The sequence below is a fragment of the Lactuca saligna genome, chromosome 2 (genome assembly GCF_052625555.1).
Source record: "Lactuca saligna cultivar CGN05327 chromosome 2, ASM5262555v1, whole genome shotgun sequence".
Lineage (NCBI taxonomy): Eukaryota > Viridiplantae > Streptophyta > Magnoliopsida > Asterales > Asteraceae > Lactuca > Lactuca saligna.
The window spans coordinates 179,465,755-179,528,690 of NC_136418.1; the positions used below are offsets into that span (position 1 = coordinate 179,465,755).

General features: G+C 34.9%; 1 protein-coding gene and 2 long non-coding RNA genes across 6 annotated transcripts; 1 reads left to right on the top strand and 2 right to left on the bottom strand.

Moving 5' to 3' along the window:
* Window positions 1-4,242: 4,242 nt before the first annotated feature.
* LOC145030444 (uncharacterized) lies at window positions 4,243-11,862 on the bottom strand. Its single transcript, XM_078978810.1, has 4 exons — window positions 11,788-11,862; window positions 5,447-5,858; window positions 4,762-5,175; window positions 4,243-4,319 (listed from the first exon to the last, which is right to left on the bottom strand). The coding sequence occupies exons 1-4, from the start codon at window positions 11,860-11,862 to the stop codon at window positions 4,243-4,245; spliced, it is 978 nt and encodes a 325-aa protein (XP_078834936.1).
* Window positions 11,863-34,860: 22,998 nt separating this feature from the next.
* Window positions 34,861-38,396, bottom strand: LOC145029389 (uncharacterized). 2 transcript variants are annotated; one of them, XR_013676499.1, is made up of 8 exons: window positions 37,987-38,396; window positions 37,621-37,767; window positions 37,466-37,542; window positions 36,403-36,532; window positions 36,223-36,319; window positions 36,080-36,126; window positions 35,890-35,970; window positions 34,861-35,330 (listed from the first exon to the last, which is right to left on the bottom strand). It is a non-coding gene; the product is annotated as an uncharacterized LOC145029389 (long non-coding RNA). The 2 variants fall into 2 exon arrangements; XR_013676500.1 differs by lacking the exons at window positions 37,466-37,542; window positions 37,621-37,767; window positions 37,987-38,396 and adding an exon at window positions 36,764-36,832.
* Window positions 38,397-41,887: 3,491 nt separating this feature from the next.
* LOC145028339 (uncharacterized) lies at window positions 41,888-55,783 on the top strand. 3 transcript variants are annotated; one of them, XR_013675978.1, is made up of 4 exons: window positions 41,888-42,653; window positions 42,992-43,093; window positions 54,082-54,163; window positions 54,976-55,783. It is a non-coding gene; the product is annotated as an uncharacterized LOC145028339 (long non-coding RNA). The 3 variants fall into 3 exon arrangements; XR_013675977.1 differs by having other exon boundaries at window positions 54,082-54,158; XR_013675976.1 differs by lacking the exon at window positions 54,976-55,783 and having other exon boundaries at window positions 54,082-54,299.
* Window positions 55,784-62,936: the final 7,153 nt, after the last annotated feature.

The window sequence follows — 62,936 nt, forward strand, 5'->3', positions numbered from 1 at the left end:
CACATTTTGTTTATATTTTGATGATAGAGCATATGTGGTTAACCAACACGTTATTGCAAATATATATATATATATATATATATATATATATATATATATATATATATATATATATATATATATATATAAGTTGAAATAATATGTCACACGTAAAATTATTCTATTGATGGAGTGTGTGTGATAACTGACTCGTTGATATGGGAATAATTTGTATCGAGTGTCTCATGGTTTTGTATTGTTGATTCATCATTTATTCTATGATTTGCAGCATCCCCTTCATAGAATCGAGATGAGCATAATCTGTGATTAACATGTGATTGTTTTGCAATGATTCTCAAATGATTTTGGAGTTTCAAAGAGTTTGTAACTGGAAAAATGCATTAACTATCTAAATAACTTTGTGATGTGTTTAAAAACCCCTTTACACATCACAAATCTAAACATGGATCTTAGTCTTAATCAATAATTCATATATTGTTAATAATTATTTAATGATGAAATCAAACTAACAAAACTTTCATTTTTTCATTGTCATATGAAAACAAAAACAATCTTCCTCCTCCTCCACCTCACTCTACCTTCTCACTTTTATCAGTCCTTTCAAAGAAGAAGCTTACTGTCAAAACTATTTCTACTGAATTCGTACTTTGAGGATCGCCTTGAGGTACAAGGGAAAAAAGTATGTCCTCGATCAGGATCTCCCTTTACTAGATGATGACATATCCAAAGAGGAATCTGCTTCTTATAACAAGCATTACGATGAATCTACGAAAGTTGCTTGCATAATGTTGGTGACCATGTCTTCCGAACTCCAAAATAATTTTGAAAGCATTGGGACGTACGAAGTTAATGAGCATCTTACGAAAATGTTCCAAGAGTAGGCTCGGCAAGAAAGATTCGTCATCGTGAAATCCTTGATGGCTTGTAAGCACCAAATTAGGACTATTGTATCTTTGCACATTTATAAAATGAAGTCGTAAATTGACAGATTAGGGAACTTGGGTGTTGAGCTTCCAATGGAGTTAACGATCGATGTGGTTTTTAATTCGTTTGTCTATTACCAATTACCTATTATAATTTTAGTTTTATTGTTATACCCAATTATAAAGTTCTATTATTATTATTTTCCTCATTAGGACATTATACAATTATCAAAAGTGACATTTTATTTTTCTTGATTTACTTATTATAGCATCACATTTTTATATCGTCCTATTATAACATCGTACTTTGAGAAAATTACTAAATTATAGCATTGTCATCCAAATAAATTTAAATTTTATTGTTTTTATACTTTATAGCAAGTCACTTGCTACGTATTATTGTTATTTTAAATTTTTAACCTTACTCTTATTATAAATATTTTTATTGCTATCACCTACATAACAAACAGATTATAATCTAATTAGATATACCTAATTAGATATATAAACACATGTACCTTTGTAATCGTTGCTATTGTTATTAATTTTATTCTTTTTTAAAATATACATATTTAAAAGGTAAATATTATATTATCATTTCACCATCTTTCTATAATGATAACGAAATTGACATTCTTAATATATACTAATAACTAATTTTAAACTACATTCACCCTTTCAAATGCAGTGCATCTACAACTTCATGTTATTATATAATAACAATATTATTTATGTGTTCCACATTTTTTTATAATACAAGATCTATTATTGAAAACTGACCATCAATACGTGTTTGACATTGCTACTTCAAATAAATTATTATGGTTGAACGAAAACGAGGATACCTTCAATGTTGGACTAATTTAGAGGTCCAAGACAATACCATATACTTGCCTCAATCGTGATATATATATATATATATATATATATATATATATATATATATATATATATATATATATATATATATATATATATATATATATATATATATATATATATACCCAAACCAACCATAATACATTGTTTTATTTGATATATCCATTATAATGTTTTTAAACTTCAACCCTTGACTTGGTTTACTTTCAAGATTTTTGAAATTTCACTATTATCTTCCACTTAAATCACATCATTTCGAACACCTAGTAGGCTACATATATTATAGATGAAAATGAAAATTATGTAAGACGAAGAGAAATAAGAAATTTATAAAAATTTTGGAAATAAATCAAGTTAGAAGTTGAATTATAATAACATTAGACAATTACAATGTATATATATGATACAAAACGATGTAGTATTGTGAGTTTGGGTACCTAAGCTTATATATCTTTAAGGGTATATTCACTTATATATATATATATATATATATATATATATATATATATATATATATATATATATATATATATATATGGGATAGTTCATATAAAAACAGTAAATAGTGTGAGAACGTAAAAACACTATTTTATTTTATTATTCTTGGATGAATTTTGTATCAACAGCTTTATGTCATTATTCAGCAATGAATAAATGAATAGTCACAAGTTAAAACTAAAATTACAATAACATTAGACAATTACAATGTATATATATGATACAAAACGATGTAGTATTGTGAGTTTGGGTACCTAAGTTTATATATCTTTAAGGGTATATTCACTTTTCATATATATATATATATATATATATATATATATATATATATATATATATATATATATATATATATATATATATATGGGATAGTTCATATAAAAACAGTAAATAGTGTGAGAACGTAAAAACACTATTTTATTTTATTATTCTTGGATGAATTTTGTATCAACAGCTTTATGTCATTATTCAGCAATGAATAAATGAATAGTCACAAGTTAAAACTAAAATTATAATTTACTACAAAAATGCACATATATAAGTTTATAATAGAATAATAACATCGTAATTAGTATATGTATAATCAAACGTTAATATTCATATAAAAATTACTTCAACAATACACATATACAACATTTATTACATAATAATAACATAAACATAGTGTTTTTACGTTCTGACGTTATTTACTGTTTTTATTTGAACTTACTTATATATATATATATACTAGGTTTAAGACTCGTGGGATCCACGCTATATATATATATATATATATATATATATATATATATATATATATATATATATATATATATATATATATATATATATATATATATACATACATACATACATACTAGGTTTAAGACTCGTGGGATCCACGATTGATTAATTTAAAGAGAATCATAATTTTGATTACATAATGAAATAAGATACCATAGTTAAAAAAAAAAAAAAAGATAAAGACATAATAATAGTATATTTATTTTATTAACATTGTCATTGTAAGTATTTAAAATTTATAAATTTTAATTTCATAATTTTAAAATTTTAATTAAGTAATGTATTTATCATGAATAAAGCAAAAAAACAATAAAATGTTATAAGTTAATTAACATGAATAAATCAAACACAATAATTTAATATAAATAAACAAAGTGATATAATTTAATTAATTAATACTAAAAATAAATAAAAGAAGATACAAAATAATTGATTATCAATTACCAAAAACTTCCTTATAAACAACATTGAAAGTTTTATTGGTTAGTCTACCATGCTTATCTAAAATTAACAATTTTAATCCCTCTTTGATTTGAACTCTACATAAGAGAATATATAATTGGTCATGTAAAAAAATGGGATCTTTAAGAAACAAACCAACATTGGATAACGATTGTCATTGATTTTTATTAATAGTCATAGCAAAATATACAGCCAATGGAAACTATCTTCTTTGGAATTTGAATGAATTTTTTTTTTCTGATGGGGTTAAAGGCATTCTTGGAATAGAAGTCTGATTTCCAATATTAGTTCCAGATAAGATACATGCCTCGATAACATATTTGCCCAATGATATCACATGGAGTCTTGTTCCATTACATAAGCCATTTTCTGATCAATATTTCTTAGTAACATAACTGAAACACCATTTTTTAAAACTAACTTATGATTGGGTAGACCCGAAACTTTGAGACCATTTAAAACATCATGTGAGTATAAATCTGCATTAAACTGATAATGAACAAATTCAGATTGGCATATACAATCTGAACTTAAATATTCGAGCTCATCTCCTGGAAACTTCAATAGAAAACGGTCGTTTATTTCCTAAACCACTTCATTCTTTAGAGCAAGTATTGTTCTTTCTTCAAAATAACTTGTAGTGTTGTAATTTTCCAAAATTGATGGATATACAAACTCAACTTATGAACCTGTAGGATCATGTTCTAATGAGAATATCATTCGGAATATCAATAATCGTTTTGTCGTCATTCTGACCACCAAGTTTGCCTTCTCCTATATCCAATAGTCATTCTGTAAAATCTCTAATTTTTTTCTACAGCAGACTGATCCCTTCCAACAATTGGCCTCATGTTTTTTGTTAACTTATGGATTATGTATTGTTGCCATAAATATGAAGAACTTAAAAAAGCATTAAAGATGTTCTATCTGCTGCCACCCGGAAGAACAGGCAAATTTTGTTTGAAATCTCCTCCATAAACAATAACATTCCCTCCAAATGGAATATTCGGGTTGCTAGAATTTTCATACCTTGATACATCTTTTAAAGTTCGATCTAAAGCTTCAAATGCATGCTTATGGACCATATGTGTTTCATCCTAAATTATCAAAGAGGTTTTTCTCAATAAGCTAGCGAGCTCACTACTTGCATTTATTTTACATACAAAATCCTCAGTAAGTTCAAATGGAATTATAAATCTAGAGTGTATTGTTCTACCTCTAGGCAATAATAATGAAGCAATCCCACTTGAAGCAAGATTTAAAATGATATGATCATCGCATTTAATTGTTGCAGATATTGTCTTCCATAAAAAGGTTTTACTTGTTCCACCATAACCATAAAAAAAGAAGACACCTCCTGTATTTTCTTTAACCGCACTCATGATATCAAGAAAAATGTCACGTTGCTCATTTGTTAATGCAAGAAACATACGGTTAAACTCAGTCTTTATAATGGGAATGTCATAATCTAGCTCCTCGTTGATAAGTCGATTGTTTGAAGAAGAAACATAATCAATATCCGAGTAAGGCATGCTTTTATAATTTTTTAGAGTGGAGTTGTTACGAAGTAAAATCTGTTCTATCTCAGACAAAGTTAAGTTCTTAAGTTGATCTTCACTAAGAGTTAAGTCTGGAGGACAAAATATCAAATTAATTAGATATATTATTAACAATATTTACTTATAATTAAAAAAATATTTAATTCATTTTAGAAAATAAATAATTTAATTTTTAAATAAATAAATAATAATATTATTATAATACATGGAGACTTGAATCTCTGTCGTTGGTAATAAATAATTTCATCCACCAAATATTCTCATGTATTTTCCCAAACAACCTCTGTTTAGACATACTGTCATACATCAACAATGTGGCGAACAAGAATCATAGATAAAAACCAGATCCAGAATGACTTGCTTCTTTAATTGCATCGATGTATTCTTTGTCATCATCCAAGACCCCAAGAACATAACAAGCATCTCTAAAAGACGAATATTCTTCACCATTTACTGTGTGAATCTCTTCAAATGATCTTGGACCTTTCACCTTATTTAAAAGAAACATTAAGAAATAAGCTTCCCCAAGATTAGGTGAAACCGGATGAATTCTACCAATGCACTCTCCTACTTCCCTAGGCTTCCAAAACCTATCCTTACGATTCCAAACAAACTTTGTAGCAAATTCAATATACGTAAGCTTACGTGAATCACGAGAAATTGCATTACGCTCCATCCAAGCTGTGAACATTGAAGCAACAATAGAAGGTTTGTCCAAAACATCATCAATATCATCGTCTTGCCCATATACAATCTACTGTTGACCAACAAGATGAAAATGTAGTCTAACTACAGAGGGATACTTATACTAAACATCATATTTAAAATTTGCCATGATTCTTCACATGCAGATAAATATCTACAGTCATAATATTCATTTATTTCATCGACTGCTTCATGATTATTAAAATCATTGTTGAAAGGCCTTGTCTTTGTGTTTTGGGCTAGGCAATCATATGTATAGGTCTTTATGGGTTAATAGTCATGTTTTGTTGGTGTTTGATTTGCTTACGGTCAGGTTGGTGTGTACGGCCGTAATCGGGTTTACGGCTGTAAACCCATTTATAGCCAACTGCGACATCTCCTAATTTCTCAGCCAGAAAATACCAAATTAATTTATGCTTTTTAAAATCAAATCAGAGAAATCTTTATAAAAGATGTTGCGGAATTGGTCCCCAAAAAAAATATGATAAAAGTTTGTCAAAACCTTTCTTTAAGAAATATATCATTTCCCTTTATATCAAAACCTCAGGATGTCATGTTCCGATACAGATCAAAAGCATAAACAAGACATTATAAGCCTTATAACAGTTATTTGTAACTACTGACCTATAATCCAAAATCACTCATCATCATCATCCGACTATGCTCGGGGTCCTCTACCTGTAATATAAACAGCTGAGTGGGTTAGGCTTGGAAGCCTGGTGAGCATATAGGGTTTTCAACCCACAGTAATAATAAACTTATTAAGTTCATCAATCAACAATAACCCTGATTACATGTTCCCGTTGTCCTCACTTTATGTCCTTAAACACTTATCACAAGGGACCTAGCTAAAGAATATCATCGGGATGGACACTACTACTAAGGGGTTTCCTCAACCATACATGTCTTAAAGGCAACCATGAGGGGATGGAGTACAGCAAATGAATACTCTTAGTTAATTACACCTATAGGTTGTGGGCCTGTCAGTGTTCCACTAGACTGTCTAGAATGTCTATGGTCGTCATCCAAACTCATCTCAAATCACACCGAGGCCTCTCATCACTTTTATTTTATCACACATCACTATCTACACATGTTTTACCCAATATATTTGTAGATAAAAATACATATACAGATTAAAACTTGTATAAAACATCAATTCAACAATTATCTCAAATAAACAATCAATATATATACACACAGCACGTATTTATATAAAATACTTCATATCTATGTGTAAGACGAAAGTGACTATACACTCACATGATTTAACGATAATCGGGCAGCACTTTGTTGCCTAAAACGATCGTTTCTAATAAAACCGGGAGTTTTATTGAGAAACCGGGCTCTGCAAAGGTTGGGCTTCGAAACCGAAAAGATAAATTTTCTGGGCTTCTCGGGCACTTTGTGGCGTATTCCGGGGGTTATAATCGATATCGGGGCTTCAATGGACGTTAAAATGAAAGAAATATGAAAAGAGGGGCTAAAATGACAAGTTTTCAAAGTATACTCGAGAGGTCTCGCATCCTCCTATTTATAGGGGCCGAAGCTCCTGATCCGACGATTGAGAAGGAGCCACACGTTGCAGATTCAAAGAGTAGCTCACTTGGGTTGCGCATGCGAGGCCCTCGCTGGCATGTTCTGATTGGACCGAAGTCCGGGTCCGATGAGGGGGTTCATGGCTCATTACGAGGCTCGGACGGATGAGTCACTACACACGCGTTGGATGCGAGGCTAGCCACCGAAGCTTATATGTGTAGTCAGCGGATTGGACTGCAGCTCAGACTCGGAAGGACATGACACGCCTCGCTAGGTGGCTTTGTGACTCAGCAGATTTCCAGACACACGTCGGATGCGAAATGAGCACACGTGGCCAAAGTCCACGTGTGCGAAATTCCTCAGTTTTGGGGATTTTCTCGTTTTTCGTGCCAAAACTTCTAAAATCCATAACTTTCGCATACGAGCTTCGTTTTTGACGTTCTTTATATGCACGCGTAGGTAATATTACGCTCTACAACTTTCGTTTAGACTTTATCGACTAATTTTGACTTTAATTTTTATATTATTATTTTTAACAGACCGGGACAGGAAATCCGTTAAAAATTCATAACTTCTTCATCCGACATCCGTTTTTGTCAGACTTTTTACCGTTGTGCTACTAATGACGAGACCTTTAATTCTCGTTTAGGTTGTGTCGACTAAAAATCACTCAATCTAAAATTTGAGTTTATAGTTGTCTACTGTTTAGCTGAAACTTCGAAAAATCATAACTTCCTCATACAAAGTCAGATTTTGGAGTTCTTTTTATACATACTCTCGGTTTAACGAGCACTAAGAGTTTTGTTTAGATTACTAAGGTTAAAAAGTAGTTTATCAAAAACTCACTTTTTACGACATTCATCACCGTGCCGGTTTTGTCGCGAAACTTCGACATGTCATAACTTCTTCGTTTTAATTCGGATTTTGGTATTCTTTATATCCTCTTAATCCTAGTTTCGACCACTAAACTTTGTGTAAAGATTTCGGGCTTATCTCACACTTTAATTTTGACGCTTATTTTTATTCTTAATTAATAAACTCTAATAATTAAGCATAAAACACATAATTCACATAATTTTCACATAATTCCTTTTCATTTCTTCAAAATGAGTTACAAAGGTTAAACTAGACTATAACCTCAATATAAATGCCTAGGCTAGAAACACGAGTGTTACAATTCTCTCCCCCTTAAGATGATTCCGACCCCAGAATCACATATCACCAAACAAATGTGGGTAGCGACTCATCATGTCACTCTCTGTTTCCCAAGTGAGATTTGGCCCATTTATAATGTTCCTACGCACAAGCACTAATTCGACTATCTTACGTTACAACTTCTTAGTCTTACGGTTAACGATTTCCTTAGTTTCTCCAATTAACCTCTTGCTCTCATCCAACCTTAATTCAGAAATGGGAATTATGTCGAGCACACCTCCCGTGAACTACCTCAAATAACACACATGAAAGGTATTGTTAATACCCTCTAGTTTTTCCGGTAATTCTAGCTTGTAAGCTTGATTCCCAATCCTCTGAAGAACTTTTAAATGGTCCAATAAACCTTAGACTCAACTTTCCCCTTCTACCAAACCTTATAAGTCATTTCCACAACAAGACTTTAAGTAAAACTGAATCTCCAATTTCGAATGATATCGGTTGTCTTTTCTTGTCAGGATAGCTCTTTTGAGCAGCTAACATTCTTTCCCTAATTACTTACAACTTTTCAGCAGTCTGATGGACTAATTCAGGTCCCATAAACTGCTTTTCCCCATCTTCCAGCCAACATGATGGCATTCAACACTTTTCCCAATACATAGCGTGATAAGGTTCCATCTTGACGCTTGAGTGGAAACTATTACCCTAGAAAATTCTACTAAAGGTAAATGTTCATCCCAGTTACCTTGGAATTCTAGGGTACCTGCTCTCAGCATATCCTTCAATGTTTGAATCGTTTATTCGCTCTAACCATCGGTTTGCAGATGGTAAGCTATATCCAAACACAACTTGGTACCCAATTCCTCTTACAGACTCCTCCAACACCTTGAGGTAAAACGGCTGTCACGATCGGATACAATCGTTAACGGAACACCGTGAAGCCTCACAATATCCTTCATGTAAGAATTCACAAGTTTATTCATAGACCATTTCTTGTTGGCTGCTATGAAATGCGCACTCTTAGTGAAGAGATCAACGACCACCTAAATCATGTCGTGACCGTTCCTTGTTCTGGGCAGTTTAGTCACAAAATCCATAGTGATGTCTTCCCATTTACCCATGGGTATAGGCAAAGGTTCTAAACTCTCATACGGTTTCTGATGTTATGCCTTAACCCTAGCACAAGTTACACACTCGGCCACATACTTTGCAACATCGAGCTTCATCGTCAGCCACCAGTAATAGGGTTTTAGATCCTTATACATTTTCGTACTGCCGGGATGAATCGAGTACATGGTTTTGTGAGCTTCTTCCATCAGAAGATCTCTTACTCCTCCCGCCTTAGGTACCCAAATCATATCTTTGAATACCTTCAGCCCCTGACCATTTGTATCAAACACCAACGTTTTGTCCAAACGTTCCTCCTTTCGGTCATTTCTCTCTAAAGCTTCCTTTTGAGCTTTCACAAATGTCGAGACAATTTCAATTCTCAACGCTCTTGGCTTTTTGCATTTCAATATTTACCTTCCAACTGAGAGCATTGGCAACAACATTTGCTTTACCAGGGTGGTAAAGTATCTTACAGTCGTAGTCCTTGAGTAATTCTAGCCAGTGTCGTTGCCTCATGTTCAATTCCTTCTCCATAACTTTAAGGCGAATACTACCGCTGCCAACTCCAAATCATGAGTGGGGTAGTTCTTTTCATGCTCTTTCAATTGCCTCCATGCATTCTCTATAACTTTATCCCTTTGGTTCAGAACACAACCTAACCCAACTCCATAGGCATCACTTTATACTGTGAAGTCATCAACTCCGTCAGGTGATGAAAGAATCGATGCTTCATACGATGTCTTTTTTAACTTCTCAAAGCTTCCTATGCTTCTCATTCCATGTATAGATAGCTCCTTTGTGGGTCAAAGCTGTCAATGAGTCGCGATCGAAGAAAAGCCTTGGATAAATCAATGATAATATCCAGCTAATCCTAAAAAGCTTCAAATCTTCATAGGACTTTCAATCGTAACCTTCGAGTTCCAAAATAAATCCTTATTGATGACTCCTTCTTCCTCTTGGAATAAGTACTTTCCTTCATTTATTGTAACAGACCGATGGGTCATGTTCTAATGATCTCTCATTGTATGCTGCACTACTTAAACTCATATCTCCTAGGGATAAATTTCGGAACAAACTATACCTTCCTTCATGTTCTAATGTGATACAATCACATTTCAACATGCACATTTTCTAACTACTAACTTCTTTAACAATGAGTGTGATACTTCTATTGATTGCTTTGATCATCTTTCACTTCAATCTTCTGGTTTAAGTCAAATGCTACATCGAACTTGGTTCTTTGAACCACATAATAAACTCATCGTAGTCGGACTCAACTGGATATGACCACTAGGGTCGGAATAACAATCATCTTCTTAGTCATTACTGAAATGATGGTAATGACAAACTAGAATAAGATGGAATCAATTATGAGTTTCTTGGTAACCTTGTGACTTTCCCTGATCCAAGCGTGAGTCCTGTGCTTCCAGTAGTATAGATCTCTACTACTATTCACACCGACTCATACTCGTCCCAAGTACTGTCTCGCAGTCCCCAAGTCCTAAAATCACAAAACAATTTAACACATACGAATGTGTCCAATTAATCATAAAATTTTCCTAGACTCTACTAGGACTTCTTTCACGTGTATCTTCAATGATCAACTCTACTTCAACTTGCTTTGTGATGGAAATTCCAGACGATTGGGACAACTTCAAAAATTACACCAACCATTCCATTCATCAGATGACAAAACCATGGTTTATATTATTTCCTTGAAATGATTACACAAAGGTTCAAGTTTACCCTATATTATGCATCTAATAGGCTAAACCACTTGTTACTATTCACATTACTACTTCGTAACTTGATCTTCGGACAGTTCTTAGAAATATGGCCTTCTTCTTTACATAGATAACACACCTCCTTGGGAATCATACACTTATTGGCGTAATGCCCTATTTCTCCACACCTAAAGCACTTCACCTTCCTGTCACACTTCCCAGAGTGTTTATTTTTTCACTTTTCGCACCATTTTCCTTTACCTCCTCTTCTACTAGACTTTGAGGATATGTTGCTCTTGTTGGGCCTTGAAGACCCCTCAAATTTCCTCTTCTTGCCAGCTTCAACCTTGTTGGCAGTCCTATCATTGATCATTTCTTCAATAGACTTAGCAACACTAATTGTTGCCTCAAGAACAGATGCCTGGCGTACTAGCATAGTAAGTTCATCCTTACTTTGTTGACGTAAACGTTTTTTTCTTCCATCTGTTGATCAAACATCTTACACACCATTGCCTGCACTCCAGCCATCGTGATTGGCTCAGGCTGTGGATTATCACTTTCGAACCCACTTTGAGTACTCGCCGTTTCGATCTATACACCAATCGTAGGTGATTTAGATCTTTATTTTCGATAGACGTTAAATCTTCGTTATTACTCCGAAATGTTAATATGTTAGTTCTAATATCGTAGTCATACATTTAGAATCCTACACACATAAGGTTTCCAGATCCGGTCGGCAACAGACCATAGATTCGAACAAATAATGGCATGTATGGAAAGCATATAGCATTTAGCACATAAAAGCATTTTCGGCATCTTTCCTAAAATAAACTAGTGCTCATGTAAAAATTATGGTAGACACTCATCTCACGATCATCACTTAGCATTCTAAGTTTAAGTCTAGAAATCCTACAATTTCTTAGTTCGCTTAAACTAATGCTCTGATACCAACTGTGACATCCCTTAATTTCTCGTCCAGAAAAGACCGATTTAATTTATGCTTTTTAAAATCAAATCAGAGAAATCTTTATAAAAGATGTTGCGGAATTGGTCCCCAAAACAAAATATGATAAAAGTTTGTCAAAACCTTTCTTTAAGAAATATATCATTTCCTTTTATATCAAAACCTCAGGATGTCATGTTCCGATACAGATCAAAAGCATAAACAAGATATTATAAGCCTTACAACAGTTATTTGTAAATATTGGCCTATAATCCAAAATCACTCATCATCATCAACCGACTATGATCGGGGTCCTCTACCTGTAATATAAACAACTGAGTGAGTCAGTTTTTGAAGCCTGGTGAGCATATAGGGTTTTCAACCCACAATAATAATAAACTTATTAAGTTCATCAATCAACAATAACCCTGATTACTCATTCCCGTTATCCTCACTTTACATCCCTAAACACTTATCATAAGGGACCTAGCCTAAAGAATATCATCGGGATGGACACTAGTACTAGGGCTGGCAAATATATACCATAGAGAACCAACCAACATGTTACCAACCGAACCAATTGAATTGGTAGCCAACATGTTCGGTAGCCAATATGTTTGGTCGGTATTACCATACCAATTAAGTAAACTTGGTACGGTAACGATATAAAATTTTGAATACCACGGTTGTATCGTACCAACCAATTGATATATATATATATATATATATATATATATATATGTATATATATATATATATATATATATATATATATTTACATATATATATCAATTAATACATATGAACAAATATTAATTATCACAAATTTTGTGTTTCAATTAAGAGTAGCAAGTCTGGCATTACGTATACATTACTCGATTACTTGTATATTACTCAAAACAAGAAAACCAAAAACAATTAACTAATCACTTCTTAGACTAGTATATACTTTTTTGTTAATTCTTTATATATAATGTTTACAATTAAGACGGTGAGACAACGGTATAATTACTATAGAACAACGTCATAGTTGAATACATTTACTTTGTATTGTGCATGATAGTAATTTTATTTTATCTGCATATAAAAGGTACTAAGGGGTTTCCTCAGCCATACATGTCCTAAAGGCAACCATGAGGGGGATGGAGTACAACGAATGAACACTCTTAGTTCATTACACCTACAGGTTGCGGGCCTGCCAGTGTCCCACTGGACTGTCTAGAAAGTCCGTGATCGTCATCCAAACTCCGCTAGATGAATGGATCTCAAATCACATCGAGGCCTCTCATCACTTTTATTTTATCACACATCACTATCTACCCAGGTTTTACCCAACATATTTCTAGATAAAAATACATATACGGTTTAAAACTTGTATAAAACATCAATTCAACAATTGTCTCAAATAAACAATCAATATATATACACATAGCACGTATTTATATAAAATACTTCATATCTATGTGTAAGATGAAAGTGACTATACACTCACATGATTTAACGATAACCGGGCAGCACTTCGTTGCCTAAAACGATCGTTTCTAATAAAACCGGGAGTTTTATTGAGAAACCGGGTTCTGCAAAGGTCGGGCTTCGAAACCAAAAAGATAAATTTTCCGGGCTTCTCGGGCACTTCGTGGCGTATTCCGGAGGTTATAATCGATATCGGGGCTTCGATGGACGTTAAAATGAAAGAGATATGCAAAAAGGGGGCTAAAATGACAAATTTTCAAAGCATACCCGACAGGTCTCGCACCTTCCTATTTATAGGGGCCGAAGCTCCTAATCCGACAGTTCAGAAGGAGCCACGCGTCGTAGATCCGAAGAGTAGCTCACGTGGGTTGCGCATGCGAGGCCCTCGCTGGCATGTTCTGATTGGACCGAAGTCCAGGTCCGATGAGGGGGTTTGTAGCTCATTGCGAGGCTCGGACGGATGAATCACTACTCACGTGTCGGATGCGAGGCTCGCCACCAAAGCTTATACGTGTAGTCAGCGGATCAGACCGCAGCTCGGACTCGGAAGGACATGACACGCATCGCCAGGTGGCTTCGTGACTCAGCAAATTTCCAGACACACGTCAGATGCAAAGCGAGGACACGTGGCCGAAGTCCACGTGTGCGAAATTCCTCGGTTTTGGGGATTTTATCGTTTTTTGCGCCAAAACTTCTAAAATCCATAACTTTCGCATACTAGCTCCATTTTTTATGTTCTTTTTATGCCCGCGTAGGTAAAATTATGCTCTACAACTTTCGTTTAGACTTCGTCGGCTAATTTTGACTTTAATTTTTATAGTATTATTTTCAACAGACCGGGACAGGAAATCCGTTAAAAATTCATAACTTCTTCATCCAACGTCCGTTTTCGTTAGACTTTTTACCGTTGTGATACTAATGACGAGAAATTCAATTCTCGTTTAGGTTGTGTCGGCTAAAAATCAATCGATCTAAAATTCAAGTTTATAGTTGTCTACTGTTAAGCTGAAACTTCGAAAAATCATAACTTCCTCATACGAAGTCAGATTTGAGCATTCTTTTTATACGTACTCTCGGTTTAACGAGCACTACGAGTTTCATTTAGATTACTAAGGCTAAAAAGTAGTTTATCAAAAACTCACTTTTTGCGACATTCAGCACCGTGCCAGTTTTGTCGCGAAACTCCGACAGGTCATATCTTCTTCGTTATAACTCGGATTTTGGTATTCTTTATATCCCCGTAATCCTTGTTTCGACCACTACAACTTTATGTAAAGATATTGGGATTATCTCACACTTTAATTTTGATGCTTATTTTTATTCTTAATTAATTAAACTCTAATAATTAAGCATTAAACACATAATTCACATAATATTTCCTTTTCATTTCTTCAAAATGAGTTACAAAGGTTAACCTAGACTATCACCTCAATATAAATGTCTAGGCTAGAAACATGAGTGTTACACCAACTATCCCTTATATATAGGGTTCGTCAGAGTCTGTCAGGGGGGTTGACGAATTAAGAGTGTCTCATAGCATTTACGGCTCTACTATGTGTAACCAAGGTGTATTTGACATTTTTATGATATAAACGTGTGTATGCTTGGTTTAATCTTTCTTCTACTCCATTCTCGCTTTGTTTGATTGCTATTTGTTTCATCACTGGTTCGGATCCTCAGATTTAAGGACCTTACAATTTGTATCAGAGCCTTCTAGTGTCAAAACAAAATTCAGTCGTGTTTACGGGTGAAAGATATTCAGTTTCTTCATAGTTCAAGGCTTGATTTTGAAGCTATGGGGATCAAAACTACTGAAAAAACTCGTGTTTTCATCACTTTTGGAAGTTTTCGCTTGAAATTGTTGAAGGGAATACGGTCGTAAATTCCTTTCTAGGCCGTAATCAATTGATCTCTAGAGACCATAAACAACACATCTTCATTAGTCGTAAACTTTGGATCTTCAAGGACCGGAAACTCGTATACGGCCATAAACACCTCCAACTGTAAATTGATTACGACCGTAAACAGTCTCTTTGATTTATCTTTTGTTTTTACTGCTGGTTCTTTCAAGTTAATAAAAAAATTAATTAAAAATTAGAAAATTAAAAAAATGGATTCACAAAATTCTCATCATGAACTCGATTCAGTTATGGCCACTACCACTCACATACCCCGTTTGTTTTCAGCTGAGGGGTTTCCGGAATGGATGTATCGTATGGAGAAATATATCAAGATGAAAGATTTCAAAACTTGAAGATGTATTTTGAAGGGTCCCATCAGAATCACCACGACACTTTCAGATAAAACGATCGCTGACAAGGCTATCGAAGAGTACACTGATGAAGAATTCGATAAGATTGAACAACAAGAAAGAGCATTTGCTACCCTTGATATGGCTCTTTCTCCTGAAATTAGCTAGGCTTTTTAGGAATACAAATCTGCAAAAGCTTTGTGGGAAGATTTGATTGAAGTGTATGAAGGAAATGAGGACATGAAACAAAGCCGTTAAGACACGCTGAGACAAAAATTCAATATGTTTAATCATGTTCTTGGAGAAACTTTGGAAGCTCAACTTCAACGCTTTATCACACTCACCACTGAGATGAGTTCAGTTGGTGTCTCAGTGCCAAGATCAGAAGTCAACAAGAAGTTGCTTAACTCTCTCCCAAAGAAATGGGATATGAATGTTGTTGTCATCAAGAAAACAAAAGATCTTAATCGACTTAGTTTGGTTGAAATCATGGCCATCATTAAAGCTTGTGATCTGGATGACAACCAAAGAGAGATCAATCACATTAACTCATATTCTTCTGCTAATCTTGGAATTCAGTCAAACAATGCTTTCTCACCTTTCACCAATCCTCAAGTTCAACCATTTGTTGCTCCTCAGTCATCATTTGTTGCTCCTCAATCATCATTTGCTTCTATCTAACCTTATCCCCAAGTTGCTTCTTCTTCAAAGACACATGCTCCAGTTCCTGCTTCCAAAGAGAATGAAGAAAACTTGGCTCGTGCAACCGGTCTTGTCAATTGTTATAATGCTTTTGTGGCAGGTGAACTACCTCCTCAATTGTATGCTGATTTGGATCAAATTCATCCTGGAGATGTGGAGGAAATGGATATAACTTGTAAAATCGCTATGGCAGTGTTACATGCAAAACAATTCTCCAAGAAGACTGGAAAGAATAATTGGGGAATGAATACAGAGAACAATGTGGGATTCAGCAAAAGCAAACTTCGATGCTTTAACTGCCACAAACCTGGTCATTTTTTTATAGATTGCCCAAAGCCTGACAGAAGATAAAATCACGAAAGAACAATGGTGTCAGTTGGTAACAACAAGGGAGCTACAACCAGCAACCAGACTGCAAATCTTGTTGTGATAGCACAGTTATTTGATTGGGATGACCAAATTCAATCCTTGAACATCTTAGGACCTAAAAATGCACATCTTGCTCAAATCAACGATAGTGCAAAAGGAGAAGCTGAGATAGATCCAGAGGAGGAGATGATGAATCTACGATTTGCATTCATGGTTCAAACTACACCAGAGACTAAAAAATCTGAGGTCAGTGAAGTCACTTGTTCTCCATCTTGTATTAAAACTATCAATTTTTTACGTGAACAGGCTGATTTAATGTGAAGAGAGATTGAGGAACTCAAGTATGAGGGATACCAACTAAGAAAATTCCAAAAACCAATAAGACCAATTAGAGGCCAAATCAAATGACTATAAGAAATTACAAGCGGATTATAGTGACAAGTATGTTCATTGATGTTGTAACTGTGGAGCTTGACACATTGAAGACTCGTTTTGCAAATGTTGAGTTTAACTTAAAAAACTTCGATGTGTCAAGTGAAAGAGTTGCAACAATAATTGAACACCAAATGAAATGGAAGGAGCATAAACAAGTAGGAATAGGTTATGAGAGTGTCCCTCCCCCATTCAATCATAATTGTACTGCTTCTCCACTAACTCAAGTTAAGATTGATCGTGAACCATTTATGGTTATGGTAAATCAACTGGTGAATAGACAACCAAATGTAGTGCTAGGAATTTAGATACTAATGTTTCTAATTCTGATGTAGATTCATTAGTAAGCCAGGAAAAGCAAGAGAATGGAAGAATTAAGTTTGATAATAAGCTTGTGTCAAAATTTGATGTCCCTATCTCAAAAGATGATAACTCTGTTTTGATGTTAAGACTAATAGTTTATTTTGTGATGATTTAGCATCGAATTCAAATGTTTCTGATAATCATGATGTTATTTTCGTACAATCTATTGATTCTGATGCTGACACATCCACATCTTCTACACCTGTCACAAAATCTGAATCATGCACTTGCACATGTGGGAATAGTAGAAATGTCAATAAGAGCATGAAAACTATTAATAGCAGTACCAGGTCTTATGATAATAAGCAAATTTGTTTCAACTATGGTACTACCGGTCATATTGTTTGAAATTGTTCCAACCGTGCATTTGTGCATTTTTCAACACCGAGGAAAGAAAATGAATCTCGAGGAAGGTCTTTAACGAGAAAGTCCTCGAGATCTCGTATTCGTGATGATGATCGAAAAACTCATAATAATAAGAAAAGGGCCGATCTTAAACTGAATAAACATGTTTTCTTTAAACCAACCACAGGTAGTTTGCCGAAATCGACTGTGGCTGAGCTAATGTCAATTTCGTCAAAGGGTGCGTCTGGATCTTCGACTAATCGTAGCCAAAAATCTAAATTCTCAAACAAGAAGAAAAATATTTCTACTTCACATGTGACTACTTCAAAATCTAACTACCAATGGGTGCCCAAATCTATAACTGTCTGATCATTGTCATCCTCTGAAAATGTATCTTATATTAACGCAAATATGAAAAGCAAAAGAATAAGTCTATCAACATCAAGGGTACACCCAGGACTATAATGACATGGGTTCCCAAAACTAAATAATCTTGCTCATTGTGTAGGAATAGTTGCGGAGGAATGTCGCCAGACCTTGGTATGTCGACAGCGGTTGTTCCAGGCACATGACAGGAGACATTTCCCAATTGCACAACATTCAGAATTTTAATCGTGGATTCGTTTCCTTTGTGGGAGGAGATGGTGGAAAAATCACTCAGAAAGGAACAGTTTCAAATGGAGTGCTAAGTTTCGAGAATGTCAACTACGCGCCCGAGTTAAAGCATAGTGTGTTAAGCGTCTCGTAGATATGTGACAGGGGATACTTAACACATTTCACAGATAAAGAATGTCTAGTTATGAAGCCAGGCTTTGTCATCCCAGATGAATCGATTCTAGTTAAATTAAAACGGGACGGCAATGCGTATATTATTGACATGAACAACAATCTTCCTGAACAAGTCACTTGCCTCTTCTCAAAAGTTTCTGAGCACAATGTTATGTTGTGGCATCAAAGACTCAGACATGGTAATGCAAAGAACTTGAATCGACTTGCTAAAAATGAAATAGTGTGTGGGCTTCCTGTCAAAGATTTCATCACATTTGAAAAATGTGTGGCATGTGCCCAAGGAAAACATCACAAAAAGCCACACCTATCTATACATGCAATTCAATCAGCCAGGTGATCCATTTGTTGCATATGGACTTATTTGGTCAGGTCAACGTCCTCAGTATCAATAGAAATTCATATTGTCTAGTTGTGATCGATGACTTCTCGCGATTCATGTGGGTTTTCTTTTTGTCCAACAAGACTGGGGTTGCTGACACGATTAAGAAGTTTGTTGTGATGATAGAGAACCAGATAAACCACCGGGTGAAGGCACTAAAAACTGACAATGTGACAGAGTTCAAGAATGCTATTCTCGATTATTTTTGTGCTAAAAAGGGGATTGTGCATCAATATAGTGTTGCTCGCACTCCACAACAAAATAGTGTTGCTAAGCGGCGAAATCGAGCTCTTCAAGACGCTGCAAGGAAGATGTTATGTGACTCTAAACTTCCGGTTTTCTTTTGGGCCGAGGCGATCAACACAACATGCTATGCTAAAAATCGTGTTATGATCAACAAAGCTCAGATGAAAACTCCATATGAAATTTTCTATGGTCACAAACCATCTGTTAGTTATTTTCATATCTTTGGATGTCCTTGCACCCTCCTACATCTGGAATCCAACCCCAAATTCAATGCCAAAGCCGATGATTGTTACTGTGTGGCGTATGCTACTCGCACGGCGTACATGGTCTACAACAAGAAGACAAAGCAGATCGTAGAATCCTTCGACGTGTGCTGGTTGGAGGAGAACGAGACGAATGCTAGAGTTTATCCAGATTTGTTATTTAACTACACATCACTTTTCAAATCATTCAATGGGTTTTCAAATGATTCATCTGGTTCCAGTTCTTATTCGAAGACTGTTATTGAAGGTGAAGACGAAGAAGTTGTCTACAGACCGCCGGTGGTGTCGTCTAAGACTCCTTCAGTGGCTACATCTATGCCAAGTAATTTGTCTACTCCTCAAAGTCAAGAAAATAATCCAGATGTTGATGACACTCCTCTTACTCCTGATGAAAGAGAGTGTATGTCCAGAGATGCTTCCGCTGCTACTCAAACGTTTATGAAACTTCTCTTTCCCGATACAATTGCTAATGAGTTTCTGGCAAGCCCCTCTCATGATTCTAGAACGTCTGAGGTGGATCATTCAGCAGATGATGGATTTGTAAATATTCACAATCTTCCCGTAATGCTCATTGATATCAGCTAGGAGCTACCTTCCAGAATTCAACGCAATCACCCGATTGAAAATGTCATTAGTCAGCTGGGTGATGGCGTTCAAACGTGAAGTTAGAGTGGGGATGTAAATGCATGTCTCTATTCTTGCTTCATATCCCAAATAGAAGCAAAGAATGTTGAAATAGCTTTGAATGAGCGCAGGTGGGTGGATGCTATGCATGAAGAATTGAATCAATTTGAGAAGTGTGGGGTTTGGAAGCTGGTTAAGTTACCTAAGGGAAATAAGTTACTCGACACGCGTAGGGTTTATCGAAATAAGCAAGATGATTCAGGGGTCATTGTGTGAAGTAAGGACCGATTGGTTGTACGTGGATTTCGTCAAATTGAGGGTCTTGACTACACCGAAGTTTTTGCTCCAGTAGCTCGCTTGGAGGCTATTCGCATCTTCCTTGCGTATGTTTCTTACATGAATTTCACAGTTTACCAGATGGATATCAAGACTGCCTTCTTGTACGGCGTTGTGAAGGAAGAAATTTATGTTGATCAACCTCTTGGGTTTGTCAATTCAAAGTTTCTGAATCATGTCTACAAGTTGGACAAAGCTTTATACGGGTTACACCAAGCTCCAAGGGTGTGGTATGCTACTCTTACGAAGCATTTTCTCGAGCATGGCTATTCATGCGAGATAATCGATCAAACCTTATTCATTAAGCATTTTGGTACCGATCAAATTCTTGTTCAAATCTACATCGATGATATCATTTTCGGGTCAATGAGTTCAAAGTTGTGCAAAGAGTTCGAAAATGTTATGGTGAAGAGATTCGAGATGAGTTCTTCGGGGGAGATGACCATGTTTTTGGGGCTTCAGGTCAAACAAGAATCAACCGAAATCTTGCTACATCAAACCAAATATGTTGAAGATATGCTAGAGAAGTTCGGGTTTCGAGATGCAAAACCTGCACTGATGCCAATGGCTGAAAGACCACTATTAACTCCAGATATTGAAGGCGAATCCGTAAATCAAACTGACTACAGATCAATGATCGGATCATTGATGTATTTAACCGCAAGCAAGCCAGACATTATGTTTGCAGTTTGTCAATGTACACGATATCAGGCTAATCCTAAACTTTCACATCTTATTGTTGTCAAAAGAATCTTTCAGTATCTCAAAGGCAACCCAAAATTGGATCTTTGGTATCCGAAAAATTCTGAATTTGATTTATATGCTTTTGCTGACAGTAATTATGGAGGCTGTGAGCTTGACAGGAAATCAACGTTTGAAGGATGTCAATTTCTTGGTGATCGGTTGGTGTCATGGCAGTGCAAGAAACAACATACAGTCTCCATCTCAATAGCAGAGATCGAATACGTAGTCGCTTCTGCTTGTTGTTCTTAAGTTATCTGGATACAACATCAACTCATGGATTACAATTTGAATTTTCTAGAAACCCCCATTTTTTGTGATAATGAGTCTGCAATTCAAATTGCTAAAAATCCTGTCCAACACTCAAAAACCAAACACATCGATATCAAAGTGCATTTTATCAAATATTGTTATGAGCGTTCGCTCATTCGGTTGGACAAGTTCCCACTACTAATAATGTGGCGGATCTATTCACAAAACTGTTTAACAAAGCTCGATTCGATGTGCTTGTCGGATTTTTTAATATGATACGCTTTGAGGCTTAACTTTTGTTTTTAGGTTAGTTTAAATTTGCGCATTTAATTTTCATTCTCTCCCATGCACAAATTTGGGGGGAGAAATAAACAAAAACTAGAAAATCAAAAATCCAAAAATTGTGTTCTTTCATTAGCTTTCTTCTGTAAATATTGTGATAGGAAGTGATATAAACTGGGTGATAACAGGTAATTTGAATTTGTGTAAAGTATCAAAATTAAATTGTCTAGGCTCTGTGTTCGATGTGCTGGTAGGCACAAAAGATTTAATTTGTATGTGACTAGACATAGATGAACTTAAAAATCAAATGACTTAACAAATCTTGACCTATATAGATCCGTTTAGCTTGACAATACGGCACCAGGATAGGTTAAGTAGGAAGATATACACGGAAATTTGCGGATAACATTAAATAATCTCTATTTAGAACTGTGGGTTAACTTTTCCTCAATGTATGGACTCTGTCTTTAATTTCGATATTGACGGGGCGACTGGGGAATTCCGATAAATTAGGTATGTAGAAGTTTATTTTCTTGCTTTCTTTCTGTTAGTCATATGTTGCCTCCTCTGCGTGAATGAAAGATCCAACCTGGACTGCTACATATGCAATTCTGTCTCTCTGCATATCCTTCTATGCCATTCTTTCTACATGTTAGCCGTATTTTTTCTCCTTTGCGTGACTGATATTCCGACCTGGTACACAGCATATGCACCATTCTACTTCTCAATCCCTCTAAATTTATTCAGTCATATGTTTCACCCTCTGTGTGATCGGAAGATCCGACCTGGGTGTACAACATATGCATTCTAAATCTGTCTTCTCATCTAATAATTGTCTGCTCACCTAAAGTAAGGAGTATCTTGGAAGTACTTGAGTATTGGGGTATATCAGGAAGCGGGAAACATGTTCTAGTACATCTAAAATCAAACAATTAATAAGTTGTTTGTAGATCTCGCTGCTTAATTTAAGTGGACAACAATATCCTTGGTCGTCGTCAAATGAATGGTCCTTAGGAATTTTGTTTAGAATTGTAAGGTCAGAGTGTCTTGTCACTTGTAGTATGTCATAATTTTGTCACAATATTTCATATTTAAGTGGACCACAATACCAGAGATTGACCAGATTTATTCATGAAGGTACTGGTAAACGGATTCAGGCTGTCTAAGAACTTTGATCCCAAACTCACAATATACTATTAGCATTGGTAAAAGAGAAATTTGTGTTAATTCCTTATTAATTTCAATTTTATTTTGTTTTATTTTTATTTTTATTTTTATAAAAATAAAAAAATTAAAAAAATTTAAAAAATTAAATTAAATTTTATTACCATTTCAGTTTAAAACTTTTAGATGTTATTTTATTTTATTTTTTAATCCTTAAAATGTGTTATTTTCTAAATAATTTATTGTACTGGACTTGGAATTGAAGTGTTGCAGCCCATGGTTTTTTGGATCGGGTCATGGGTCCATGTGTATATGCTACAGTTTCCGGCTGCATAAGGAATAGAAGTATATGATATAAAATTTTCTTTATCCTCTATTATCTCTTTCTTGCAAGTAGTACATATAGTTGTTTCTTCCTACATAAGGAATAGAAGTATATGATATAAAATTAACAATAGGTAGATAATTGTATTGATACGGAATTTAAAATAATAAATAATTTAAATGTTGTTAATATTAAATTTTCATAGTAATATATAATGAATATTAATAATTGTGAAGAAATAAATGTATATTTGTAACCGTTGTAAAAAAATATTGCAGATGATGAAGATTCAAGATATTACGTAGCACATAATTTATTTGTTTTGCTTCTAATGTTAATACGGGTTGGTGTTAGAATAGTACATATTTTTATATTAATAAAAAATATACAAATAACTTTAAAAATATGTAAAAATAAAAATAAAAAATGGTAAAGGATAAACATACGCTTTCTAATTGAAGTAAGAACATTAGTAGCGGTTGGAGATTGTTGGATTAATGTATTAGACAAATTCATGTTCTGTATTTTTTCTAAATAACAAGTATTTAATTTTCTAGTCTCTTTAGAATTAACCGACTTCATGATATGTATGCATTCTAAACAAATAACACTAATTAGTTAATAAAATAGATGATATCCACATAGTTAATAAAACAACACAACCATAATTATTATTTAAATAAGGAAATAGGCATGGAAAAAAATAATTAAAGTAAACATAATATCAGATAAACTAATACGATGATAAGATCCCTTAGAAGAATGTGTAGTGGGATGTGTTGCTTGGGATTTATCTTTCATTTTTAGTTACAGATTGCGCTAATGTTGCTATGTGGCTTTCTAGGTACGTTGTAGTTGGTCGTTCACAACCTCCTCTAATGAGCACTCAGGATTACACATTGCAAAAGGGAGTCAAGCACTATGTTAGAAAGCTATATCGAGGGATGGACCTCGGTATTTCTCTCCGATGTCTAAGTTAGATCTCGGTTAAAGTTGTGAGGAAAATTACTTATGCTTGTGAAAATTGGGAGTACTTACTTGAGCTCGGCTAATCGCATGTACACACCTCTATCTCGTTAAAAATTTCTTTCTTTCTAGGTGCTTACAAAATTCTTTTTAGAAGACGTTTTCATTTTTAAATAATAAAAATCTTTTATTTCCCCTTAGTTTGAGTTCAGATACACCCGGAAGTGTATCCGAATCCCTCAAACCAGGGCTCTGATACCAACTTGAAACATCCCAAAAACACAGTCTGAAAATTTCGTTTAATTTAATGATAAAACCATAGTCAATAAACCTCATATAGAAATCATAAGCAATGTATCTCAAAATATTATAACGACTGTCAAATATATCAGAGTATAAACATCCCAGACTGAACAAATGGTGTGTGCACTGCAATCTTCCCGAGCTCCTCTTTTGAAAACTGAGTACCTGAAACCAAAACTGAAACTGTAAGCACGAAGCTTAGTGAGCTCCCCCAAACTACCACATACCATACAATAACATATAAACACATATTGGGCCTTGCCCACTGCATCGGGACGAAGCCTGGAAACTGCATCGGACCGGAGTCCGGAACTGACTGGGACCTTGTCCCCTGCATCGGACCAAAGTCCGGAACTAACTGCATCGGACCGAAGTCCGGAACTGACTGGGACCCTGTCCCCTGCATCAGACCAAGTCCGGAACTAACTGCATCGGACCGAAGTCCGGAACTAACTGCATCGGACCGAAGTCCGGAACCAACTGGGACCTTGTCCCCTGCATCGGACCGAAGTCCGGAACTAACTGACTGAACATAGCATAGCATAACATATCAACTAGCATGAACACATATACTGCATACTACATCGGGCCGTAGCCCGGAACACATAACACATAACACATAAAACATAGCGCATAAATCCTGTCTGAGCCACGAAGGCATCAAACATACTAGCTACTGCATCGGACCGAAGTCCGGAAACTACTGCTAACTGAACGGGCCGGCATTGTGGCCTTAGACCCGTCCCTACTGGAAGGAAACTCACCTCACACTGCTGAAGTCCCGTTGACACAATCCCACACTGCTGAAATCCCGCAGACTCCACCCCAGCTGCTGGCTGACAGATTCCCGAACTGTCAACACCAAATAACACCCAATTAATAATTGGGTTCTAACACACGACTAAAAATACATGCTTTGGGTAATTACTACATTACCCCTAGCTTGGCTTACCCAAGCCCAAGGCCCAAAGTCAACTAGGGATTAAAGTCCAACATATGGCCCAATTGATTAGTCCAGTCCAACATGTATCATTCTAGGGCCCAATATCATACAACCATCTAGGCCCCAACTATGGCCCATCTATGGCCCAATTTTCCAAATTGGGCCCAATCCTTCATATGGGCCTTACCCTAAAGCCCAACTAATTACTCTAGTCCATTTGATTATTCTCGGATGGCCCAATACAAAGCCCAAGTGAAATTAGGGTTTCACATCAAATGATAACTATGGTTAAGTGTTTCTTACTTAACCCACTAGGGACTTAATCCGTTAAGGACTTAATCCATTAAGTCCATTATTGCTTAGATTAATTTCTGCCAATGATTATTATTTAATATTTCACTTATTAGATAATTCTCGTGTGCCCTGATAAATTCCCAAATATTAATATTTTCTCAATTAACTCATTAAGGACTTAGTCCATTAAGTTCTTTACTCTACTTAACAAATGACATGAATAAGGTTGGGCTTAATTCACAATCTAATCCCAATGGCCCAAAAGTAGGTCCAATAAAAGTCTAAGGCCCAATTACTCACAATTAGGGTTTTCCACTCAAACGTGGCCCAATAGGCCCAAAATAAATCTTTAAGCCCATTAAGGTTTTGGCTAGGTCCATTAGGGTTTTGCTTGAGGGGCACCACTCACTACCACTTCGGGTAGTGGTGGTCTATGGCGGCTTACGGCGGCGGCCACCACCTTACGGTGGTGGTTTTGATTCTTTTCATTAATCCAAAATTCAAGTTACATTTTACAATGTTAAATCTCAATACCCCCACACACACACACTAAACTAATCACACACACAGCCACACCATGGCGGCCGGCGGTGGCTCGTGGTGGCAGCCACCACCTCACGGCGGTGGTGGTGGCTATTCCCGACTTTCCGACTAAACAAAACTACATACAACACATACAATATCATAACTATCGGGATAGTGATAACACATGAATACACACCCAAAACTACACCCACAGCTATCTCCCACGGTGGCTGGTGGCGGCGGACAAAGGTAGAAACGACAGTGGCGGTTCCTCTTGACTCCCAATCAAGTAGATGTATGTGCACACTCGAAAACATGATCTGAAGACCGAGACATCTCTAACTCAACCACTACGGGTGGCAGGCGACAACTGGAGCCCTAGAGACGGCGACCAACAGCGACGACGGCCCAAAATGGAAACCACAGGGCTACTAGCGATACCATTCGACGTACACAACGTTGATTCACTGAGAACAACGAAGGAGAAGGGAGGTAGAGGTGGCAGATAGGCTTTCTAGCGTTTCCGGTCGCTCACGAATCTCGCAGCAACATCTTTAGCTCGGTCGTCGATCTTGGCGGCCATCTCGATTGTACACATCGGTTCCGGTAGTGGAGCTGGGACGACGGCAATCCCCAACGAAGCAGCGACGGGTGAAGGAGCCTCAAAGGGTAGTGGCGGCTAGGAGAAAGGATTGCGGTGGCTGGAAGGGAGGCATAAGGTTGGCGGCCGCTTCTTGCTTAGGGTTTAAGATGAAATGAGGTGGGGAAGGGATACGGGTACATCCCGTATCTCATTTCAACATATGATATGATTTTTCAACTTCAGCCCCTCCACCCTTATTTGTTTACCTTATAAACCCTAACTTTCAAAACTCTTTACAATGAAGTCCAAAATACCCATTTAACCCTTACTTCTCATAATCTATCCATCTCAAGTCTCGATAATTTACCACGTGGTCCTTACCTTCATAAATATTTATAAGACTAATCCGGAACTGACACTTTTAATCTCCGACTTCTAAAATTCTTCACAAATTATTCTGAGACTTATATTTATTAATTTATTTAAATAAACGGGGCGTTACAATATATATATATATATATATATATATATATATATATATATATATATATATATATATATATATATATATATATAACTTTTAAAGATTTATAAATTATATTAGTCAAGTTATATTTATTTATGTCATATCATAGGGTTTAGATCATTTTTAGTCGGTTAACTTTTGGTTTTATGTTTATTTGGTCGCTTAACTATTTTTAAGTTTTAAAATATTATCAAACTTTTGATTTTGTGCTCATTTAGTCACTTAATTTTTGACTTGGTCACTTAACTTTTGGATTTGTGCTCATTTAGTCACCTAACTTTTAAATTTTAAAAGTTTAGTGACTGAATGAGCACAATTTTAAAAGTTAGGTTACTAAATAAGCTCAAATCCAAAAGTTAAGTGACCAAACCAAAAGTTAAATGAGTAAATGAGCACAAAGTTAAAAGTTTGATGACTTTTTAAAACTTTAAAAAAAAATTAAGTGACCAAATGAAAAAAAAAAACCAAAAGTTAAGTAACCAAAAATAATATAAATCCTCGTATCATATAAAAAAACAAAACATCTTATTTTATTTATAAAAAATAGTAAGCTAAAAGTAAAGAAGATATAGACTTTTTTATTATAATATAATTCAATATTGTTAGGATGAAAATAAAAAGATATAGAGGACTAGAATAGAAGGTAAAATTAAGTTAAAGAAGAAAATTAAAAATTAAAACCAATTCAACTTTTGTCGGCCTATCTCTACCTATTGTTCTAGACCGACAGTCAGACACCAATCCACGTTCGCTTGATATTATGACCACATCCCGCCCACAGGCCCATATAAAAACAAATTCTTGCTGGGCCACCACACATAGTTAATGCTCCACCACAGATAGTTAATGCTCTACATCTTGACCGGTCCCAAACAGTTCTTTAAGGTAAGTATGCGCCTTTCCGGGCCCAGTTCAGTTGGATCTATCTGCCTTGAAACGATTTGGGTTTTTAGGTACCCGTTTGAAAATGGATTCGAATTTTCGGATCCTTCTTCAATCAGTTTATTTTTGGTCTGCTATTTTTCTAGACCGGTTTTTAATTTTGTCCGGTCTTTTGGGGACCTATCTTGCTTCTTAAGTACGGTCTCGCGGTTTTTACTTGCTTCTTTTTCAGTTTGGTTTCGGTATTTTTTTTTTTTTTTTTTTTTGCAGTTTCAATTAAAAGGTATGTGATTAATATCAAAATTATACATTAAGATTTACTTAAAATAATACACCAAAATTTAATAAAAGAAAGAAGATAAATAGTTAGGTGATTTGTGATTAAAATGTGTAATTAACATAACAATGATATGTATATACACTTTGACCTATGGTTTTTTAGACCGTTTTTGGATCGGTATTGAATTGATACATTTTTTTCAGATCGGGTTCGAGACATATTTTTTGGTCCAGTTTTTTTAGGACCCATCTATTTTAGATTCGATCTTGGTGTTTTTTTAGGATTGATCATTTTGTTTATGTCTACCCTAGGCTCAAGAACATTGTTAAAAACCGATTATATGTGTAGCTACCTGGGCCAAATATTTGAACATAGCCAAACATGTATATAGATTTTTGATGATCCAGATTTCAGTTAATATTCCCCTTCTTAATGTTTCCTCTGCCTTTCCCTTTCCTAGTGATGGCCAATGTTTGATTCAAAAGTCAAAAAGAGAAGGCTCACTTTGAGAACCCATCAACACAAAACATTTAGTCTTCTAAAGTTTACATAACAATAATATATTTTCCCCTTTAAAGAAGGGGTGTGACAACTTTACAAAAAATTACCAATTAAAAAATTAAGGGAAATCTCTAGAAAAATCTTAATATTTTAGAGATTTTTTAATAATGTCTTAAATTTTATTTTTTTTTAACAAAAAAATTATGACTTTTTCACTTTTCGAATAGAAAAGTCCAACAAACCAGCTAATTTATTCATTTTAGTCTTTTTTGACCTGTTTATCAGATCATGTGATCAAATTGTTAATTTTTTAAAAATAATTGGACTTTTTGGAGATTTCGTCAAAATTTATATATAACGTATAAATATAATTTTTACGTATTTATATCTATTTTTACGTATTTATGTATTTTTTAAGTTTTTATATGTGTATATTTATACATTTCATTGTACAAACGTATTTATTTTACTTATTTATATGTATTTTTAACCATTTTACATATTTTTTATGTAATTTTATGTGTTATTTGTTATATAGTATATGTTTTTATGTATTTTTACGTATTTGTCTATTATTTAAGTTTTTTATATAGATGTTTATGTATTTTAAATGTATAGATGTATTTTTTAAGTATTTATATCTATTTTTAAGTATTTTACATATTTTCATGTATTTTTATGTGTTTTTTATGTATTACGTATTTACGTATTTTTTAAGTTTTTTATATAAATGTTTATGTATATTTATGTATTTTAAATATATAAACGTATTGTTTTACATATTTATACATATTTTTTTAAGTATTTACATATTTTTTTTGTGTTTTTTATGTATTATGTATTTATATTTATTTTTGCGTATTTATGTATTTATTAAGTTTTTTATATAGATGTTTATGTATTTTTATATATCATCGCTTAGCATTCTAAGTTTAAGTCTATAAATCCTACAAATACCTAGTTCGCTTAAACTAATGCTTTGATACCAACAGTTACATCCCCAATTTCACGGCGAGAAAAGACCGATTTGTTTATGCTTTGTTTTATAAAATCAGAGTAATCCTTTGATTTAAAAGAGTTGCGGAATTTGTTCCCAAAACAAAATATGATAAAATTTATCAAAACTTTTCTCAAGAGAATGTATTTTCATTAAAAAAAAAAACATCGGGATGTCATGTTCCGATACAGACCAAAAGCATAAACAGTACAATACAGACCTTACAACTGTTATTTGTAACTACTGATCTATAATCCAAAATCTCTCATCAAGTCCACCAATTTATACTCTTGTGCCATTACCTGTAATGTAAAGAAAACTGAGTGGATCAGGCTTGGGAGCCTGGTGAGCATATAGGGTTTTCAACCCACAATAATACATTTATTATATTCAATTATCAAACAATCAACCCAAATACCCATCCTCATATCTCTTTTATTTTCTCAAGGGTTTACCCTAATAATTCTCTATCCTTCATTCATTCATTCCTATGGATTTACCTAAGGAATTGGCACAAAGTCCATTTGCTACCAAGGTTTATATAACAGGCACTACGTCACATAGCCACCAGGGTTCATACAATTGGCACTACGTCTCATAGTTACCAAGATTTACACAATAGGCACTACGTCTCATAGTCACCAGGGTTTACAAAACAGGCACGAAGTCACATCGTCACCAAGGTTGATCAAGTAGGCACGAAGTCGCATCGTCACCAAGGCTTACTCAATAGGCACTAAGTCACATAGTCGCCAGGGTTTACTCATTAGGTACAAAGTCGCATCGTCACCAAGGCTTTACTCAATAGGTACGAAGTCACATCGTCACCAACTATTCGATCTACCCATGTTCTACCTAACATTTTTGTAGATATAAATACAAACACAGTTTAAATCATTTAAAACCCGTATAAAAACATCAATTCCAAGATCATATCAAATAGACAAATAATATATAACACGTAGCACGTATTTCATAGCTAACAATTTTTATTTATGTGTTAGAAGAAATTAACTATACACTCACTTGATTAGACGATGCTCGAACAACATTACGACTTGTAGAAGTAGTATTCTTCGGTAGATCTGGAAGATCTTCACAAAAACCGGGCTTCTCGCGGACAGAGCTTCGGCTCGGGAATTTCACTTCTCGGGATCTTCTGGGCTTTCGGACTTGCTTCGGGTCTCGGGAATGATACCGGGGCTTTGGGATATTTCTTGCACGAAAAACGAAGTAAAACGGGAGAGAGATGAGAGGAATTGAGCAAGAAACTCAGCTGCCCTCGCACCCTTTATATAGGGGCTGATTCTTCGAATTACACTGGGCGTAACCCGGATAAGCCCGGTGACTCCCCCCCCCCCCCCCCCCCCCCTTTGGATAATATCCGAATTTATATTTAAATTAAATACTAAAATTATTTAATAAACTTCAAAAATTCATATCTTCCTCATACGAGCACCGTTTTTGACGTTCTTTATATCCCCTTGTAGGTGAGACTACTATCTACAACTTTCGTTTAGACTCCGTCGGCTAACTTTGAATTTATTTTTATTATATATTTTTAGTAGGCCGGGATAAGAAAACTCCGTTATAAATTCATAACTTCTTCATCCGACGTCCGTTTTCGTCTGTCTTTTTACTATTGCACTACTATCAACAAGATCTTCGATTCTTGTTTAGATTATTTCGGCTAAAAACCGCTCGATCTCAAATCGAGTATTCGGGCTGCATACCGCTAAGTCGAAACCTAGAGAAACCATAACTTCCTCATACGAAGTCAGATTTTGACGTTCTTTTTATGCACACTCATGGTTTAATGAACTCTACGACTTTCGTTTAGATCACTAAGGCTAAATACCGCTCTAACGTAATTTCATATTTTACGTCATTCAGCGTCGGGCCGGTTCTGTCGCGAAACTTCGACAGATCCTAAGTTCTTCGTTATAATTCGGATTTCGGCGTTCTTTATATGTACAGAATCTTTGTAACATATATTACAACATAGTTAAGATTATTCCTTCAAAATAATCTTCCATCAAAAAGTCATTTTTTGACGCTTATTGTCCTTAAATTGACTAGCCCTAATCTACGAGCGTTACAATATCTCCCCCTTAGGATGATTACGTCCCAGAGTCATCAACGAAATAGGATTCATATATTGACTCCATACGCTATCTCTCCATCCTAAGTAATAACAATGATGCTTAATCTTTCATCTGCTCTTCATACTATGTTAAACTTTCAATCGTAACCTTCAAGTTACAAACTAAATCCTTATTGTGAGCTCCTTCTTCTTCTTAGGATAAATACATTCCTTTATGTATTGTAACAGACCGATGGTTCGTGTCCCAATGACCTCTCATCGTAGTCAGACTCAATTTGAAATGACCACTAGGGTCGGAATAACAACCATCTTACTAGTCATTACCGAAACAATGGTAACGACATACTTGAATATAAACGAACTCAATTACAAGCTTCTTGGTAACCTTGAAACTTTCCCTGATCCAAAAGCGAGTCATGTGCTTCCGGTAGTATAGATCTCTACTACCATTCACACCTACTCATACTCGTCCCAAGTATTGTCTCACAGTTAACCAAGTCACCATACATAAATCATATAATCATTCAACACATCAAATAACAAAACCAGGGTTCATATTATTTCTTGAAACTATTACACAAAAGTTCATGTTCACCCTATACTATGCCTCTAACAGGTTATGCTTTTTGATACAGACTTTATGTATTAATATGAAGTCTTCATCTTTTAATCCTCCCATTGTTTTCTGCTTTGTTGAGGAGCATGTGGAATGCCATTGGCTATGGCGGTGCATTTTTCTTTGGGCAGTCTCTAGAAATATGCCCTTCTTCGTTACATCCGTAGCACACCTTTTTGTTATCCGCGCATATGTTGGCGAAATGCCTTGTCTTCCCACATTTGTAGCAGGTCGTCTCCTCATTACACTTCCTGAAGTGTTTCTTTTTACACTTCTCAAACCATTTAGCTTCATCTCTTCCTCCAGATTTCAAGAATTTGGTTTCTTTGTTGATCATTGAAGATCCTTCATGTTTCATTTTCTCTCCAACTTCAACTCTCTCTAGACCCTTTTATTTTATTTGGGTCTCAACATTTTTGTCTGCCCAGATGGCGGCTTTCAGAGTGGTTTCTTGCTTGACTATCAGACCAAATTCCGCTGGTAATTCATTGGCAAACTTGTTGACCTTGGAAAGTTCAGTTGGAATTAGGCTCAATATTACGCTTTTAGGTTTACAGAGTGCAAAATAGACATGACTGTACAAACCTTATCTAATTCTAGTAAAGACTCCTATTTATAGGAGAATAAAAGCGTACAAAAAATATACTAAGGACTAGACAACTAAGCTTCGAATAATGTGCCTTAGTAAAATAGATAACAGAACATACGAAGAGTACATATAAGGCTTCGACTCATTACAACCAAACTACCCTTATAGGGTTAGTTGATTAATCAATAATAGGATAATTAATAGTCAAAATGATAATTAGACATTATCAAAGATGCGTTATTTAGGGAAAAAAAGAACACGATTTGAGTAAAAATGAAAATTATGAAACTATGAGTGATACCTGCATCCTCCTTCCTCATTTTCCTCTCCATGATCACAATCTGTCGACCTTTTTTTTTGGCAAAAAGATGTTCGATGTAAGACTTCTTATAAACAACATAAAAGCTTTATTTTGTTATAAATATAGTATTTCAAGATACCTACCACCTACCAAAATAATAATAATAATAATAATAATAATAATAATAATAATAATAATAATAATAATGTTTTCATGATAGAAATTATGATTTTCGCATTTGGATACTAACCTTGCAAAATCAAATCTACGAAATTTTATTAATTTACTTATTGTTTGTAGTTCAAAAATCTTCTAGACCTTTTCAGTTCAATAACTATTTCAATGGTTAAATCTGCAAAATTAATGGTGTTAAAAGGAACTTTAACTCTGTAAATATTTTAAAAAATTAGACTTTTTATAAACTAAGTTTTTTTCCACTTCTTACAACGTTTTACAGCAATACATCAAGATTTAATATATGGAATCGATTGCCCATGGTGTTTCTTTGGTGAAATTCAACATTTTAGAAGATTACTTTGCAAAATCTATCGTATTATAACAATATCATCCAATTATCCACTTACCACTTCCAACATCATATTTTTAGCTTTAAAAGTACAATGTTATATATGAACGTATTTTTCGAACAAAAAAACTCCATTTATTGAATCTTGATATCTTCAACTTTTGGATTAAAATTAAACAATCACCCACAATAAATTATGTATTGTCTTTGATTTTATAAATGAATGCATTTTTTTAATCATGTATTAGCAACTGCTAAAATATCAAGAATACCCTTGATACTCATCATTTATTTTTACATATATACCTGATAATGATTTGGCATTCTCTTTTTTCAGCTGTAACAATCTAGCAATCTGCCCTTCTTGCCCAAATTTCCAATCCGGTAAAAAAAGGATGAAACATATAAAAAATATAAATTTGGCAATACTACTTCATTTTCAATAAATCTTGAAAAAAACAGAAAAATTAACGAAAAATTTAAACCAACTTTGCACTTCAACTGGGTATTCGGAACATGTGTTTTTGCAGTTGGGTGCTTGTTTTACATACTACAAAAAAACAATTTTCTCGCAATATAGAATTAACCTTTGATATATTCATCATTATCAAAGGTAATAAAATTGTAATAAACTCCTAAAATTGTGAATGAAATCACAGTTACCTTATTGTAATAAACTCCTAAAATTGTTAAACTTATGCATTTATTTCTGAGATATTTGCCCCAGAAGGTGTAGCAATATTCCTAAAAATGTCGATTTTCCAGAATACACAAGACAAACCTGCAAATGTTAGATAGAAGTTGTTAGAATCACATTGGCAAATTATTCTATGAAAAAAAATAAAGTGTTACACTTACAATAGCAAGATTTAGGTTATTAAGACAATCTTCTCTTCATTAAGTAGCATCCATTTCTCAAGTTTATATTGTGATCGAGACATATTATAATAAAAAAACTTATAAAGTAAAAGGAAATGCATAACAGAAGATAGACAACCGATCAAGCATTTCAGCAAACAGATAGAGGGCATTTGTGGCACTTGTTCTTAAAGTCGAGATCTTCAAGGAAGTGGCCACATAGAAATAGAAGTGGCCACAGAGAAATAAATAATTAAATGATATGGGACGGAGATCCTCGTCATTTTTAATGGTTTTCTTTGGTGAAATTTTGATATTATTTTGTATTATTATTATTATTATTGTTATTATTATTATTATTATTATTATTATTATTATTATTATTACTATTATTATTATTATTATTATTATAACATTTCAAATTAAAATCCAAAATTATATATTTCATAAAATAAAAAGAAAATAAAATGCAAATGACTCACCAAACAAACATTAAGAGCTTTGGCAACTCCTGCAATGGAAACATCTGAAGGTAATGGACCAACTCCTCCATATAAGAAAACCTGTATAAATATTTATTTTATTAACATTTCATTTCACCAATTTCAGAATATGAAAAATAAAAAATGTTAACATACATATTTACACATTTACATGTGATAAATGGCTTACCATGTAACTTGTAGACTTTTGGATTTCAACTTCTTGAGCTACAAAATCTACCAATATAGAACAAATAAACTGTCAATTCAGGGGTAATTTGGTAAATAGTGTTTCTTTACCTTATTATTTCAAAATTCTCATATGCAACTTACATAACTTGATACAACAGCAATATGGGAAACACTCGAACGAATAGAATGAAGCTTCCTACACAACAAATGTCTTAATTCATCCTCCATCTTTCCAGAACTGAGCAATGTGAAATCATAAACATTAGTCAACACATAACAAATTATAAGAATAATAATACAAATAATAATGAAGAAACTTACATAATTTCATCACCAACTACTATGATTGAGGCTGAAGGGGTGTTTTCTTGATGTGATTCCACACCTCTGACTCCATCTTTGACTTTTTTAGGTAAGTTTTTGGCTCTTCCAGCTCTTTCTAATCTTCCACCTGAAAGCATATATGTAGGCTTCAACTTCTCCTTACCAGAATCTTTAATGCACAACAATGCATTTGGAGTTATGTATTATTAACAATAGAAAACTAGCATTTAAAACAATATATGTTACCAAAATCATTTAGAATAAGAAAATAATTAAATACCATATGCTAATAAATGCAACGAAATATAAAAAACGCTTTTTAATATAATATTACCAAAAAAAATGATTTTTAACTTACACAGAGTGTTTGCATCGGCTGTAATTCCGCAAATATATTTTGCCTCAACTGTTATAATGGAAAAAAAATAAAGTAATATATATATATATATATATATATATATATATATATATATATATATATATATATATATAATTGCATATGAAATCTTGTCATTAAAATATGTCTCCTCTTGTCTGCACTTTGGAATAAGTTCATTCAATGCATTTAATGCACTATGCTCAAAAAAAATATGTGTTCCTGTAAACAAATATAAATTTGGTTAAGTTGTGCATACAAACACTCCTAAAAGATCAAAAATGGTACCTTTTTCAACTTCAAATTATCATGGGTTTAGAAATAAAAGATATGTTCTAATACATGCACTTCATATGAACAATAGGGTGTTTCAATGTGCTTAGAAACAACAAAAATGAAGTGAATTGAGTTAAATTAGTATTGATTCTAAATATGAAAATGAGTGACTTTTATGAATGTTAACTAAATGATCAAGTTATTCTTATTAATCTTCAATGGATGGATAAATCAAATTTGTTTCAGACTATTGGACTCTTTAGGTGCCACACAATCAGTTTTAGATGTTCTATCAAAATAATGTCACATACAACTCCTTTAAGCTGATTGGTTGATCTTATTATTGAAATACACAAAATCAGATTACCCCTTTCAAAAGTTGGTAGTTTTAATAGCTATAATGGATACCTCTTTTATTTTCTAATAACTGGAAAACAAACTCGGGTTGCACCTCAAAAGCTGTAATTGTATCCCGCTAAGGAAGCCTGAACAAAATAAGAAAATAAATGATTAAACAAATCTAATCAACTAATGAATCAGGTAAAGTAAGGCGGAATGAATACATTAATTGGCTCAAACATTTCATCGAACGCCTTATAGGCATGTTTGTCATCCAAAACCCACTTCCCAAACCTGTAGTCAGGAAGTCGTCCCCTTTTTCATGTTCAATCACATGATTCTCCAAGTGTGATGGTTGCAAAGCTAAAAAACTGACATTTAATACGAACCGGTTTGGATTTAGCCTTGATTTTGCGGTTTTTGTTGGTCATGTTTGATAAACCGGCATAAACCCAAATACATTTGTCAAAATGATTATATAAACAACAAAAGAAGAAGAAGAAGTAACGCACGAAGAAATCATGAAGTCATAAATCTGATATAACTATTTCTTGTAGATAATAAGAGGAATCAAAGAAAAACTTACATACCCAACATTGTTGCTTCTCTGCAATCGTCCTCCTCCATTTTCGTTTGATCTCACGTGTAATCGAGGTTTGCAGTGTAATCGATGTCGGAAGGTTTCTGAATCCTGAAGAAGTATTGATGTAGGTCCTTCTCAAATCTAAAGGAGACGTAAATTCGAGAATTGTGGTGGCGGTGGGAAGCAGACAAGGTGTAGAAGATGGATTCGAGTGAAAGATAGAAGTTCGGGTGGAAGATAGATAAAAGCAGTCGGTAATGAAGAATAACAGGTGGAAGCATGAGATCGGAAAAAACGCCAACAATCCAAAAATGATTGGGTGGGAAAACGGTGAAGACAACAGGCGTCAAACACGTAGCAACAAAAATCGATCAAATGATAGAAAGTGCCCAAAAAACAAAGATGGAAAAAGAAAGCCAAAAGTAGACATGTATATATAAAGGAAGTACCATTTTTGCCAAATCCTTAGCTACTGTAGCTAAGGTAGGATAATTATATATATATATATATATATATATATATATATATATATATATATATATATATCTAATGATTCATTTCTTTAGTTCGTTAGAAAAATATGTAGAAAAAAAACTTCTTACCTTCCTATCAAAAAAAAATTCTTACCGAATCTATCTATCTATCTATCTATCTATATATATATATATATATATATATATATATATATATATATATATATATATATATATATATATATATATATATTGTGACATCTCCTTTTTCACGGCCAGAAAAGACCGATTTGTTTATGCTTTGTTTTATAAAATCAGAGTAATCTTTTAAAGAAAACAGTTGCGGAATTTGTTCCAAAAACAAAATATGATAAAAATTATCAAAGCATTTCCTTAAAGAAATGTATTTTTCATTATATGACAAAATCTCGGGATGTCATGTTCCGATACAGACATATAAGCATAAACAGAACTTACATTTAATTACACAATTGATTTATATCTCCTTTAAATCTCTCTGTGAAATATGTCTTCGTATTAATACCTGTGATACAAAGAAAACTGAGTGGGTCAGGCTTGGGAGCCTAGTGAGCATATAGGGTTTTCAACCCACAATAAATAATTATATTTAATTTCCACCAACCAACAATAACCCGATTACCCATTCCCGTTATTCTCACCTTACGTCCCTAAGACAACTAACACAAGGGACCTAGTCTAAGAATATTTCATCGGGACGACAACACATGCTTCGGGGGTTCCTCAGCAATTTAAGTCAAATAAGGCAACCATGAGGGGGATGGAATACAGCGAATGAACACCCAAGTTCATTAACACCTACAGGTTATGAGCCTGCTAGCGTTCCACTGGACTGTCTAGAAAAGTCCGTGGTCGTCATCTAAATTCCGCTAGATGACTGGATTACAATGACATCGAGGCCTCTCATCTGTTTATCACACAACTATCTACCCATTCTCTACCCGACATATTAGTAGATAAAAATATATATATTTTTATACATAGTTTAAAACCTGTATAGCATTCTCATTCAATACATATTCCAAAACAACAGATGAGACACATACACATAACACGTATTTCATAGAGAGTAAATCGTATCTATGAGATAGAAGAAAGTGAATATACATTCACGCATATAACACAAAATATACACATAACACGTATTTCGTATAAAATACTTTATAATTATGCGTTAAAAGAAAGTAACCACACACTCACTTGATCAGAAGATGATCGGACAGCACTACGACTTGTAGAAGTAGTATTCTTCGGTAGATCTGGAAGATATTCACAAAAATCGACTTCTCGCGGGCAGAGCTTCGGCTCGGGAATAACGCTCTTCGGGATCCTCGGGGCTTCGGATCTTACTTCGGGGCTCGGGAATATTACCGAGGCTTCGGGGTACAAACGGCACGCAAAACGAGGCAAAAACTTGAGAGAAGAAAGAGTTTGAACAAGAGAAAATGGCTGATTTCGAGTTCTATTTATAGGCTGCTGGGTCTGGGATTACGTTGGGCGTACTCGGGTTACGCTGGGCGTACTTTGACGTCATTGCGTGCGTCGACTGGTGGCACTCGAGTATTGGTCAGACAAGTTGCATCCGACTGAGTACGCTGGGCGTACTCAAATTACGTTGGGCGTAATTGAGTCATCGAACTTCTAAATTGCGTAACTTTCGCATACTAGCTCCGTTTTCGACGTTCTTTATATCCACACGAATGTGAGACTACGCTCTACAACTTTCGTTTAGACTCCGTCGGCTAATTTTGACTTTATTTTTATTATTTATTTTTAGTAGGCCGGGACAGGAAAACTCCGTTATAAAATCATAACTTCTTCATCCGACGTCCGTTTTCGCCTATCTTTTTATCGTTTTACTACAATTAATGAGATCTTCAATTCTCATTTAGATCGTTTTTATCTTTTAGATTGTTTCGGCTAAAAACCACTCGGTCTCAAATCGAGCATTCGGGCTGCATACCGCTAAGTCGAAACTTCGAAAAATCATAACTTCCTCATACGAAGTCAGATTTGGGCGTTCTTTTTATGCACGCTCATGGTTTAACGTATTCTACGACTTTCATTTAGATTGCTAAGGCTAAATATCGCTCTAACGTAAATTCACTTTTTACGTCGCACTGTGTCATGCCGATTCTGTCGTGAAACTTCGACAGGTTATAACTTCTTCGTTATAACTCGGATTTTGGCGTTCTTTATATGCACGGAAACCTTGTAACATATACTATAACTTAATTAAGATTATTCCTTCAAAATAATCTTCCATCAAAAAGTCATTTTTGACGCTTAACGTCTCTAATTGATTAGCCCAGATCTACGGGCATTACATATATATATATATATATATATATATATATATATATATATATATATATATATATATATATATATATATATATATATATATATATATTCGGTAAGAATTTTTTTTTTTTTTTATAGTAAGGTAAGAAGTTTTTTTTTCTACATATTTTTCTAACGAACTAAAGAAATGAATCAATAGATGAATAAAAAATAACATGATTTACCAAAAAAAAAATCTCAAAAAACACACGGTGATTCATTTATACAAATATTTCGTTGTTATTCAATAAAATTGTAATAAAATTGAATTTTTTTTCATAATTTACTAAAAAATGAATCATGAATATGTTTTTTGAGGAATTTGTTCTTGTGAATCATGTTACCTTTGAATCATTTAATGATTTATTTTATATGTTCGCTAAAAAAATATGTACAAAAAAAATTTTCTTACCTTTTATCAAAATTTTACTTCTTATTTGATATTTACTATATATATATATATATATATATATATATATATATATATATATATATATATATATATATATATATATAGGTTCATTTGAGACCATACTAATTTTGTAAGACCGTGAGACCAAATCTAAAAATAATTTTAAAATACAACATAAATGGAAAAATCCAAAAATTCTTTTTTTAAATATTATTTTCGGAACTTCAATTAACTATAAAAAAAATTAAAAAAAAATAAAATAAAAAATAAATAAAAAAAATCCCGTTTTTTTTTTTTGAAAAATACGTGAAATATTCTAAATAGAATATTAAACTGACATATTCTAAAAAATAATTTTAAAATGCAAAATAAATGGAAAAATCTAAAAATTCTTTTTTTAAATATTATTTTTGGAACTTGAATTAACTAAAAAAAATTAAAAAAAAAATCCTATTTTTTTGAAAAATACGTGTAATATATATTCTAAAAATAATTTTAAAATGCAAAATAAATGGAAAAATAAAAAAATTCTTTTTTTAAATATTATTTTCGAAACTTAAATTAAATAAAAAAAAAAAAAATAGATCTTACAAAATTCAACCGTCTCACGTCAACCTAACCGTATATATTATCAAATGATATATTTTTCTCTTTCTATCATTTTTGCTCAACTCAAAATCATGGCAGCCCTCTCTCTCGTTCCTTGAATTCGCCGGCGAGATTAGCTGACCGGTGACCTTCACCGGTGGTTGAAACCTCATCCCAACCTCTTCTCCAGTCGCCGAACAAACCCGTGAAACTCCCCTCCGATCGAATCGCTGCACACCCCTCCTATTCGCATTTCTTTCTTCCGATCAGTTAAGACTTGAAGAGTGGAGCAGCTCCCCCCCGAAATCACCACCGTTCACCACCCTCCACAGCCCCCTCCGGTCATTCAGCAACACAAAACACCCCCTACACGCTGCTTCTTCATCCTTCGTGTGTGGTAGTCGAATCGGACCAGAAAAGAAGAAACCACGATAAGGCTCGCCGGGGAGCAGCCTCGTCACCTCCTTTGGTCATTCATCGCATCTCCCCCTTCGCACCTTTCCTCACTGGAGTTTCTGTCGCAGCTTACCTGTTTTCCCTCGGATCTTCCTTCCTTCCTTCTCCTTTGCAGCTTACCGATTGAGCACCTGTGACACTCCCTTTGATCGGCGACTGCAGTTGCCTCCTTCCACGTGTGTTTTGATGCCGGATCTGGAAAAGGAACAGTGAAGGAAGGCCCGCCAGAAATCGACGCCACCCCTCCTCACGATCGCCAGCCACTGCCGTAGACTCCAATCTTCTGCCTCGCTCGTTTCTTTCCTTACTCGATCTGATCAGATGAAGAAGATGAAACGCGTATTCGATTTTGACCAGTCAAAGGTCAAAGCAAATCAAACTTCATTTCGTTTTATTTAATTGTGACCCGAAATTACTGATACTTACACTCTAGTCCTTCATGTGAAATAAAATATCAATCTAAGTCAAACCCGCATTTAAAATATCCAGAACAACTCCTCCACCAGAAAACCTGCCAAATTAAGTCCTAAAGCCCCAAATTAGTTTTAAATGTACATGTTTAGCCTTGTTTTGTGAATAGTTTGCAAGACCAGTCCCTAGAGATTTTTTTTTGCAAAAATCAAACCCTAGAGCTTATTTATGTTGATAAAGACCACCATATACTTAATAATTAATACATAAACTACCTTTTGATTGATTAGGAAATATACATATACTCGACGGTGCGTTTTAAGAAACGAGGAACGTCACGTTACAAATTTCACGATAAGAATTGCACCCCGAGCCTCGTTGACGCTATGCAAGTGAGTTTCTCCGGACCCTCTTTTAATGCTTTAATATTCGGGGGAAAATACATGTGTATCTATAAAGTGTTGATAATTTGCATATTTTATACACAAAATAGCAACATACTTTATTAATTGCCAAAACTCAGTAAACAACAATCTAAAATGTTATAAATCATTTATAAATTATACAAGTAAAGTAGATTGCAAAAAGTTATTATGTTTATCGTTTGTTGCGATTATTAATATGCATATTAAGAAATTATTAAATTAAAATATTATCAGCGTATAAAATGAAAGTATATTGTTAAACTGTGGAAATACTAAATTTATGAAATTGTATAACTGTTAGTTAAGATTATCAGATTTAACTTTTTAATATATATATATATATATATATATATATATATATATATATATATATATATAAAAGGTTGTGTAAAAATGAATGGAAAATGTAATAATATATTTTTATATATATATTATAAAAATATAATTCAATTTACTAAGTTATGTATTATTATTGCAATAAATAATGTTGTAGACTTTAATAATTAAGAATCATCATTGGTAAAATATTATGTTGTATTAATTTAGTGAGTTATAAATATCATGAAAATTGTTGGTTTCACGTTGGTTGAAACCTGGTAAATATTATAACATCAGCCGTTATGTTGTCCAAATTTCGTCATGATAGATAATAAAAATTTGGAAATCCATTAAATCTTATGAATGCCAAATACTAAAAGACTTAAATCAAAATCATTCTTAAGCATCAAAGACTTATAAGTATTCATGAGTTTTGTATAAGAAAGTTTAGGATTAGGATGTCTAGACTCATTGTTAGGATCCATCACACCCACGAGACGTTCTATATGAACTACGTTTTTCTAAAAGCTTTATGAGTTATGATCATTTCCTAAGCTGCATGGGCTATGTTTGTCACAATACTAAGACCGTATATCTTAGTGGAAATTCCTCTGTGTCATAACCGTTAATTTGTATTGGAACGAGGAGCGCCAGGTATAAGTTCATGATTGCATACTTATATGGGATGACATCCCGCCACCATTGCCAGCTACAACCATTAGCTGATGAGTCGAAACGGGCATTGGCGTTTCCAAAACGATAAAGTCCCTAAGATTGAGCAGACTTGGGTGTGGACTTTCAGCACTAAAACTTGTAACTGCTAGTGTAGAGGTGCGTACATCGCAGTTCGGTTATGACCTTATCATAGATCCCGGGTGTGCCTTGTTACCATATAGAATCAACGTTGGATTTATACAAGGTTTTGTTTAGCGATATTAGTGGAACGAGATTGTATGTAATGCATAACTTGTGACTCAAAACGATAAGTAACAATACCAGAAATTAAGTCATATAATAGTCTATTAATATCATGACACGGTTGAACGAGGTTTATTAGCTTACACTTAATAAGTTCATATATAACCCCTTTGTTTTTACACGAAAGCACAATAATGTATGTAGGAGGGGTTTGCCCCACTAGTTAAGTGTCGGTCTCTAAATTAAGTAAGATAACACTTAATTAATACTATGACACAAATTTACAAAGTTTATAAACTTGAAACTTATGAGTTTTACATATGAATTATAGAAAATACTTGTACTGGGTTTTCAAGAGTAAAGTATGGATATTTTATGTTTTCACAAATAGTGATATGACTTTGTTTTAGAAAAATTAGTATTCAAAATATTTATATAAAAAGCATTTTTGGTCATGAGAACCGTAAAGATTCGTTATAAATTTGATTTACTTATATATCAACAAATTGTTACTTTTGGATTCGAGCAAACAATATATTTTTAAATGAGTCCATATATACTTTTAAAACTCGTTGAGTTTTTTACTTTTGATAAAAAAGATACGTATTTGTAGAAGCTGATCAACCAGAGAAAGTTTATAAAACACTTTTGGATTATAAAATATTATGTGTCAAAACCTGTAGAACTCACCAACATTTTTGTTGACGAATTTAAATGCATTTATTCTTAGGTTATATATCAGGTCGGAAATGTTCGCTCAGAAGACTCTCAGTTATCTTTATTGTATATTTGTAAATGGCGGATTGATAGGCGTGTGTCACAATTTAGCAATAGTCATTATCAATGTATTTTCTATTTCGCTAATAATAGAAGATTTTGTATGTACTGTACAATGTATGTTCAATAACTGTGATTTATGATTTATGTCATGTACCTCGGCGTTTCCGTTGGCGGCCGAGGGTGTGACAAATTGGTATCATAACTATTGGCTATAGCGAACTAGTACTTTCCTAGGAAAGCGTGTCTATAGCCTAGAGCTTACTCTCTTAGGTTAAGTATATTCCTTAACCCACAAATTTAGAGTTATATAAACTCGAACCCTCGAATGCTAATACAATTTAAGGTTTAAGGTCAAACACCTTAGCTAAGTTGATTGTATGTGGGCCGAACCACAACTAGACGTAGACTGATCACCTATGTTTAATTATGGTTTGACCGATGCACAATCAAGCTTGGATTCAGATGATTGTTGTCACAATTAGCATTTTAGGGCTAGGTTTTCCTATTCATGAACAAGATAGCTCTTTGTGTAACTATGTGGCGATGTCTTTAAATGCGAACCAAACTTCAAATGTTATATTAATTTATACATCCAAAAACTTGAATCTAGTCTGAAACTTCCTTGTGAAAGCTCTAAATCTAATCCAGTAAGCTCTATTCACTTAACTTTGGATTTAGACCTTGGAATATCGGTTCAAACCTCTTAATGGAACAAAACCTTCTTATTGGGCCCTAATGGGTCGATAACCCCTCAACTTGGTTTATTTTGGGCCAAGAATCCACATTTGGGCTCTAGTTGGGCCTAAATTCGTTAAGCAATGGTAATTGGACCATAAGACCCTTAGTGGAACTTATTGGGCCATGGACACTTTCCTTGGGTCACAGTGGGCCCAATACCCCCCAATTGGCATTATTTTGGGCTAAAACTTTATTATTGGGCCGAGAACCATTTAAATTGGGCCTTTAAAACCGAAAAATCTATTGGGCCTAGGGGTTCTCAGTTACATTTAAAACCCAAGCCCAACAAATTGCTTCTTTATCCTCTATCCTATTCTCGGTTAAAAAAAAAAGAGATAAGTATGGAATAATATGTTTATGACACCTCACTATTTTATCGCATACAAACATGCACAATGCTCATCATGTATCTATGTAACCAACATTAACCTTAATGTAATTACGACTTAACCATCTCTCTCTTCTCCCTCTATTTATGGCCGAATCCACCCTTGTCACCACTATTCTCTTCTAAAATTTCAACCACATTTCTCATTCCCTCTCCACTCTCTAAAGATTCTCTCACTCTTTCCTCAAAAACCCATGAGTTTGTGTGTGTTTTCAAGAGCTCTTCAACAAAGATCATAACTTGGTAAGTTGTTATCAAACTCAAGTTGTTTTGTTTACAATCTATGCTAAGATCACTCCTTAAACAACACCACTTTGTGTTTTGCTTCCTAGAACTCTCTTAGCTTTGAAAATCTCTTCAAGAATAGCGAGTTAGATCGAAAACTCACTTCACTATCACTCTCCTCTTCAAAAACCGATCAAGCCCAAGGTGAGCTTCATACCCCTTTGTTTTCAAGTTTACTATCTTTTGGGGTAGAATACAAGCTAGTTTTGTGTTTAATCTTAGTATTTATACATACATGTGTATTTGTTTCATGAATGGTTGTGTAATATGTTATGAAACTATGAAAAACACTCATAAACTTGAAATATTTTCCAAGTTTTGAAGATATTAGTAAACAAGTTACTTAATGTAACTCTCTATGATGTTTGGAAAGATTGAACATGTTAAAATTTACTAGAAAACTAAAGAAAATATACAAAGGGGCCATACTTAACAATGAAGCCAAACAAAATAGATTTTTACGACATTCACTGTTTTATAGGCCAAAAGTGTCATTTTTGATTAAAATAGATTTTTACGACAACTCACGGTTATTTTTGGGCCAAAAATGTCCCTTTTAATAAAATGGGCATTTATTTGCTAAATCTTGGTTTTATTGGGCCAAAAATGTCACTTTTGATAAACTTGGCCTTTATTTGATAAATCTTGGTTTTATTGGGCTTAAAATCTCATTTCTAACAAAAATGGGCCTTGTTGTAATCTTCGGCTTTAATGGGCCAAAAATATCAATTTTGACAAAAGTGAGCCTTTATTGTCAAATTCGGTATTGTTGAGCCAAAATGTACATTTTTAATAAAAGTGGGTCATTTATGTCATTTTGGTATTATTTGGGCTAAAACAATTATTTTGATACAAATGGACTCTTTACGACATTTTTATCAAATTGGGCCTCATATAACAAATTTTATATAAATCAGACCTTATATGACCATTTACATTCTTATTGGGCCATATATGATAAGTTTATTCAAATTGGGCCTTTTATGAAAAATTCTATGTTAATCGGCCCTTAATGAAAGTTATAATACACTCGAATCATTCTTGATACTTTAGGGTAACGATGAGTTATCCACAACAACAACAAATATTTTGGCACTTTTGATAAAAACAATTATATTTTTATCACCAATGGTTTGTAGTCAAAATACACACTCGTAACATCATTTTAACGCTAAAATAATGAAACACACTATTCTTGTAAAAATGTCGTTAAGGCTCTTGTGAGACGCACCTTCACCGTACCTACCTTACTGTACATCGTAAGTCATGTAGTTATAACCAGAGTCTCCTGAAGGGAGAACGAGAACTTGTGTATAGATCTATATGGGGTTGACACCCCACACCTTAGCTACTCGCTACAGCTAGACATGCCGGTCTAGGGTGACAAATGTCTTCTTAGAAACTGACGCCTGAAGAACGTCAAGAGTGACACTCCATCATATTAGTATGGTTATAACGAATCACATAGAGAATAACAAAAACTATTATAAGTTTTACGCGTAATATACATACCGCTTAGTTTTGCAAAGTATAAACAGTGTGTTGATTAATTGTAACGTCCACATCACTCCGGTCTTTAAGTTTAAGACCACATTTTCTCATGACACAGAAAATACAGGACTTTCTAGGAATGGCTCTCTACACATTTTTCAAACAAGATAAATCAAGGATACACATGCTATAATACAAGATTTGTAACAAAACTCACAAACTATTTTTATAGAAAATATCGGATTTTTTGGAGTTTTCAAACTAATGTAAAGTTTTCATATAAACCCGCTTATGAACTCACCAACGTTTTATATGTTAGTGTTTTTCAAAATAACATGTATTCTCAGGAACTCATTAAGCAGGTTGGCAGCTTTGGACTTTTGGGATGTTGTATTTTGTTTTCAACATACATGTAACACCCGTAGATCCGGGCTAGTCAATTTATAGCAATAAGCATCAAAAATGACTTTTTGATGGAAGATTATTTAGAAGGATTAATCTTAACTAAGTTATAGTATATGTTACAAGGATTCCGTACATATAAAGAACGTCGAAATCCGAGTTATAACGAAGAAGTTATGACATGTCGAAGTTTCGCGACCGAACCGGCACGACACAACGCGACGTAAAGAGTGAATTTATGTTAGAGCGATATTTAGCCTTAGCAATCTAAATGAAAGTCCTAGAATACGTTAAACCGAGAGCGTGCATAAAAAGAACGTCTAAATCTGACTTCGTATGAGGAAGTTATGATTTTTCGAAGTTTCAGCATTAGCAGTGTACAACCCGAAGTTCGAATATGAGATCGAGGGATATTTAGCCAAAACAATCTAAACGAGAATTGAAGATCTTGTTGATTGTAGTCCAACGATGAAAAGACAGATGAAAACGGACGACAGATGAAGAAGTTATGAGTTTATAATAGAGTTTTCATGTCCCGACCTACTAAAAATAATATATAAATAATATAAGGAAAAATAAGGTCAAAATTAACCGACGAAGTCTAAATGAAAGTTGTAGATCTTGTTTTTACCTACGCGTCGATATAAAGAACGTCGAAAACAGAGTTCGTATGCAAAAGTTATGAATTTTTGAAGTTCGGGGCGCGAAACCCCAAAACTGTCAGAGTTCATGACGTGAATACAGTGTTCACGATGTGAACTTAGTATTTATGACTTCTGGAGCCTGACAGACGCAAGTTGCGACGACGCACCTGATGACTATTGAACTCACGACGTGAATATTTGAGATTCACGACGTGAATCCAGAAAAATGGCCCTATAAATAGAATTCATGGGGCAGCCGAGTTTGGTTGCTCAATTTCTTCTCTCCCACTCCCGATACCCTTTTTAAGCCCTATTTTAACCCCCCGAAGCCTTGGTATCATCCCGAGACCCGAAGCCCGAAGATCCCGAGAAGTGAAATTCCCGACCCGAAGCTCTGCCTGCGAGAAGTCGGTTTTTGTGAAGATTTTCCAGATCTACCGAAGAATACTACTTTTACAAGTCGTAGTGATGTCCGAGCATTTTCTAATCAAGTGAGTGTGTAGTTACTTTCTTCTAACACATAGATATGAAGTATTTGCTATGAAATACGTGTTATGTGTTTCTATATTATTGTTTACTTGAGATGGATGTTGAATGGATGTTTTATACAGGTTTTTAAATAGTTTTAAACTGTATATGTAATTTATATCCACAAATATGTTGGGTAGAACATGGGTAGATGAAATAGTTGGTGTGTGATGAAATAATGTGATAAGAGATAGGTAAGGATATAATGGTGATGATAATTAGGTGATGATAGATAGGTAATGAATTACGAGTCCAGGCGATGTTGTGGCTGCGTATTCATGCTATGATAGTCTAACCCTTATTGTAAATTACGAGTCCAAGCGATGTTGTGGCTGCGTATTCATTCGATGATAGTCTAACACATATTATGAATTACGAGTCCAAGCGATGTTGTGGCTGCGTATTCATGCGATGATAGTCTAACCCTTATTATGATTTACGAGTCCAGGTGATGTTGTGGCTGCGTAATCATGCGATGATACCCTAACCTTTACTAGACATATATTGAGGGAGTGATCCCCGAATTAATATTGTCAATGCGATGTAGGCGATGATCCTTAGGAAAAGTTCTTAGGAACAAACATATAAGGAAATAAGATGTAAGGAGATGAGAGGTAAATATGATATAGGAGATGACCCTTAGGATAATATCTTTAGGGAAGATTAAAAGAAGATAATGGAGATGGGTAATTAGGTTGATTGTTTGATGATTAAATATAATAATTATATTATTGTGGGTTGAAAATCCTATATGCTCACCAGGCTCCTAAGTCTGACCCACTCAGTTTTTGTTTGCATTACACGTAATGGCACAAGGGTATAAGTTGGTGGACTTGATGAGAGATTTTGGATTATAGATCAGTAGTTATAAATAACTGTTGTAAGGTGTATTTTATATTGTTTATGCTTTTGATCTGTATCGGAACATGACATTCTGAGATTTTGTTATTTAATGAAAATACATTTCTTTAAGAAATGCTTTGATAAATTTTATTTTATCATATTTTATTTTGGGAAGAAATTCCGCAACTCTTTTAATCAAAGGATTACTCTGATTTTATAAAACTAAGCATAAACAAATCGGTCTTTTCTGGCTGTGAAATTGGGGATGTCACAGTTGGTATCAGAGCATTAGTTTAAGCGAACTAGGAATTTGTAGGATTTCTAGACTTAAACTTAGATTTCTAAGAGATGATTGTGAGATGAGTGTCTACCATATTTTAGACACAAGCACTAGTATATTTTAGGAAAGATGCCTAAAATGCTTTTATGTGCTAAATGCTATATGTTTGCCATATATGATATTGTTTGTTCGGATCTATGGTCTGTTGTCGACCGGGTATGGAAACCTTACGTGTTTAGGATTCTAAGCGTATGACTACGATATTAGAACTAACTTGTAAACGTTTCGGAGTGATAAGGAGATTTATACGTCTATCGTAAATAAAGCTTTCTTATCTTAAATTCTTGCCCGGTACACCGAACATCTGCTTGGGTGTACAAAACGTTATAGTGAAGACTCGTAGAGAATTAAGTAAATTGAGGAAATGAAAGGATTATGATAGTGAATGACACCTATCGGAAGATATTTTAATAGTGGTATCTTGCCTTTAGAGTATGTCTGATAAAATAACAGAACATTTAGAGGAGTACGGTACGTCTGAAGTACACCTTCGATTGGCAGGATGATGGAACGATTGGTGTAATTCTTGAAGTTGTCCCGTCGTCTGGAATTTCCATCACCAACCGAGTTGAAGTAGAATTGATGAGTGAAGATGCGCATGGAAGAAGTCCTAGTAGAGTCTAGGAAATTTTGTATGATTAATTGGACACATTAGTATGTGTTAAATTGTTTTGTGATATTAGGACTTGGGGACTGCGAGACAATACTTGGGATGAGTATGAGTAGGTGTGAATAGTAGTAGAGATCTATACTACTAGAAGCACATGACTCACACTTGGATCAGGGAAAGTCGCAAGGTTACCAAGAAGCTAGTAATTGATTATTTTTTTATTCAAGTATGTCATTACCATTATTTCGGTAATGACAAGTAAGATGGTTGTTATTCCGACCCTAGTGGTCATATCAAATTGAGTCCGACTAAGATGAGTTTGTTACGTGGTTCGGAGAACCAAGTTCGATGTAACGTCTGATTGAGGTCGGAAGATTGAAATCAATGCGACCAACAGCATCACGCTTGCTGTTAAGGAAGCTTGTAGCTAGAAATGCTACATGCAAAAATGTGATTATTTCACATTAGAATATGAAGGAAGGTATATTACATTCTGGAATTTGACTCTAAGAGACTTGAGTCTAAGCGTTGCATCATACGATGAGAGGTCATTAAAACACGACCCATAGGTCTGTTACAATAGATAAAGGAAAGTACTTATCCTAAGAAGAAGAAGGAGTCCTCAATAAGGATTTATTTTGTAACTCGAAGGTTACGATTGAAAGTCCAACATAGTACAAAGAGCAGATGCAGGATTGAGCACTACCTGCGATCAAGAAGTCCAAGAGTTAGAAACTCATTCGAAGAAACATAGAAGTTAAAATTAATACCTAAGATGGAAAGATAAAGTATCATTATACAAGTCCTATTTTCGTTGATGATTCTGAGACGTAATCATCCTCAGGGGGAGATAATTGTAACGCCCGTAGATCCGGGTTAATCAATTTAGAGACGATAAGCATCAAAAATGACTTTTTGATGGAAGATTATTTAGAAGGATTAATCTTAACTAATTTATAGTATATGTTACAAGGATTCCGTACATATAAAGAACGCCGAAATCCGAGTTATAACGAAGAAGTTATGACCTGTTGAAGTTTTGCGACCGAACCAGCACGACACAGTGTGACGTAAATAGTGAATTTACGTTAGAGAGATATTTGGCGTTAGCGATCTAAATTAAAGTCGTAGAATACGTTAAACCGAGAGCGTGCATAGAAAGAACGTCTAAATCTGACTTTGTATGAGGAAGTTATAATTTTTCGAAGTTTAGTATTAGCAGTGTACAACCTAAAGTTCGAATATGAGATCGAGCGATATTTAGCCGAAACAATCTAAACGAGAATTGGAGATCTCGTCGATTGTAGTCCAACGGTGAAAAGACAGACGAAAACGGACGACAGATAAAGAAGTTGCGAGTTTATAACGGAGTTTTCCCGTCCCGGCCTACAAAAAATAATATATAAATAATATAATAAAAATAAAGTCAAAATTAGCCGACGAAGTCTAAATGAAAGTTGTAGATCTTGTTTTTACATACGTGTCGATATAAAGAACGTCGAAAACGGAGTTCGTATGCGAAAGTTATAAATTTATGAAGTTCAGGGCGCGAAACCCCAAAACCGTCAGAGTTCACGACGTGAACTCAGTATTTATGACTTCTGGAGCTTGACAGACGCAAGTTACGATGACACACCTGATGACTATTGAACTCACGACGTGAATCCAGAAAAATGGCCCTATAAATAGAATTCAAGGGGCAGCCGAGTTTGGTTGCTCAATCTCTTCTCTCCCACTCCTGATACCCTCTCTAAGCCCTATTTTAACCCCCCCCCCCCCCCCAAGCCCTGGTATCATCCTGAGACCCGAAGCGAGTCCCGAAGGCCGAAGATCCCGAGAAGTGAAATTCCCAAGTCGAAGCTCTGGCTACAAGAAGCCGGTTTTTGTGAAGATCTTCCAGATCTACCGAAGAATACTAATTTTAGAAGTCGTAGTGTTGTCCGAGCATCGTGTAATCAAGTGAGTATGTAGTTATTTTCTTCTAACACATAGATATGAAGTATTTGCTATGAAATACGTGTTATATGTTTCTATATTGTTGTTTACTTGAGATGGATGTTGAATGGATGTTTTATACAGGTTTTTAAATAGTTTTAAACTGTATATGTAATTTATATCCACAAATATGTTGGGTAGAACATGGGTAGATGAAATAGTTAGTGTGTGATGAAATAATGTGATAAGAGATAGGTAAGGATATAATGGTGATGATAATTAGGTGATGATAGATAGGTAATGAATTACGAGTCCAAATGATGTTGTGGGTGCGTATTCATGCGATGATAGTCTAACCCTTATTGTGAATTACGAGTCCAGGCGATGTTGTGGCTGCGTAATCATGCGATGATACCCTAACCCTTACGAGACATATATTGAGGGACTGATCCCCAAATTAGTATTGTCTATGCGATGTAGGCGATAATCCTTAGGAAAAGTTTTTAGAAACAAACATATAAGGAAATAAGATGTAAGGAGATGAGAGGTAAATATGATATAGGAGATGACCCTTAGGATAATATCTTTAGGGAAGATTAAACGAAGATAATGGGGATGGGTAATTGGGTTGATTGTTTGATGATTAAATATAATAATTATATTATTGTGGGTTGAAAACCCTATATGTTCACCAGAATCTCAAGCCTGACCCACTCAGTTTTCTTTGCATTACAGGTAATGGCACAAGGGTATAAGTTGGTGGACTTGACGAGAGATTTTGGATTATAGATCAGTAGTTATAAATAACTGTTGTAAGGTCTATTTTATATTGTTTATGCTTTTGGTCTGTATCGGAGCATGACATCCCAAGATTTTGTTATTTAATGAAAATACATTTCTTTAAGAAATGCTTTGATAAATTTTATTTTATCATATTTTATTTTGGGAACAAATTCCGCGACTCTTTTAATCAAATGATTACTCTGATTTGATAAAACAAAGCATAAACAATTCAGTATTTTCTTGTCGTGAAATTCGGGATGTCACAATACACTTGATATTTTTGGGATGTATTTTTATCAACAAACACAATGTTGTAAACTATGTATGTTGCTATAATTCATGCATGGTGATGATGATGTATATGTTTCATTTATACACACTTGTTATGATATTACAAGATGAAGTCATTCGCCCCCGGACATTTCTGCCGTTTTGGTTCGGAGGTGTGACAGATTGGTATCAGAGCATTGTTTATAGTGAACTAGCGTATCTAACCATACAAGATATGCAACTATAAATACAATGGGACTAAAACACTCTGAACAAAGATAAGAAAACAATAAAAGTTTTTGGATGAGTTGGACCTCGCGATAAAACCCAGGCAGTTATGTAATTATATTGGAGGTAAATATAGCTTGGTCAACTATATTTATTCAAAATATGACCAACATGTGCTTGGGGGTGAACGTGGTGGACTACGAATCTAAAAACTTAACAACTAATTATCCAAAATGTTTTGTGAAATCCAACCTAAATGATTAAAATACTATAGAAGTATTTTTAGGATATCATATAACCGTCGCACATACACTTTCTACACTCTTTTCACACCCCATTCTCGTGCAGGCACCATGGTCGAGTTTCAGCACGGACACCTCTACTACCAGGCCTTGGTGGCCAACGGATGGATTGACGAAGAACCAGAAGAGATTCAAGTGGGAAACCCAGAAGTAGGACCCAAAGAATATCAAGAAACGTACTATGAGAGTGATGAGGATGAGTCGGATGCGGAGTCCGAAGTCATCAACCCGCCATACATGGTCAGGGTGCTTGCTCACAGGATGGGCCCGAACGGCCCCACGCCTCCGTGGGCACATGACATTTGGAGGTGGAGTCGACACCATGGGATGCGACCACCTTTTGGTATGGATCGAGGATTCTACGATCTCAGCCACGGAGGACCGGCTGATTGAGCACTTCCAGTCATGGTCAGACGGACACGAGACATGGGCAACCAAGCACAGGCCACTGCCAATCAGCTGGATCAGATGCGAGCCACCGTGGATCGAGCAGAGAGACAGACACAGGAGGTGGTCAGGGATTACCAGGAAAGACATGCATCATTGGAGGCCCAACTTCGTGTCACTGAGCGCCAGTTGGTCAGGCTGTAGGGCGCATCCACCTCGACAGCAGCACCCTAGATGCCTCCCGCCATGAGTAGGATCTGTTCTACTCACCACCACTATCGATACGACTCTCTCTTTGTTTACTAATATATGTAGGGCAAACTCTAAGATTAAGTGCCTACACTACTCGTAGAGTCATTATGTTTGCATATTTTATTTCATCTATGTACTGTATGCCTTTTTAAAGGCAAAAATTCATGTGTTGTACTGCGAAGTTTATCATTAATGGAACGGTTATGTGTTTTATTTGTGATGTTGTTATCTGCTAAGTTTGCTATTCTTATTGTTTCTTGATATTGTATGATCTCATTTATAAGTACAACCGAACCACTGCAACCGCTAGATAATAAAAAGGAATTTGGAACCAAAAACTAGCATATACTCATCATCCTTCTGCTTCATGGGAACAATCAAGGACCTGCAAAAACATGCACCTATAAAGACTTTTCTAATGCGAAGCCTAGAACATTCAACGGAACCGGAGGGATGATAACTCTAAAATGCTGGATTGAGAAGACAGAGTCCGTCTTTGAAATATGTGAATGCCCAGAAGAAAGTAAAGTGAAGTTCGCAGCCTGCACGTTTGTCAATCAAGCCCTATCATGGTGGAATGGTCATGTTAAGGCTTTAACACTCCCAATTGCTAATGCTATGCCGTAGGAGGAACTCAAGGAAATGATGTTGGCTGAATACTATTCTCGTGGGTAAATACAAAAGGTGGAACAAGAGTTATGGAACCTTACTATACAAAACTCAGATATTGGAGCCTATATCGCTAGGTTTAGCGCGCTGGCACTGTTGTGCCCGGGAATGATAAACTCGAAAGACAAAAAATCTGAACGTTTCATTTGGGGGTTAACTCCCCCAATTCAAGGAAATGTGATTGCTGCCAAACCCGAAACGTTCGATAGTGCAAAACGTTTAGTTCAAAAGTTGTATGATCATGGAAACAAGAAAGGCACCAAGACTATAGAGATAGAAGCCAAGAAGGAAGGGGGCAACAAGAAGATTTTGGGCAACAATTGTAGTTTGATTTTGGCGAAGACATGTGATCGTGATATCCTTTTTAGTTATTTTGGTTTTTTTAGTTATTTTAGTGAGTTTTTATTTTTATTTTTAGTTTGTTTAAAATTTGTTTTCCATGTTGATGCTCTTGATGTTTCAGATCTTTGCAAAACTTTTACCCTTCAGATGCTTTCAGAAATTTCAATAATTAGGGTCGAATGTTGATTTGTCACGAGAGAAAAAACCGTGTGAGGGTTTGAAGTTGACACTTGAGAGCCATGACTTTCAATAAGTGTGGGGTGCGCGTCGATATTTGGAGGGATTATTATTTCGAAGAGTGGCATTTCTAATTATACATTGATTCCCATGACATCGATGAGCTGTTCCCACACCATGGAGTTTTATTTTGACGCGATGTAGAAGTATCATCCCGGCTGCCATGACATGGTTGACACTTTCCTATGTCGTGGGGGAGTTTTTCATCGCGAGAGGAGGCTGCTATTCTACATACCACGATGTGACCACCACTTACCACGTCGTGGCCATGTTATTATTCGCGAAGCAGCAATTTCATTTTTCAGTTTTTCAACAATATTTGAAGCAACCTGTAGCAGCCCCATTCGATCTCGCCACAACTACCCATGGGAGTCTGTTCCTTTTTCTCCTTTTTTATGTTCTTAATTTTTTTTAGCATACAATGAGGGCATTGTATGAAATAAGTGTGGGGTAGGGGTCGGTAAAAGTAAATTATAAAAATGAAATAATAGTTAGAAATTGCTAGATTTAGGGAAATTTAAAAATTTAAAAACAAACTTGAAATAATAGTTTAATTTAGAAAAATCTAGTGATAATTTAAAATTTTGCTAATATTGTATGAGATGATCCGATGAGAACTCAAATGTTTAGTTGAGCCAATATACGTTATAGTGCATTTGTGGCTTCCCTTATTTTAGTGAAATCATGGAACAAAAACATAACCCCGCTCGGTTTGAAGGATGCAATATGTTTAGCAGCCTAAACCTGAAATGTATCCAGGAAAATTATTATCATTAACCAATAAAGGTTGAGGTTGAGCGCCTCTGCTTAAGCATGTAGGTTTTGAGTGAAAAAAGAGAGGTACATGTAAAAAAAAAAGAGAGAGAATTACGGAAAAGTTTGAAGAATTTTGGAGCAAATAAAGTGAAGATCAAAAGATCAAAATTCCAAGAAATTCAAAAAGTTGAAGATACCAAGAAATCAAATCAAATAAGGTGGTGAATTCAAAGAAATCAAAGATCAAATTGTTAAGAAAGTGAAGAATTCCTAAAAAGCTCCATAGTGGTATCATAAATTGTAATTCTAGATTATGTATGCTTAGGTTGCTCAACTAAAAATACCTTGAGGTTAGGAGGTTTTCTGCGGATGGATTCGGAGGGTTGCATAAAGTGAGCATTGTTCGGAAAAAGTGGGCAAGTGTTTATGAAGATTGTGAGTATTTAAAGTATGGGGGGTACTTTAGGAAAATTTTAGACACAAATGCATGCGTTGAGGTCTTGGCATAATGGCTGAGTTTTAAATGGATTGTTTAGTGCAATATTGGTAAAATAAAAGTAAATTTGCTTGGGGGCAAGCAAAGGCTAAGTGTGGGGTATTTTGATATGTGTATTTTTATATATATTTATGTATAACATATCTTAATATTTTAGCATTTATTATTATTATTTAGAACTAAAATAAACTTAATATGCTTTGAAATATTTAATTACAGTTAAAATGGGAGATGGAATGCAAAAGAAAGAGAATGGAGCTGAAAAGATGCAAAAAGGATATTGCTGGCAGATTGACCCCTTTTGAGTGTTTCGGGTATATCTGATGACTCATAAGTCCAATTGACGAGTTTCAAACGGTTCTGAAAACTAGACGAAATTTCCTACGACTTATGTGAGAGGGACTTTTGGCTAATTCGACACTTATCTTATCCAAAATCGGCCTTGAAGATGAAGCATAAAAGCTGGACGGAAATTCCCTCCAAGTTACTTATTCCCCAAGCACCACTTTCCTTATCTTTATTTGCTTAATCCCTAAGCCACATTAGTTTCCTTATTCCAATCCAACTCTAATATTCCATATAAATCCATCTCCATCAACTATAAATACCCTATATCATTCCACCAATTTGAATAATCTATGATATTCCACTTCGACTTGTGCAACAAGAAAACTTCATAGTTGCCGTTTTGAGGGTCTAGAAGGCGGCCGGAAGGCCGTTAAGCTAACGGGAGCAGAGATCTGAAGGATTGGAGAGCGGATACATGTCGGTAATCATATGGATTGCTAACGTGACCATGTTTAGCACTTCCTTATGGTACTTTTTGTATTTAGTTTCTGATTTGGGTGTAAAAACCTTTTACTTTGTGTTTATGATTGAATGAAGTTTTGATTCTTAGACTAATTGTTATGTTAAATAATTTATTTGTGTTTAATTTATCTTGCCAAGCTTGTTCAAAGATCCTCATGTGTTAATGATGATTATTTGCTGTTAATTGTTAAGTGAATTAAGTTGTATGAAAACCTGCTTGATTTGCTTGTCTCTTATGATTTTTGATGACCATTGAGATTATAAGACTAGAAATAACGAATGTGAAACTAGGATTAACTTGGGAATAAGTAAGTTAATGTGTGAGCCTTGTTTGATGACCATCAACAAGAGGTTAATTAAATGTTTAAATTAACTAAATTTACAAGTCTTGCTTGATACGAACTGAACACTAGGAAGCATGTTAGTTTAATCAATTGATCATTGTTTGAATTAACTTGTTTGCTAAAGGATTAGTTATAATGAGCATGAATCTAATCAATTTAGGAATCGGTGAACATGAATAAATGAATTTGTGTATGCAATTGTTTATGTTTTCAAGGTGGAATTAGTCTAAACCAAAGTACCTAAAGAGATTTGTTTTCCTGTTAGTTTATCGAGGATGGGTAATTAATTATTAGTTTGAGGTTTATTGAATTATGTCTTTTATTCTTTTCGTGTGACCTATAATCAGATATATTAAATTAATCCACCGTTCCCTGTGATCGACACCCGACTTACTTAAGCTATACTGTAATCTGACTAGGTACACTGCCTATAAGTGCATAGTTAGTCTAAGTTTGTTAGGTTATAAATATTAAAATTAGTGGGTACTTTTGTGCACATCAGGGTTCTCGGTTACATTTAAAACCCAAGCCCAACAAATTGCTTCTTTCTCCTCTCTCCTATTCACGGTTTCAAAAAAAAAAGGAGATAAGTGTAGAATAATATGCTTATGACACCTTACTATTTTCTCACGTACAAACATGCACAATGTTCATCACGAGGTTTTTAAGCCTGCGCGTTGCGGCGGGAGTTTCGACAATACTTGTGATATAATATGTTCTTTTGAACGCTAAGCTTCACATAATTTGTCACGTATCTATCTTTTTAATATGGAATGCTATAATACCCAATAAATAAAAGTGCATTGTTATTTTTTACATAAATATGACACTAAACCTTTTAACTTTAAAAGAAAAGAAACCAAAGATATTATGGAAGCATTCTATCACCTTTAAAACATTTTTTTAATGTTTTGTCCTAGTTTTGTTCACCATATTTATGGACCGCAACAAACATTTCCTTCACCTCAACAGCACAACAGGCCTAACGATCAGTTTTCCATAATGTATGTTCATAGTCACTTTGTGTTCTTTTCATGTGAGGTGGAAAATTTTCACTCACTCCTCTTATTCATGTAAGAAAAAAAAAAGTTAAACTAAATTAAAAAATTACAATATTATGTTTAGAAAAAAAAATGAAAGCAAAACAAACAAAAGTAATTATATGAAAGTATGTTATCATTTCACACATTTAGCCCCCTATTTAAGGGAATATAGTTTGAAAAGGCAGCCAAATAAGAGGAATTTTAAAGTACAATGACGTAATGGGAAAAATGAAAATACATTAAATGTTTAGGTATTTCTTCAAGAATTTGATCATTTTAGAACAAAAATCATAGAAAATATCTCCATTTGTAAGAAGTTGAGAAATAAAAGCAATGTACATATAAATAGAAAATACCTCCATTTTATATACCCTCACACCAGACCAATCATTGATAAAGTATTTGTTTAACTAAAAAAAATGAAAAAAGTTATCATAAAGAAACCAAAGAACTCTTCACATGTTAAAATGAGAAACAAATATATAAAAGGAATAAAAGTTAAAAAAAATAAAATAAAAGATGACAAATATTTTGTGTTCTTATTATTTTAACAAAATGTAAAGAAGTAAAAAAGCTTCTTTAACAATGGTTTAAAACATATTCTTTGGCAATGGTTCTCTAACAATGGGTTCATAAAATATAAAATTAGTTGGTTGGCTAATAAACCGAAGTGCGACATCTACGCCCATACAACAGCTCGAAAGGTGGGGCGCCAATGTTGGAATGATAGTTGTTGTTATATGCAAACTCTGCAAGGGGCAGGTGGGAATCCCAGCTCCCACCGAAGTCTATGATACACGCCCTCAACATATCCTCAAGGGTATGAATGGTGCGCTCACTCTGACTGTCGGTCTGCGGATGAAATGATGTACTAAAGTGGAGTCGCGTGCACAGTTCCTCGTGGAACTTCTGCCAGAAACAGGAGGTAAATCTGGCATCTCGGTCGGAAACAATGGAGACCGAAACCCCATGGCGAGCGACTATCTCACGAACATACACGTCAGCCAACTTCTCGGCCGAAGAACTCTCCTGTATAGCCAAGAAATTGGCACTCTTGGTCAATCGATTTACGATGACCCATATAACATCAAACCCCTTTGCCATCCTTGGTAGTTTGGTAATGAAATCCATCGTGATTTGTTCCCATTTCCACATAGGAATCTCTAAGGTCTGCAAGATACCATGTGGCCTTGGATGCTCGGCCTTGACCATCCTATAGGTCAAGCACCTCTCGACGTACCAAGTGATTTCTCACTTCATACATGGCCACCAGTAACTCTAACTCAGGTCTCTGTACATCTTGGTGGCCCCCGGGTGAATAGAGAAATGAGACTTATGAGCCTCCTCCATGGCTGTCTGTCTGACGCCACCAGGCATCAAAACCCAAACCCGACCGCATCGGGTCAATAATCATCAGCTATCCTACACAAACCGGGTGTTCTCACCCCTGGTTCTCTCTATCTTCCAGTTCTCATGTTGCATGCCCTCAACCTGAGTATCTCTGATCAAACGCACAAGCGGAAAATCCACTGCTATCCTCATACATATCGCTGGGGTGGAAGACCCAACTGACTTGTGGTTCAAGGTGTCCGCCACCACATTCGCTTTACCGGGGTGGTAAAGGATCTCACAATCGTAGTCCTTGACTACATCCAGCCACCTACGCTGCCTCATGTTCAGGTTTGGCTGATCCATGATATGTCTTAAGCACTTGTGATCCGTGTATATGGTACAACAGACCCCATATAGGTAGTGTCTCCATATATTGACAGCGAACACCACCGCTCCTAGCTCTAAATCATACGTAGGGTATCTCGACTCATGTGGCTTCAGCTGCCGCAATGCACAAGCTATCACCCATCCTCTCTGTATGAGGACCACTCCCAAGCCTGTGATGGATGCATCACAGAACACCGCAAAATACTCAACTCCCTCTAGGAGAGTCAAAAATGGAGGCTTGCACAAACGCTGGCGGAGGGTCTCAAACGCCCTCTGCTGCTCAGGGCCCCACCGGAAATCTACCCCTTCCTCTTCAGACGAGTGAGGGGTACTGTAATCTTGGAGAAATCCCGAATGAATCTTTGGTAGTACCCTGCTAATCCCAAAAAACTCCTGATATCTGAGGGAGATCTCAACACCTCCACTGCATGACCACCTCGATTTTAGTTGGGTCGACCAAAATCCCCTCCTGGTTAACGAGATTCCCGAGGAACTACACCTCTCGTAACCAAAACTCACACTTCAAGAACTTAGCATACAACCGTTCTCGTCTCAGAACTCCCAATAACTCCATGAGGTGCTCCTCGTGATGCTCTCAAGTCTTGTAATATACCAAGATATCATCAATAAACACTATGATCGATCGAACAAGCATCGGTATGTAGACCCGATTCCTTAGGTCCATGAATACTACTGGCACGTTGGTGAGCCAAAACGGCATCACCATGAACTCGTAATGACCATAACGAGTCCGAAACACAGTCTTCTCCACGTCCTCCTCTCTGACCCAGACATGATGATACCCCGACCTTAAATCTATCTTGGAGAACCAAGATGCACCCTATAACTGATCAAAGAGATCATTTATCCTCGGGAGTGGATAACGGTTCTTCACCATCAACTTTTTCAACTCCCTATAATCCATGCACATCCGGTGCGAACCGTCCTTCTT

Bases quoted from the DNA above. Each gene is read 5' to 3' on its own strand.
- LOC145030444 (XM_078978810.1), bottom strand. From the start codon at position 11,862: ATGGCTGGAGTGCAGGCAATGGTGTGTAAGATGTTTGATCAACAGATG. The intron at 5,176-5,446 runs GTTTTTATCTAT...TTTGTCCTCCAG, and splicing joins AGCAAGTCATTCTGGATCTG to ACTTAACTCTTAGTGAAGAT. The intron at 4,320-4,761 runs GTAGAACAATAC...TATTGGATATAG, and splicing joins TTCATTATTATTGCCTAGAG to GAGAAGGCAAACTTGGTGGT.